The following is a 72,089-nucleotide window of genomic DNA, read 5'->3' as shown; positions in this document are numbered from 1 at the left end:
GTAGCACCAGGATGGTATGTTGGCTCCCTGGTCCCTCATGACATACCTAAGTGGATGCAGGACATTCTGATGGAGGAGGGAGAACATCCTGAGGTCTTGGTCCATGTTGGTCCCAGTGACTTTGTTAAAATGATGAAGGTGTTCCTGCAAGCAGAATATAAATATCTAGGAAATCAGTTGTAAAGCAGCACCTTACACTTATTTCTAGTACCATATGATAGCAAGATTAGCTACGATAAAATAGGCCTTTGAATGTGTGGCTGGAGGAATGATGAAGGAGGGAAATATTTTGATTCTTTAGGCATCGGGACCAATTCTGAGGCTGATGGGATCTGTACAAGCCAAATGGGGTGCACACCAGTAGGACTGGAGCCAATAATCTCACAAGGGCATTCACCAGTGCTATGGAAGGTGATCAGACTTGAATCGGAGGGGATGAGGAACATAAGCTGGGAGACAAGAGTGAAGGAAACAAAAATGAAATGAAACACAGAAAAGTGGTAGGAAAGAAGTAGACAAAGGAAACAAATGCCAGCTGCAATAGTACAAGAAGATGTGTGAAAAAATACAAAAGGCAGGTTTAAAGTCTAATGTCTGAATACATAGAGCATTGCAATTAGGTGGATAAAATAATTGTGCCAATAGTTGTAAATGGGTATGTTTCATTAGCGATTCAGAGACAGGGGTGCAGAATGTCCAAGGCAAAATCTAAGAAAGAGAGGAAAAGTTAAAGGAAGTGGGGTTGCATTGTTAGTGAAAGATTAAATCAGTGCAATAGTGAGAAGAGATATCGGTGCAGAAAATGTAGAATTATTTGGGATGGACCTGCAACAGAAGGAAAATACTAATATAAGTTGTCTATTGCCTTCAACAATAGTGATAAAGTAGACAATAGTAGTAAACAGTAAATTAGAAATGTATATGACAAGGATGCCATAGTAATTATGAGTCATTTTTATGTATATATACACTGGACAAATCACATTAACAATAGTACTGTGGGCAATGAATTCCCAAAGTTTGCTCAAAATGATTTTTGGACCAGCACACAGAGAAATGAATTTGGGTATAGACCATCCAAAAGAACACAATAGGAAAAGTGGTCTAACCATGACCAACAAAATAAATTAAGGATAGTATTAGATCCAAAAATGAGTCAATAAATTTGCCAGAAAAAGTAGCATATCTGTGGACTGGGGCCAATTTAGAATACAAACATAGGAGGCCCGAGAGGTTTAGTAAGAGGGGAAAATTAAAGTATGAGTGAAAACTTGCAAGGAATATAAAGGTAGGCTGTAAGAGCTTCTATAAGTATGTAGAAAGGAAAAGAATTAGTACAGGCAAATATAACCCCTTAAAGTCTGAAGTGGGAGAAATGATAATGGAGAACCAGGAAATGATAAAGCAATTAAACCACAACTTCCCTTCTGTCTTTATAAAAGACACATAACTTCCCAGAAAAGCAAGGGGAGCAATTGCCTATTGGGAAGGAGGTAATGGAGGAGTTTAGTATTCATAAAATACATAGTAATGGGGAAATTCATGTGTTGGAATGCTTATAAATCCCCCAGGGCTTGATTATCTCCATCCTAGAGTATGAAAAGCAGTGGCCATGGAAACAGTGAATGCATAAATTGTCCATTTCCAAAAGCTTTTAGATTTTGGAACAGTCCGGGCAGTTTGAAAGGTGGAAAATATAACCCCACTGCTCAAAGAAAGGAGCGAAGGAGAACATAGGAAATTATTACAGACCAGTTAGCAGAGCACCTGTAACATGGGAAATGCTGGAATCTATTATAAAGGATGTGATAGTACGACATGTAGGAAATATCGATAGGATTACATAATGAAAGCATGGATTAGAGTCATGGAGTCATACAGCACGGAAACAGACCCTTTGGTCTAACATCTGTGGTGACTAGACATCCCAATCTGACCTTGTCCCATTTGCCAGCACTTGGCCCATTTCCTGCTAAACCCTTCCTATTCGTATACCCATCCAGATGCCTTTTAAATGTTGTAATTGTACTCGCCTCCACCAGCTCATTCTATCCATCCACCATGGATAGAAAAATTACCCTGAAGGTCCTTTTTAAACCTTTCCCCTTTTTATGCCCTCTAGATTTGAACGACCTTTTCCTGGGGAAAAGACCTTTGTTTTTCACTTTATCTATACCCTTTGTGATTTACAAACCTCAACCACTTATTCTCCAATGAAAAATGTTCCAGCCTATCCATCAGCTCTTTACAACTCAAATCTTCCAGGCCCAGTAACATCCTTGTAAATCATTTCTGCACCCTCTCAAGTTTAACAACATCCTTCCTATAGAAGGAAGATCAGTATTGTAAGCTGTATTCTAAAAATAGCCTCACCAATGTCCTGAACAGTTGCAACATGATGTCCTAACTTTTATACTCAGTGTTCGGACGAATGATCAAGATTCCATTGTACTCTGAGATAATCTGCAAATTTACTAAACATACCTCCTATGTTCACATCCAAATCATTTATAAAATGATGAAAAGCAGCAGACCCAATACACGTACTTGTGGCACACCACTGGTCATAGGCCTCCAGTCTGAAAAGCAACCTTTTACCACTACCCTTTTACTCCTACCTCCAATCCAATTTTGTATCCAATTGATTTGATTTGATTTGAGGTTATTTATTGTCATGTGTACCCATGCTTTGTTTGTGAGCAGTACAGACAGATTATAGTAAGCAAGGATGTATGGATCATAGGGTGAAAAAAAACTTAGACAGAGATATGAAGGTTACATTGCATAGGGTGTGCGCTGGGAAGATCAACATTTGCAAGATCAGCATTATTTGAAATTAGAGAGCCCATTCATCAGTCTAATAATGGTCGGGAAGAAGCTTTCCTGAACTTGCTGGTGCATGTGTTCAAACCTCTGTATCTTCTGCCTAACAGAAGAGGATGAAGTAGAGCACTACCGTGGTGCAATGGGTCTTTGATGATGTTGGCCGCATTTCCATGGCAGCCTCTTCATGTAAATGGAGTCCATGGATGGAAGATTGGCTTCCGTGATGGTCTGGGCTGTGCAAACAACTTCCTGTTGTTTCTTATGGTACTGGGTGGAGCAGTTGCCGTACCAGGCTATTATGAAGATGGACAGTATGCTTTCAGTGGTGCATCTGGAAAAGTTGGTGAGGATCCTTATGGTCATGTGAAATTTCCTGAGCCGCCTGAGGAGGAAGAGGAGTTGTTGCACCTTCTTGACCATAAGATCTATGTGAGAAATCCGTGACAAGTTGTTGGTTATAGTCACTCCTAGGAATTTGATGTTCTCCACCCTCTCAACCTCAGCTCCGTTGATGTAAATGGGGGCGTGTTATCCTCCTTTCGTTCTGAAGTCAATGATCAGTTCTTTAGTTTTGATGATCTTGAGAGAGAGGTTGTTGTCATTGCACCAAATCACTAAGCCCTCTATCTCCTTTCTGTGTTCTGACCTGTTGTTAGATATCCATCCTACCACAGTGGTGTCATCAGCAAACTTGTACCTTTAGAATTTGGCAACACAGTCATGGGTGTACGGGGAGTACAGTAGGGGGCTGAGAATGCATCGTTGGGGACTCCAGTATTGAGTGTCATGGTGGAGGAGGTGCAGTTGTCTATCTTCATTGATTGCAGTCTGTTGGTCAGGAAGCTGAGGATCCAGTTACAGAGAGTTGAACCAAGAGCAAGATCTCAGAGTTTTGGGAGGAGAGGATTATGGTGTTGAAGGCTGAACTGTAGATGATAAGCAGGAGTCTGAGGTACATGTCCTTGTTGTCCAGAACTTCCAGGAATGAGTGCAGGGCTAGGGAAATGGCTTGCCTAGGAAATATGGACCTGTTACATCGGTAGGCAAATTGTAGGGGATTGAAGGAGGCTGGGAGACTAAAGTTGATGTAAGCCATGACCAGCCTCTCAAAGCACTTCATAATTATGGAGGTCAGAGCCACTGAGCAGTAGTCATTAAGGCACTTTGCATGTACTTTTTTAGGTAGTGGGGGCTGATGGTGGTCTTCTTGAAGCAGATGGGAACTTTGTCTTGTAGGAGGGAGAGATTGAAGTCCCCACCTGCGTCAAAAAGGCCACCATCATTCTCAGTTAGCTAACTTCCCTGGATCCTGTGTGATCTAATCTTGTTAGCCAGTCTATCATGCAGAACTTTGTCGAATGATTTGCTGAAGTGCTTATAGACAATGTCTACTGCTTTGCCTTCATTAATCTTCTTTGTCATGTCTTCAAAAAGCTCAAGCAAGTTGTGAGACATGATTTCCCCCACAAAAAGCCATGCTGACTATCCCTAATCACTCCTTGCCTTTCCAAATGCATGTAAATTCTATTTCTCATTATTCCCTCCAACAACTTACCTACCACTGACATCAGACTCAAAAGTCCCCTAGCTCTTTACAGCATTCTGAAATAATGGTACCACATCAGCAACTTCTCGTCTTTTGGCATCTCATCCATGGCTGTCGATGATGCAAATATCTATGCAAAGGACTCAGCAATCTCTTCCCTAGCTTCCCACAAAGTTCTGGAACACAACTGGTCAGGTCTGGAGATTTATCTACCATTATGCAGTTTAAGATCTCCGGCACCTCCTCTTCTTTAATATGAACTCTTTTCTAGACTAAACCACCTGATGAAGGAGCAGTACTCTGAAAGCTAGTGCCTCCAAATAAACCTGTTGGACTATAACCTGGTGTTATGTGATTTTTAACTTTGTACTCACCAGTCCAACACCGGCATCTCCAAATCTTTTCAAGACATCACTATTTCCCCAAGTTCCCTAGCTTCCATGTCTTTCTCTACAGTAAATACTGATGAAAAATATTTGTTCAATATCCAACCCATCTTCTGTGGCTCTATACATATATGGCCATTTGATCTTTATAGGGCCCTAATCTCTCCCTTGTCACTCTTTCATCCTTAATGTACTTATAGAATTTCTTTGGATTCTCCTTAACTCTTTTGGCAAAACTATCTCATGTCCACTTTTTGCCCTCCTAATTTGACTCTTAAGTGTAATCCTACTGCCCATGTATTCCTTGAGGGATTCACTTGATCCCAGCTGTCTATATGTGCCATATGTCTCTCTTTTTCTTGACCACAACCTCAATTTCTCCCGTTATCCAGCATTCACTACAACTACCAGTCTTTCCCTACACACTAAAAGGAACGTACTGTCTCTGTACTCCTGTTATCTAACTTTTAAAGGCCTCCCACTTCTCAACAAACCCTTTGCCTGTGAATAACCTCCCTCAATCAACTTCTGGAAGTTCCTGTCTACTACCAACAACGTTGGCCTTATTTCAATTCAGAACTTTATCTTTTTGATCAGTTTTATCATTTTCCATAACTGTTTGAAGCTAATAGAATAATGATCACTTGCCCCAAAGTGCTTCCCCCAGTGATACTTCAATCATTTGCCCAGCCTTATTTCCCAACAGGTCAAATATTGCGTCTTTTCTAGTAGCTATATCCACATATTGAATAAGAATATTTTCTTGCACGCATTTTACAAATTCCTCCCCTTAACACTCTGACAGTCTCAACCTCTGGTTGGAAAGTTAAAATCCCCTACCATTACAACCCTATCATTTTCATAGATATCTGAGATCTCCTTATAAATTTGCTTCTCAATTTCCTGCTGACGACTGGGGGGCCTATATTACAATCCTAACAAGGTCATCATCATCATTCCTTTCTTGTTTCTTAGTTTCACCCATATAACTTCACTGGATGATCTCCCAGAAATATCCTCTCCAAGTACAACCGTAATGTTATACCGAAACAAAAACACTTCTCCCCACCTGTCTTGCCAGCCTTTCTATTCTTCCGATAGCATCCATACCCTGGAACATTAAGCTGCCCATTCTGTCCATCCATGAGACACATTTCTGTGATAGCTATAATATCCCAGTCCCACGTTCACAAGAATGCCCTAAGTTCAAATGTTCTACCTGTCAGGCCTCTTGCATTGTAGTTACTGCAGTTTAATTAATCAGTCTTACATTGGTCTCTGTCAAGCTCTTGTCTGCTTTGACTATTAGACTTGATCCCTTTAAGTAATGTACCAGCCTCAGCCTTTTCTCTTTTCTCACTATTGCTTTGGTTCCCATCAATGCCTCCCTTACTAATTTAAAGCCTCCAAGTAGCACTAGCAAATCTCCCTGCCAGGACATTGGTCCCCTTCCAATTCAGGTGGACAGGATCCCAATTGTCCAAAAATGTGATTTTGTTGCCCCTTACACCAGCTCCTTAGCCATGCATTCATTAGCTCTATCCTCCCATTCCTATTCAGACTAGCATAGTCTGAATAAGACCGTAAGACCATAAGACATAGGAGTGGAAGTAAGGCCATTCAGCCCATCGAGTCTACTCTGCCATTTAATCATGGCTGATGGGCATTTCAACTCCACTTACCCGCTCTCTCCCCGTAGCCCTTAATTCCTTGCGAGATCAAGGATTTATCAATCTCTGCCTTGAAGATATTTAATGTCCCGGCCTCCATTGCAGTCCGTGCCAATGAACTCCACAGGCCCACCATTCTCTGGCTGAAGAAATGTCTCCTTATTTCCATTCTAAATTGACCCCGTCTAATTCTAAGGCTGTGCCCACAGGTCCTAGTCTCCCCCACCTAGCGGAAGCAACTTCCCAGCATCCACACTTTCTAAACCATGCAATATCTTGTAAGTTTCTATTAGCTCTCCCCTCAACCTTTTAAACTCTAATGAATACAATCCCAGGATCCTCAGCTGTTTATTGTATGTTAGGTCTACCATTCCAGGGATCATTCGTATAAATCTCTGCTGGACAGGCTCCAATGCCAGTATGTCCTTCCTGAGGTGTGGGGCCCAAAATTAGACACAGTATTCTAAATGGGGCCTAACCAGAGCTTTATAAAGCCTCAGAAGCGCATCGCTGCTATATATTCCAATCCTCTTGAGATAAATGACAACATTACATTTGCTTTCTTAATCACGGACTCAACCTGCATGTTTACCTTTAGAGAATCCTGGACTAGCACTCCCAGATGCTATCGTACTTCGGCTTTATAAATTTTCTCACCGTTTAGAAAATAGTCCATGCCTGTATTCTTTTTTCCAAAGTGCAAGATTTCGCATTTGCTCACGTTGAATTTCATCAGCTATTTCCAGGACCACTCTCCTAAACTGTCTAAATCTTTTTGCAGCCTCCCCACATCCTCAGTACTACCTGCCTGTCCACCTAACTTTGTATCATCGGCAAACTTCACTAGAATGCCGCCAGTCCCTTCATCCAGATCATAATATATAAAGCGAACAGCTGAGGGACACCACTTGTCACCAGCTGCCGTTCCAAAAAAGAACCTTTTATCCCAACTGTCTGCCTTCTCTCAGACAGCCAATTCCCAATCCATGCCAGTAGCTCGCCTCGAACACCATGGGCCCTCACCTTATTAACAGCCTCCCGTAAGGCAACTTATCAAAGGCCTTTTGGAAGTTTAGATAGATAATATCCACTGGGTTTCCCTGGTTTAATCTACTTGTTAACTCTTCAAAGAATTCTAACAGGTTTGTCAGGCATGACCTTACTAAATCCATGCTGACTTGTTCCAATCTGACCCTGCACTTCCAAAAATTTAGAATCTCATCCTTAATGATGGATTCTACAATTTTACCAACAACTGAGGTAAGGCTAATCAGCCTACAATTTTCCATCTTTTGTCTTGATCCTCTCTTGAACAAGGGGGTTACAACAGCGATTTTCCAATCATCTGGGACTTTCCCTGACTCCAGTGATTTTTGAAAGATCACAACCAATGCCTCCACTATTTCCTCAGCCACCTCCCTCAGAACTCTAGGATGTAGCCCATCGGGGCCAGGAGATTTATCAATTTTTAGACTTTTTAGAGCTTTTCTAGCACTTTTTCTTTTGTAATGGCTACCATACTCAACTCTGCCCTCTGACTCTCCTTAATTGTGGGGATTTTTACTCATGTCTTCCACTGTGAAGACTGACACAAAGTATTTATTCGGTTCTTTAGCTATTTCCTTATCTCCCAGCACTAGCCTTCCTGCATCAATTTGGAGTGGTCCAATGTCTACTTTCGCCCTCGCTTGTTTCTTAAGTATTGAAAGAAACTTTTACTATCATTTTTATTTTTACTGGTAAGCGTAACTTGATACTTGTAAGTTTCTATTAGCTCTCCCCTCAATCTTTTAAACTCTACAACTTGAGACTACAGCAAAGGTAAGACAGTTTGTTTTAAAATTGCTTACCTGTAGCGGGCAGCGGTGTGTTTTTTTTTACTCTCTCTCCACAGAAAGAGCGGGAGCATCAGAGGAAGTGACGGCAAGCAGAGGGACAGCCAGGAAGGAAAAGTGAGTATATAAGTCAGGATGGCGGCTAAACCCGAGATTCTACACCTCTGGTATCTCCCACCCACCCTCCTCCTCTAACCTTCTTAACTACTCTGCTTTTTCTTTTAAGGTAAGGATTTTTATTTCTTTACCAGGGACTAGTTAAAAATTTACTTCTTTTTTTTTGTGTGTGTACACATCAAGTCCTTATTTAGGGTAAAAAAAACTATAGCAGAGAGGTATCAGAAGGTATTCTAACTCATACTTGTACAAAGTAAGTAATTAACTAACTAAGCAGAGATGGCTGGGCAGGTGATGTGCTGTTGCTGTATGATGTGGGAGCTGGCAGATCCCATTGTGAACGGCAGTGACCACATCTGCAGCAAGTGTTGGTTGCTGGAAGAACTCCGGATCAGAGTTGATGATCTGGAATCTGAGCTTCAAACACTGCGGCACATCCGGGAGGGGGAGAGTTACCTGGATGCTTTGTTTCAGGAGGCAGTCACACCTGGGAGATTAAGTAATTCACATTCAGCTAGTGATCAGACACAAAAGAGTGTGACTGTAAGTGAGGCAGGTAGGGGGAACCGGAGTTCAGGAGTGGAGGAGCCTCAGCCCTTGACCTTGTCCAACAGGTACGAGATTCTTGCTCCCTGTTCGGATGAGGAAAAGGGCTCTGGACAGGATGAGCCAACTGACCAAGGCACCATGGTGCAGAAGGCCATTCAAGAGGGGGGAGCTAATAGACAAGTAGTGGTTATAGGGGATTCTATAATTAGGGGGACAGATAGTATCCTTTGCAAGCCGAATCGGGAGTCTCGCATGGTGTGTTGCCTGCCCGGTGCCAGGGTGCGAGACATCTCCGACCGGCTTGAAAGGATATTGGAGCGGGAGGGGGAGGATCCAGTTGTTGTGGTCCACGTTGGTACCAACAACATAGGCAAGACTAGGGTGGAGGACCTGTTTGGGCATTACGAAGCACTAGGCAGGAAATTGAAGCACAGGTCCTCAAGGGTCATAATCTCCGGATTACTGCCCGAGCCACGTGCCAATTGGCATAGGGACAAGAAAATTAGGCAAGTAAACACGTGGCTAAGGGATTGGTGTGGGAAAGAGGGATTCCACTTCATGGGGCATCCGTTGGGACGGTCTCCACCTGAACCGATCAGGTACCAATGTTCTAGCAAAGAGGATAAATAGGGTGGTCAGTAGGACTTTAAACTTCAAGTGTTGGGGGTAAGGGAAAGTGAAAGCGACAGGGAGTATGGAGGTAAATGGAAAGATAAGCAGCAGGATAGCATGTTTCCAGGCGGATTTAAAATTGAGGCAGACTGAGAATGCAGTAAAAAGCAAGGATAACTTAGGACATATGACTTCCAACATCTCTAATGATAAGGAAGTTAGCATTAAGGCACTTTACCTGAATGCTCGTAGCATTCATAACAAAGCCGATGAACTAATGGCACAGATAATAGTGAATGATTATGACGTAGTAGGCATCACAGAGACTTGGTTACAGGGGGGTCAGGACTGGCAGTTAAACCTCCATGGTTTTTCAACGTATCGAAAAGACAGAGAGGTGGGCAGAGGGGGTGGGGTTGCCTTGTTAGTTAAGAACAAAATTAAATCTATGGTATTGAATGACATAGCGTCGGATGATGTGGAGTCTGTGTGGGTGGAATTGAGGAACCACAAAGGCAAAAAAAACATAATTGGAGTTGTGTATAGACCTCCTAACAGTGGTCAGGACCAGGGACGCAACATGTACTGGGAAATAGAGAAGGCGTGTCAGAAAGGCAAGGTTACATTGATCATGGGAGACTTCAATATGCAGGTGGACTGGGTAAATAATGTTGCTAGTGGATCTAAAGAAAGGGAATTCATGGAATGCTTACAGGATGGCTTTTTGGAACAGCTTGTCATGGAGCCCACAAGAGAGCAGGCTATTCTGGACCTAGTGCTTTGCAATGAACCAGACTCTATAAAAGATCTTAAAGTAAGGGAACCCTTAGGAAGTAGCGACCATAATATGGTAGAGTTCAGTCTGGAGTTTGAAAGGGAGAAGGCAAAATCGGATGTAATGGTGTTACAGTTGAATAAAGGTAATTATGAGGGCATGAGAGAGGAACTGACTAAAATAGACTGGAAGCAGAGGCTAACCAGGAAGACAGTAGAGCAAAAATGGCAGGAGTTTGTAGGTATAATTGAGGACACTGTACAGAGGTTCATTCCCAAGAAAAGAAAGATTAACCGGGGAGGGATTAGACAACCTTGGCTGACAAAGGAAGTCAGGAAATGTATTAAAGAAAAAGAGAGATCCTATAAAGTGGCTAAGAACAGTGGGAAATCAGAAGATTGGGAAGGATACAAAAGCAAACAGAGGATAACAAAGAGTGTAATAAGAAATGAGAGGATCAAATATGAAGGTAGGCTAGCCAGTAATATTAGAAATAATAGTAAAAGTTTCTTTCAGTACATAAGAAACAAACGACAGGCAAAAGTAGACATTGGGCCACTTCAAACTGATGCAGGAAGCCTAGTGATGGGAGATAAGGAAATAGCAGGAGAACTTAACAAGTACTTTGCGTCAGTTTTCACAGTGGAAGACATGAGTAATATCCCAAAAATTAAAGGGTGTCACGGGGCTGAGTTGAGTATGGTTGCCATTACGAAAGAGATAGTGCTAGAAAAGTTAAAAAGTCTTAAAATTGATAAATCTCCTGGCCCCGATGGGATACACCCTAGAGTTCTGAGAGAGGTGGCTGAGGAAATAGCAGAGGCATTGGTTGAGATCTTTCAAGAGTCACTGGAATCAGGAAAGGTCCCGGATGATTGGAAGATGGCTGTTGTAACCCCCTTGTTCAAGAAAGGATCAAGGCAAAAGATGGAAAATTATAGGCCAATCAGCTTAACCTCGGTTGTTGGTAAAATTCTAGAATCCATCATTAAGGATGAGGTTTCTAAATTCTTGGAAGAGCAGAGTCTGATTAGAACAAGTCAACATGGATTTAGTAAAGGGAGGTCATGCCTGACAAACCTGTTGGAATTTTTTGAAGAGGTAACAAGTAGGTTAGACCAGGGAAACCCAGTGGATGTGGTCTATCTAGACTTTCAAAAGGCCTTTGATAAGGTGCCACACGGGAGGCTGCTGAGCAAGGTGAGGGCCCATGGTGTTCGAGGTGAGCTGCTGGGATGGATTGAGAATTGGGTGTCTAACAGAAGGCAGAGAGTTGGGATAAAAGGTTCTTTTTCAGAATGGCAGCCGGTGACGAGCGGTGTCCCGCAGGGTTCGGTGCTGGGGCCACAGCTGTTCGCATTATATATTAATGATTTGGATGAAGGAACCGGGGGCATTCTAGCGAAGTTTGCCGATGATACGAAGTTAGGTGGACAGGCAGGTAGTACTGAGGAAGTGGGGAGGCTACAGAAGGATCTAGACAGGTTGGGAGAGTGGTCCAGGAAATGGCTGATGGAATTTAACGTGAGCAAGTGCGAGGTCTTGCACTTTGGCAAAAAGAATAAAAGCATAGACTACTTTCTAAATGGTGAGAAAATTAATAAAGCCAAAGTACAAAGGGATCTGGGAGTGCTAGTTGAGGATTCTCTAAAGGTAAACATGCAGGTTGAGTCCGTGATTAAGAAAGCGAATGCAATGTTGTCTCTTATCTCAAGAGGGTTGGAATATAAAAGCAGAGATGTACTACTAAGACTTTATAAAGCTCTGGTTAGGCCCCATTTGGAGTACTGTGTCCAGTTTTGGTCCCCACACCTCAGGAAGGACATACTGGCACTGGAACGTGTCCAGCGGAGATTCACACGGATGATCCCTGGAATGACAGGTCTAACATATGAGGAACGGCTGAGGATACTGGGATTGTATTCGTTGGAGTTTAGAAGATTAAGGGGAGACTTAATAGAGACGTACAAAATAATACATGGCTTGGAAAAGGTGGATGCTAGGAAATTGTTTCCGTTAGACGAGGAGACTAGGACCCGTGGACACAGCCTTAGAATTAGAGGGGATCATTTCAGAACAGAAATGTGGAGACATTTCTTCATCCAGAGAGTGGTGGGCCTGTGGAATTCATTGCCGCGGAGTGCAGTGGAGGCTGGGACGCTAAATGTCTTCAAGGCCGAGATTGATAGATTCTTGTTGTCTAGAGGAATTAAGGGCTACGGGGAGAACGCTGGTAAGTGGAGCTGAAATGCGCATCAGCCATGATTGAATGGCGGAGTGGACTCGATGGGCTGAATGGCCTTACTTCCACTCCTATGTCTTATGGTCTTATGGTCTTATGGATATTTGATCCTCTCCTGCCTTATTTCTCTTTTTGTTATCCTCTATTTGTTTTTGTAGTCTTCACAATCTTCTGATTTCCCAGTGCTCTTGGCCACTTTATAGGCTCTCTTCTTTTCTTTGATACATTTCCTGACTTCCTTTGTCAGCCATGGCTGTATAATCTCTCCCCTGAATAATCTTTCTTTTCTTTAGGATGAACCTCCTCAATTAAACCCTGAAACTCTTGCCAGTGTTGCTCTACTGTTTTCCCCACTAGGCTTTGCTTCTGTTCAATTTTTGCCAGTTTCTCTCTTATGCCCCTGTAATTACCTTTATTTAACTGTAACACCATTACAGCTGACTTTGCCTTCTCTCTTTCAAACTGCAGACTGAACTCTACCATATTATGATCACTGCCTTCTAAGTGTTCCTTTACTTTAAGAACTTTTATAAAGTCTGGCTCATTACCTAGCACTAAGTCCAGAATAGCCTGTTCCCTTGTGGGCTCCATCACAGGCTGTTCCAAAAAGCCATCCTGTAAGCATTCCATGAATTCCCTTTCTTTGGATCCATCGGCAACATTATTCACCCAGTCCATTTCCATATTGAAGTCCCCCATGATCACCATGACCTTGCCTTTCTGACATACGCTATCTATTTCCTGGTACAGCTTGCGCCCCTGGTCCTGACCACTGCTGGGAGGTCTGTACATAACTCCCATTATATATTTTTTGCCTTTGTGGTTCCTCAACTCCACCTGCACAGGCTCTACATCATCTGATCTTATGTCATTCAGTGCCATAGATTTAATTTCATTCTTAACTAACAAGGCAACCCCACCCCCTCTGCCCACCTCCCTGTCTTTTCAATAAGTTGTAAATCCTTGGATGTTTAACTGCTAGCCCTGAACCCCCTACAACCACATCTCTGTGATGCCTACTGCATCATAATCATTCACGATGATTTGTGTCGTTAATTCATCTACTTTGTTACAAATACTACAAGCATTCAGGTAAAGCACCTTAATGCTAATTTTCTTATCCTCATGATTTCCAACATCATTAGTAATATGTCTTAAGTTATCCTTCCTTTTTGTTTCATTCCTAATCTGCCTTGAACTTAAACCCTGCACACCTGTTAACCTGCTGCTTACCTTTCTACTTGACTCCATGCTCCCTATCACTTTCCTTTTCCCTTCCCCCCGACTCACAAGTTTAACATCCTAGTGACCACCCTATTTATCCTTTTTGCTAGAACACTGGTTCCACATGGTTCAGGTGGAGACTGTCCCATCGGTACAGATTCCACCACCCTCCACTGGCCCCCTCCCGGTTTCAAAATTGATGCCGATGTCCCATGAAATAGAATCCCTCTTTCCCACACCAATCTCTTAGCCACATGTTTACTTCCCTAGTTTACTGCCCCTACATGGCACCAGCAGTAGTTTACATATTACTACCCCTGAGGATCTCCTGCTTAGTTTCCTATATTCTGTCTATAAACCGTATCCCTTTCCCTACCTATGCCATTGGTACAAACATGCACCTGCCTTCTGCTGGTGACTCTTCTCTTTCAGAATAATCTGTATCCTCTCTAAAACATTCTGGATCCTGGCACCAGGGACCAACACACCATCCTGATGTCTTGCTGATGGCCACAGAAGCATCAGTCTGTGCCCCAGACTAGAGAGTGCCCTATTACAATTGATTGCTTGGAACCTGACATTCCCCTCATTACAGTTGTAATGGATGACTTTAACTTTCCCAATATTACAGGAAATGAATGTATGTGGCACAGCTAGTTGTATCTGTAGTGTCTCCACCTTCTTAAAACTGTAATCCATGACACCCCATTGCTCTTGTAAACTCCTCATTGCCTCTAACTGTCACTCCAACTAATCCATGCAGTGTGTTAAGGTTCACAACCAAACACACTTCCTGCAGACATAGTCTCCAGGAACATACAAAGTCTCCCTTATCTCCTACATCTGATAGTTCATGAAAGGGAAATCACTTACTGTACCTGTGCTCTTTCACACACTTCCTACAAAGTATTTTGATCTGCCACTCTCATTATTATCTGCAACAACATAGAACATAGAACAATACAGCACAGAACAGGCCCTTCGGCCCATGATGTTGTGTCGAACATTTGTCCTAACTTAAGCACCTATCCATGTACCTATCCAATTGCCGCTTAAAGGTCACCAATGATTCTGACTCTGCCACTCCCACAGGCAGCGCATTCCATGCCCCCACCACTCTCTGGGTAAAGAACCTACCCCTGACATCCCCCATATACCTTCCACCCTTCACCTTAAATTTATGTCCCCTTGTAACACTCTGTTGTACCTGGGGAAAACGTCTCTGACTGTCTACTCTATCTATTTCCCTGATCATCTTATAAACCTCTATCAAGTCACCCCTCATCCTTTGCTGTTCCAATGAGAAAAGGCCTAGCACTCTCAACCTATCCTCGTACTCCCTATTCTCCATTCCAGTCAACATCCTGGTAAATCTCCTCTGCACCCTCTCCAAAGCTTCCACATCTTTCCTAAATGAGGCGACCAGAACTGCACACAGTACTCCAAATGTGGCCTTACCAAGGTCCTGGACAGCTGCAACATCACCTCACGACTCTTGAATTCAATCCCTCTGCTAATGAACGCTAATACACCATAGGCCTTCTTACAAGCTCTATCCACCTGAGTGGCAACTTTCAAAGATCTATGAACATAGACCCCAAGATCCCTCTGCTCCTCACCTTACTAAGAACCCTACCGTTAACCCTGTATTCCGCATTCTTATTTGTCCTTCCAAAATGGACAACCTCACACTTGACAGGATTGAACTCCATCTGCCACTCCTCAGCCCAGCTCTGCATCATATCTAAGTCTCTTTGCAGCCGACAACAGCCCTCCTCACTATCCACAACTCCACCAATCTTCGTATCGTCTGCAAATTTACTGACCCACCCTTCGACTCCCTCTTCCAAGTCATTAATAAAAATTACAAACAGCAGAGGACCCAGAACTAATCCCTGCAGAACTCTACTTGTAACTGGGCTCCAGGCTGAATATTTACCATCTACCACCACTCTCTGACTTTGACCGGTTAGCCAGTTCTCTATCCAACTGGCCAAACTTCCCATTATCCCATGCCTCCTGACTTTCCACATGAGCCTACCATGGGGAACCTTATCAAATGCCTTACTAAAATCCATGTACACTACATCCACTGCTCTACCCTCATCCACATGCTTGGTCACCTCCTCAAAGAATTCAATAAGACTTGTAAGGCAAGACCTACCCCTCACAAATCCGTGCTGGCTGTCCCTAATCAAGCAGTGTCTTTCTAGATACTCATAAATCCTATCCCTCAGTACCCTTTCCATTACTTTGCCTACCACCGAAGTAAGACTAACTGGCCTGTAATTCCCGGGGTTATCCCTATTGCTTTTTTTGAAAAGGGGCACAACATTCGCCACTCTCCAGTTCCCTGGCACCACCCCCACTGACGGTGAAGACGAAAAGATCATTGCCAACGGTACTGCAATTTCCTCTCTTGCTTCCCACATAATCCTAGGATATATCCTGTCAGGCCCGGGGGACTTGTCTATCCTCAAGTTTTTCAAAATGCCCAACACATCTTCTTTCCTAACAAGTATCTCCTCTAGCTTACCAGTCCGTTTCATACTCTCCTCTTCAACAATACGGTCCCTCTCATTTGTAAATACTGAAGAAAAGTACTCATTCAAGACCTCTCCTATCTCTTCCGACTCAATACACAGTCTCCCACTACTGTCCTTGATCGGACCTACCCTCGTTTTCGTCATTCTCATGTTTCTCACATACGCATAAAAGGCCTTGGAGTTATCCTTGATCCTACCCGCCAAAGATTTTTCATGCTTTCTCTTAGCTCTCCTAATCCCTTTCTTCAGCTCCCTCCTGGCTATCCTGTATCCCTCCAACACTCTGTCTGAACCTTGTTTCCTCAACTTTATGTAAGCCTCCTTCTTCCTCCTTACAAGACATTCAACATCCCTCATCAACCAAGGTTCCCTCACACGACCATCTCTTTCCTGCCCGACAGGTACATACATATCAAGGACATGTCTCCCCTCACTCGTTGTCACCTACCCTGTCCACCTGCCCTCTACAATGCCTACTCACTCACATGGGACACCTCCCCACTCCCTCCAAAATCAGTAGCTGTGCCACATACATTCATTTCCTGTAATACCTGCCTCTCTTGCATTTCAGTATCCCTTAATACCCGCTCCCTCAAAACAACTCACACTAGTGCAGGAAGACTCAAGGTGAGTGCCAGGCTGCCCAGTTCTTAGTCCTTAGTTGGACACCACTTTGAATCTGACCACTTGAATACCCGACTGAATGTGTCCAAGTCCTTGGACTGGTGTCAGAGGCCAGGATCCGATAACTGAAGGCTGTCTCCCTTGACTTGACTGAAGCCTGCTGACAACCATGACAAGCTTCTCCCCTTTGTGTCTGCTCTAAACAACAAGGCTAGATAGAAATAATGTGAACCTGTTATCTCTGTCCAAAATGCGAAGTGCAAAAAGGGAAAGCAGACACTGCAAGGAGGGATGTTGTAAGCAATGGGGAAGCTTAGAGGGGAGAGTGAGTAAGCATTTTGGCCAAAAGACAAGAGCCTGAGATGCATCCTGGTCCCATCCATGAGCTGAGTGTGTGTCCCTGAGCGCACAGTAACCTTGCAGCAGTATCACAATGGTAATTGCTCAGGCAGCCTAATGTGCAGCATTGAAGTGTAGAAGAACACATGGATATGAATCAGAGATGAACCATTAGAAGCTGTTAGAAGCTGACACATGTCAGATTCCAATGCTCATGGACGTAGGGTGTACCTTGCCAGTATCCATAAAGCCAGCCCTGACATGTTGGTACCCGGTGTCGGACATGAGGTTCTTTGGAACAAGGAGCAAGATGAATTTGCCAAACATCTGATCTGGTTTCTGTGTTAAGCTTTCTTGACACCTAGCTTCTTTGGTGAGTTTGGTAAAGTGGAAATCTGAATATTAAGATCCAGCCTGAATGAACCACCCTGTTAATAAGACTGTTGATAATCCCTTTAATTAGCAACTTGCTGTTGCCTTGTGAGGAACTTGCCTCACCACTTTGTGAAAAGCATAAACGATGCAGTGAGATGCTTCCAATTTCAAGATGGACCTTGCCAGACATCTTGCTGATTCTTCCATAAATCTCATAACACCAAGTTGTTCAGACCCCTACAGAATTTTGCCCTAGATAGCTACGTCCCTCTAAAGTTATCTGGTTTCATTGCAAGTAACTTGTGATTGCTCACTGCAGCTGGCAAAGCACACACTGGGCATGAGTGAATCAATTTCGTAAAATGGTCTGAACTAAATGTTTGGCCCATATTTGCATGAGCACCATGAGCCTTTAAAGAGGTCTTAACCAATATACATGCCATTTTGAATGCCAAGCTCTCAAAGTGGACAAAATATGGCTCTGTATGATCCCGTTTTTAAGCTAAACTTCAGTCTAATTAATTTGCTCTCTCTCTAAATCTCAGAGCAATTTCAATAAAGAAGTGATTCCGATATTTTGGAAAATTACATCCATTTTCTGGGAATAAAAGAAAGCTCAGCACTTTTTTTTGCAAATACATTGAACTGGAATATTTTTCTCTTTATTCCAGCAATCCCTTCTGACTAATGACACTGGTACCAACTTGCACTGGCTGATGTTTGGTAAACAACACACGTTTCTGATTGACGGCTAACTGGAAAAAAGAGTTTTGTTTTAAATGTACTGCACATATTCACATTGAAAAATTACGGGAATTGAACTTTGACAGGCTTTAAACTATTTTGACAACAAACTTTTATATTTTGATATGGAAAGATGAAGAGAATTCCTGCAGTGTATTGCTGAACGAGCTGCCAAGATTAACTTTACTGAAATAGTTCCAGTAAATGATGAAAACATAGTTATACAATTCCTCTCATTTAATGATCACAGTCTAAAAAAACATTGGGACCATATTTATATTTAAATATTTTGCTGAAAAGGAACATGATACAAACAGTTTCAACTATAGAACAAAATTATACTTCTACACTCCACTAATCTCTGCTAATCTGCATATTTTTAATTATTCAGGTTACACAATAATGTAAAAACAGAAATTTTGGTAACCTCTTCTGGCTTTACCAGAATTTGGATGGGTAGTCAGAAAAAGGAAGTGCCCGAAAGTCCAAAAAAGTTACTTTTAATTTTAATTTTAAAAATATCATGCAGTTGAAAATAAAAATTGGATTCATGTCAGGAATAGAGATATCAGATTGTTTAGCAAATATGGGATTTGCAGTTAGATTGACACTCACTGTCAGTTAGAATTATATGATTAGATTACTTACAGTGTGGAAACAGGCCCTTCGGCCCAACAAATCCACACCACCCTGCCGAAGCGCAACCCACCCATACCCCTACATTTACCCCTTACCTAACACTACGGGCAATTTAGCATGGCCAAATCACCTGACCTGCACATCTTTAGACTGTGGGAGGAAACCGGAGCAAACCCATGCAGACACGGGGAGAACGTGCAAACTCCACACAGTCAGTCGCCTGAGGCGGGAATTGAACCCAGGTCTCTGGCGCTGTGAGGCAGCAGTGCTAACCACTGTGCCACCGTGCCACCCATATGCTGCTGTAGCTTTAAAAAAAATGCTATGGAGTTTAGTTCTAAGGTCTGTTCATCGATTGGTTGAATTCTTCTTAGATACAAAATGCCTTACATGGGAGAGGAAGCATTGGATTTGATTTTAACTTAAAGTAAATGCACTTTTAATGGTCTAAAATCATCCAATCATTAGGCAGTCTACTGGGACCTGGTACTAGTACAAATTGCTTGGGAAACCTGAAGGGATATTCAACATGTCTGTGAGTGTGATTTTTCAAAGTCAAGTCATTTTATATCATTTGCTTCTGGGTTTCCTGTCAATCAGGAGGTAGTGGGTGTGGTGAGGACACACATGCTACAAACAGAACTCCTGTAATTAAATGGCCAATCCAATGATGTGTTTGGGAGGAAGTTGAGGAATGGAATTGAGACCTTCTAAAGTTATGCCTCAGTTTATTAATATTTGAAGAGCTGACAGGACCTGAGAGGACAAGATATACTATTTTCTAGCAATAGGAGTAAAGTAACCTGTGGAGGAAACAAATATGGGAAGAATGAAGGTTGTCAAAGGTTAGCAACTAGAATCTTTCACTCTGCAGAGCAGGAAACTTTCTAATGACTGAACCAGGTCAAGAAAGCTACGTACAGTACCCATCTCCCTAGCTCCTCATGCTGTCTTTTCACAGGTCCACACATCTTTCTCTCTGTCCTTGTTCTTCTTTGCAACTTCATTTGTCCATCCACATCTTCTACTTACCCTTATTCTTATACAATATCACATACTTCTGATGTTGTCACCCACATTGAGGGGGTGGTGGCAGAATAGTGGCAATGTCACTGGACTAGTCATCCAGAACCCCAGGCAAACATACAGGAGAATTCCGTTTGAATCCCATCATGGCAGATGGTGAAATTTGATTTTAATAAAAGTCTGGGATGAAATAATTAGCCTAATGGTGACTGTGTAACCTCCATCAATTGTTGTAGAAACTCATCAGGTTCATTAATGTCCTTAAAGGGAGGAAATCTACTACGCTCACTTGACTCCAGGCCTACAGCAAAGAGGTTGACTCTTAATTGCCTTCTGGGCCATTAGAAATGAACAGTAAATGCTGGCCTAGTCCATGAACAGATTAATAGGAAAAATACATTGCATATGGTGAGGAAATGTGCAACTACACTTGCTCCCTAGTCTGCTGTCTTTCTCATTGCAGGTAACACAGAAGATAAGTTATAGGGAAAGCCAGAAATGTCTGCTGGGTTAATTCATAGTTGACAACTGCAGAGGAGGAGGTACTAAAGATTAGTGGAAGTTCAACATCTTTGGCTGCTCACAGTGACAAATGACATTCATGTATTTTATGCCTGACGAGACCTTACCCATGCACATGATTTCTCAAAAGCGTTGTGTCCTTCTATGGGCATATATATAGGACACATCCACACCATACACCAAATTCTGGGAGTTAGGAGCTGGATAGTTGGGTTGGCTCAGCTATACACAAGTTCTATGTCTCCAGAATTGTAATTGAAAGCATCAGAGAATGTGAAGTATATCGACAAGCTATGATTGCAAAGAGAATGCTGAAGCCTTCCTCAGGTATGAGTAGATTTATATTGCTGGTGTTATAAAATGAAGGTTGACTCTGCCTATCTGAGAACTACAACCGAATTAACTAAAGGGAAACACCACACCCTATATTTATTAAATTAAGTTTGAGAAGGGGTGTAATCCATTTTTTCAGCAACTTCTAGTGGTGCTGTAAAAGAAATCCCTGGCGCTCACTTTACAATCCACAAGTAACAATTTATTTATCTAACTCTAACAGTGAACAAATTAACTAAACTAATAACAAACCGAACAATTCCCTTCTAATTACTAACTATTCCTGAATGATGCAAGATTCTATTGGTAAGCTGTTCCAATAAATACAAATCCCAATTATATAACAAAATAATAGAATTTAGTCACTTGAAATTATAGCCAGGTTATGTGTCTTCCAGAACTTTCTGCGTCTTCTCTGATGATCTTTTTGTCAGGAAAGTTTTCTCTGTGGATTCTTCTGTCAGGAATTTAGAAAGTGTGCCGCGGTATCGTGGTAATTAGACCATGCTTTCTCTAAGAGCTGAGAGCTGTTATCTCTTAGCAGATGGTGGCTGACTCTCACTCGATTTTCCAAATGCCCTAATCTTTTGTACTGTTGTTGACATAGGATCTGTCCTATGTTGTCAAAACCAGACTTAAATTTAATGTTTTTATATCTAAGGGCCTGGTTTAAATTAATTGGCTGAAAGTAAAAACCTGCTGTCTTGGTAAAAATGCTGCTTTGCATACTAACAGTATAGTATTTTAATGGAAACATTTCAATTTAGGTGCTGTGTGCACCTGCAAACTCACAAACATCTTTTTTGAACCTCTAAGCATAGAAATAGCACGATCTTTTAAAGGGACATACAATGCTTTCCCCATTTTACAATTTTACACACACCACAACACTGGTCATTAAGGTGTGATTTTCCTTGGATAGAGTGGTCGGTCTATGTAACATAAGAAGTAGCAAACATATAAGTCATCATAAATTTTGACCACAATGATGAAAGCCAATATAATTGCCACCTTAATTAGGGCGTCACACACCATTGCCTTTGTCTCACATTACGTCATGGATTTACACAAACTGTGCCGACAGCTAAAACTAATTTCTAGTCTGGAGACCCTGGCTGGTGGATACCATATGCCCCTTCTAAACTGGTCAAGGTATCTGAAGCACATCTTCAGCTTGCTGATGAAGTGTCCAAGTATACATCCAGTAGTGATGTGACATGGACTGTTGTACCATAAGTTGTCAGCATTCTGAAAGGTGTCTTCACTTAAGCTCTTTCTGTATTCCTCTGTCTTAATAAATGACAACCTTTAAATTCACTTGAGGTCTGAAGATATCAGAGAGCTTAGACGGCCTAGGGGTAAAGATTATCATACTGGTTCTCTCAGAATCTTGTACATATTTGAAGAACTATCTTTTTGTGTTTGCACCAGCTGTACACTGTTGGAAAGACGTTCTTTGCAAATTACAAGTGATCTTGGGTATTCTGAAGGGCTCAGATTAACATGGTTAATGATGCCTTGTTCCTTTTGATAACCAGTTAATGATCAAATGCCAGCACCTACTGATTCTGACTGGTGAATTTCACATGTTTATAAACCCCAAAAGGCAAGTTAATAACAACTTATCACATGGGTCTATGGGATGCAGGCAGAGAGACCCTTATAAGTCTCTCTGCATAGCCAATCCACCTAACTTGCACATCTTTGGACTGTGGGAGGAAACCAGAGCAATTCAAGGAAATCCACGTAGATATGAAGAGAATGTGCAAACTCCACGTTGACAGTTGCCCCAGGGAAGCAGATAAGTTGAACAAAGAGATGTTGGAGTTAATTTTGAGCCTGGTGAGCATCTGAGCAATTCTCTATCAGTACTTGGGGTTGCAGGTGATGGTTGGGGATGACACAGTGTGGTTGAGATAGGGGAAAGAAATGGCTCTATGTGTGAGAGGCAATGACAAGGGACCAACAACTTGGTGAAAAGAGTGATTTGCAGAATGTTTCTCTCTCATATACACCAATATTTGTTCACTCTTCTTCAGTGTTGAGCGGTATTCATCCTTGTACTGTCCTTGATGGCCCAGCAACCACCAGCCTGGGGGGGCTAATATTGATTTTAGAAGTAAAAGACGGGACTTATGGGGCTGCACCATCCTATTCTTCCTTTAGAGCCTAAAAGTATATCACTGATTTTAAGGAGTGGGAGGGATATTCATCTCAAATGGAGGCATAAAACTCTAACATAATATCTTTACCCATTACCTACTGGGTCCACAAAGTTAAAACTCTTTTGTAAAAGTTGCCTATAAATGGCATCTAGTAATCGGTCTTTTTCTAAAATAAAATTGCTACCATGTGGAAATAGGGCATTCGGCCCAACAAGTACAAACTGGCCCTCTGAAGAGCATCACACACAGACCCATCCCCCGACCCTATATTTCCCATGGCTAACACATCTAACCTACACATCCCTGGAAACTACGGGGCAGTTTAGCATAGTCAATCCACCTAACTTGCATATCTTTGGACTGTGGGAGGAAACCGGAGCAATTAGAGGAAACCCATGCAGATGTGGAGAGAATGTGTAAACTCCACATTGACAGTTACCTGAGTTTAGGAGAATCCTTGAGTCAGCACTAAATTCCACTCGGCTTATGAATAATTGGCTTTAATAGACTCATTAACAGGTATAATTACCTTCGCACTGCTGGCAGGTGGAATTGCCAAATTGGGACCTATCAGCTCCCAACTTATTTGGTGACAGATTTCCTGCCATCAGCCTGGCTGTTCAAAAATTAAGTTTGAAATGATTTACTGGGAAATAATTAGAACAGCCTCTGCAATATTATTCCTGAACTGGTCCTGTTAGATGCTGCAACTACATACATCACAACCAAGTCACCATGCAAAGCAGCTTCAGAAAAATCAGAGATAAAAATAGTAATTGCTGGAAAAGCTCAGCAGGTCTGGCAGCAACTGTGGAGAGAAATCAGAGTTAACGATTTGGGTTGAGTGACCCTTCCTCAGAACTAACTTTTATTCAGAAAGATTAGTCAGTGTTTCAAACAGGATGGTTAGTCAGAAGAATACTCATCAGTGCAAAGCTGAACTGTAAGGTGTAGATTTCAGTTCAAAAATAAAGTTCACTTTTAAAACATTTTGGCTGTGGCAGTGGGGTGCTAATGAAGCGTGGGATAGGGTGATGATGGGATGACAGCTTGCCGGTGATGAGGAATCTTAGTTCAGCACTACTTGTAAGGATTCACTGGTTTTCACAACTTTCCCAATATGTGCTACCAGCACACATCCCAAATATTGTCTTATATGTCTATTCTCAAATTTAGGTAGTTCCAGGCAGCCTATTCAGAAACTTTAGCTTCTGGTTGCAAGCTGGGCAAGCAGTGAGAAGGAGAGGCCATGTCGATCATATTAAATGGTGTTGCATGTTTATGGCACAGAGCCATTCATGACAACAAGTGAGCATGCTGCTGAAAGAAGTGGGGCATTCACAGGTCAGGGAGTCACCAAGGTAACAACTAAATTTGTTTCATAGAGTTCTGCTGCCATTAGATATTTCCCAAGGCTGGACAGAATCTGTAGGTTCAGCATGTGTTTTGCACATGGTTGGCCTTCTACAAGAACTAGGGCGATTGATTCACTGAATATTTGTTTTGTAACAGCAAATAGTTCCATTCTGTGAATATGTAGGTGGTCGTGGAAAACATTGGTGGGGGAGGGGGTTAGTTTTAGTGAGCATGTGTGAGCTAGAGGAAAGAGGAAGATGAAAAATGTTACGAACTAAAAATCACACTCTCCTGAAGAGGCTGCCTCTGTTCTCTGACACCCTCCACCCTCCCAGCTATCCCATCCTCAAATGATATTCAGGTTCCCAACTGAGTTCCCACCTGACAAGTACACAATATGACGACCTGATGTTCTGTTAGCTAGGCAACTTGTCAGTTAATTCCTTCAGTTCATTTCAGCAGTTCAGGACTGCAAGGTTTCTATTTTGAAGTCCTCCACCTCTCCACCCCCAAACCCTCCGCACCCCTGTGCCTTGCCCTTACAATCCATCCTTTTTATCGGACTAAATCGATATTGGGACCAATATGTGATGAATATATGTGAATACTGCCTCTCGAATTATTTTGTAGCTTGATCATTCTAACAGAGCCTGGGTTATACCATTTTTGAGACAGGAAAGTCATAAGAGCAAAGGACATTAAGACCACTGTACATGTATATAAATATAGCTCAGTTGGCTGGTTTGCAATGCTGTGCAATGCTAAAGGCCATAGGTTCATAAGTTCATAAGATAATAAGAAATATGAGCAGAATCATGCCTTTCAGCCCATTGAGTCTGCGCCGCCATTCAATCATGGTTGATTTGTTTCTCACCCCATTTTCCTGTCTCCCCCTTGATCCACTTACTGTACTTGCTAGGTTTACAATAGAGGTTCCACTTTCTCAACTTCACCCTTTGTCTTAGGTGTAGTGAACCTCAGGTTAAATTCACCATCAGTTGTCTGTCTGTAATGTTAGAGTAGCCTATGCTCTGTGTTGCAAAGTTGCGTAGCCTATTTGGAAGGCAGGATATTAGAATTTAATGTTTGTAAAATGATAAGGGGGATAGGTGGTCCCTTTAAAACATGATTTTTTTTTTCCCTGTGCTTAATGATTTGAAAATGAGTGTCTGTAGGCAGCAGCTTGTGAGTTGCAGGTGCTTGCATTGAAAGGTATGTATCAAAAGGCTACACTGTTAGCAGGCAAAGCAGCATTTTTACCAAGACAACAGATTTTTAAATTTAGCTAATTAATTTAAACCAAACACTTGGAGACTAAGGACTAATAAACTTTAAATCTGATGGTTTTGACAACCTAGAACCAATCCAATTGTAAAGAAATTAATAGGCCATTAGGGGTATAAAAGAAGAGGGCATCTGAAAATTGGCTGCGAACAAATTGCCATCTGAATTGATTAGCTTTGTCAGCTCTCAGAGTAACCACCATCTGACTAAAGAGACAACAGCATTCTTAGCTAATATTCCTAACACCAGAATTTGACAGAGAGAGGCATTCCTGACATAAGAATTTGAAAGAGGAGATGTTCCTGATAGGAGATCAGCAGAGAGGGTGTGGAGTATTCTGGAAGACATATCCTAGCTGTAATTTCAAGAAACTAAATTTTATTGTTTTATTATATATTTGGGACTTGTATTTGGAAACAGCTTAATAGGGAATAGTTAATTCCTTAATAGGGAATAGTTAGTAGTAAGAGGGGAGTTGTTTGGTTTTTTTAGTGGTCCTATTAATATTTTGACTTGGAGTAAGATAAATAAATTATTTCTTGATCATTGTAGAGGGAGTGAAATGATTTCATTTCATTTAACCACTCCTTTATAACAGATTGGGAGATGAGAGGTAGGTTATACTTCTTTTAACAGATCATGAGGCATGGCAGCCACTCTGGGTGCTTTGGTTTTAGTTGTCAGAGGGGGATTTGACCTCCCCTTCATACCATGTGCTAGGACCACAGGTGACTTTATGTCTTATAGGTATATTATCCTAAAAGGTCATCATTGAGGACTTGATTTAATTAATTTGTTTCTTGCTAAACCCAGTTTTTTTCAGGCTAGCGGCTAAAAGTTAAAACTGATTTATAAGATCTGTAGTAACTACTTTATCAATGAAAGTAGGGATCAATTAGAAACAATACAATTTGAAAGAGTTTTAAGTATCAAAAATATGCATTTAGAGACTTGATTTGTGCCGCACATTATAATACAATCATAGTACACTTTGGAGGTACTTGACCGACAGATCATTCAGTTTAGTCACTATTTATGTTAATTTGTGCCCAAACAAAGAAATGGCTACAAGTGTGGGTAACAAGTTTCTTATTGTTAAAGATATACACATGAGGAGAAAGTGAGGACTGCGGATGCTGGAGATCAGAGCTGAAAATGTGTTGCTGGAAAAGCGCCGCAGGTCAGGCAGCATCCAAGAAGCAGGAGAATCGACGTTTCGGGCATGAAGAAGGGCTCCTGAAGAAGGACTCATGCCCGAAACATCGATTCTCCTGCTCCTTGGATGCTGCCTGACCTGCTGCGCTTTTCCAGCAACACATTTTCAGCAAAAATATACACATGACTTGCCTGGGAAAACAGATGTTCCAGACAATGACGCTTGTTCTGAAATGTTGTGGGACAAACACAAATAGCAAATTCAATATCATTCTAACCCCAAAAAGAACACAAGGATGTTTGTGGTTTACAAGGATGAAAATTCCTTAAAATTACTAACCACATAGACAGAAAGAAAAATAAAGCAATAAGCACAACAGCATTAACAAATATATTGAAAGCAATTTTTAAACAGTCAGCCACATTAGCTATTCATTTGACTAAAAAAGTGTAACTTAAACTTTAATCTGAAACAATGGTTCCTCAAGACAACTTTAAATGGTCTCTTGACATGTCAACCAGGAATGATATGGGCTTACACTTGCATCCTCCTTCACTTCTGAATAATTGACTTTATCAACGCAGAGAGAAATTAAGATAACAGCTTTGTTACCATATCATTTATGCTATCTTAATTGCAGATAAATACTTAGGTGGAGAATTTGAGAAAATCACTTAGAATCATAGAGTTGTACAGCATGAAAAAAGACCCTTCGGTCCCAGCTCATCCATGCTGACCAGATATCCTAAATTAATCTAATCCCATATGGCAGCATTAGACCCATAGTTTTCTAAGCCCTTCATATACCCATCCAGACGCCTTTTAATTGTTGTAATTATACAAATTCCACCACTTCCTTGGCAGCTCATTCCAAACATGGACCACACTCTGCATGAAAATGTTGCCCCTTAGATCCTTTTTACATTTTTTCCTCTCTCACTTTAAATCTATGCCCTCTAGTTCTGGACTCCCCCACCCCTGGGAAAAGACCTTGACTATTCACCCTATCCTTGCCCCTATGGTTTTATAAACTTTTATAAGATCACCCTCAGCTCCAACGCTCCAGAGAAAATAGCCTCAGCCTATTCAGCCTCTCCCTATTGCTCAAATCCTGCAACCCCGGAAAATCTTTGTCAATCTTTTCTGAAGCCTTTCAAGTTTAACAACAACTTTCCTATAGCAAGGAGACCAAAATTGACCAGAGTTCCAAATGAGGCCTAATAAATATCCTGTACTTGAGGCTAAATGAGGAAACTGGATCCTCAGTTTCCTGACCCACAGGCCACAATCAGTGAAGATTTGGAACAATATTTCATCCTCACTAACACTCAACATTGGAGTTCCCCAGGGGTGCATACTCACTCCCCAATTGTACTCACTGTATACACATGACTGCATCACCAATACCAGATGAATGCCATTTACAAGTTCGTTGATGACACCACCAGTCGGTCGAATTTCAGATAGCGACAAAACAGACCTGGAAAAATGATGTACTGAGAACAACCTGAGATCAATTCTGGCAAAACCAAGGAACTCATTATTGACTTTCAGCTGGATGTAACTCATGCCGCCCTGCACATTAACAGCACAGAGATGGAACAAATGGAGAGTGTCCAGCTCCTGGGAGTGGTCATCCACAACAAGCTTTCTTGGACTCTTCAGGTGGATGCACTGATTACAAAGGCTCAACAACGTCTCTTCTTCCTCAGGCAGCTGAGGATTTTGGCATGATGGTGAATACCTGTGCCAACTTTTATAGGTGCGCCATCAAGAACATTCTGTCTGGATGTATCACTACCTGGTATGGCAACTGTACCATTCAAGATTGGAGATGGTTACAGAGAGTGGTGAACTCGGCCCAGACAATTACAAAGGCTAACCTCCCATCTGTAGAATCCATCTACCAGGCCCGCTGTAAAGGAAAGGCCGCCAGCATTCTCAAAGATCCATCCCACCCTGACAATGTTTTTCTACAACCTCTACCATCAGGGAGAAGGTACAGAAGCCTGAACACACGCACCAGCCGGTATTGTAACAGTTAACATTCACCTGTACCTGTGTTTTTGTTTTTGCCACTATTTACATATTATTTACTATCTAAGCTACTTAACTCTGTGATCTGCTCGCAAAACAAAGCTTTTCACTGTGCCTCAGTACACGTGACAATAAATTCAATGCAATTCACTTCAATACAGCTGTAACATGTAATACCAACTATTATACTCAATGCACTGACCACTAAAGTGTACCGAATGCTTTCTCCACTACTCTGCCTCCCTGAGACTCTATGTTTAAGGAACTATAAACCTGCACCCCAATGTCAATTTGTTCAACAACACTCCCCAGGACACTACCATTAAGAGTATAAGACCTGCCCTAATTTGCCTAACCAAAATGCAGTACCTCGCATTTATCTAAATTAAACTCCATCTGCCACTCCTTGGCCCATTGGTGCATCTAATCAAGATCCCATTATACTCTGCGATAAGCTTCTTTGCTGTCCACTACACCTCCAGTTTTGGAGTCATCTGCAAACTTTCCAATCATTCCTCCTAGATCCACATCTAAGTCATTTATATAAATGACAAGAAGTAGCGGATGCAGCACCAATCTTTACAGCACACCATTGGTCACAGGCCTCCAGTCCAAAGAATAAACCTCCATCACCACATTCTGTCTCCTACCTTCAAGCTAATTTTGTATCCAAATGGTTGGCATTATCTGGATTGCATGTGATCTAACCTTGGTAACCACTCCACCATGCGGACCCTTGTCAGATTCCTTGCTGAAGTCCGTATAGACAATGTCCACTGCTCTGCCTTCATCAATCTTCTGTTTCTCTTCTTCAAAAATCTCAAACGAGTTAGTGATACACAATTTCCCATGCACAAAGCCATGTTAACTATTCTCCCTTTACCTGCAAATAGCCTCACCCAATCAACTTTGAAAGTTCTTGCCTAACACTGTCAAAACTGGCCTTGCTCCAATTTGAAAATTTAAATTTTAGATCTGATCTATCCTTTTCCATAACTATTTTAAAACTAATAGAATTATGATCACTAGCCCCAAAGTGCTCCCCCACTGACACCTCGGTTATTTGTTGTGCCCATTTCTCAACAGAAGGTAACATTTTGCTCCTTCTTTAGTAGGTACATCCACATACTGCGTAAGAACATTTTCCTTTACACATTTAACACATTCCTCCCCATCCAAGCCTGTAATGCCATTGCACTCTCAGTCTATGTTTGACAAGATACAATCGCCCACCATTACAACCCAATCATTCTTACAGATATCTGAGATCTCATGCTGACTATTGGGGAACCATAGTGCAATCCCAATAAGGTGATATCCCTTCCTTATTTTTCACTTCCACCCAAATAATTTCACTGGATGCACTCCCAGGAATATCTTCCCTAAGTACAGTCGTAATGTTATCCCTAACCAAAAACACCACTCCCCCTCCTCTTTTGCCCCCTCCTTTTATCCTTCCTATATCATCTATATCCTGAAACATCAAGCTGCCAGTTCGACCCTTCCTTTAGCCACATTTCTGTAATAGCTATGATATCCCAGTCCCATTTCCCAATCATGCCCTAAGTTAATCTGCCTTACCTATCAGGCCTCTTGCATTGAAATAGATACAGCTTAATTTATCAGTCTTACCTCATCCTCTGCCTTGGTCTTGCCTGCATTGACTATTTGACTTGTCCCTCTTCTCAACTGTACCTACCTTAGACTTATGTCTTTTTTCACTGTATCTTTGCCCCCCCACCCCCCCCCCCCCCCCCGCCCCCCAATTAGTTGTAGCAATAATAAATCTCCCCCACCAATGTATTGGTGCCCTATGAATTTAGGTGCGACCCGTCCTTCGTATACATGTCAACTTCAACCAAGAAGAGATTCCAATGATTAAAATGCAAACTCAGCCACACATTCATCTGCTCTATCCTCCCATTTCTACTCTTGCTAGCACATAACACCAGGAGTAATCCAGATACTACAACCCTCAAAGACCTACTTTTTAAACTCCTGCCTAATTTCCTATATTCCTTCTTTAGAACCTCATCCTTTTCCCTTCCTATGTCACTGGTTCCATCACATACAATGATCTCCTGCTGGCCACCCTCCCCTTTGAGGACATTCTGCACCCTCTCTGAGACATTCTTGACCCTGGTGTGAGGGAGGCATCACACCATTCTGAGGTCTTGCTGTTGGCTGTCTCTCAATGGAGAGTCCCCGATCACAATCGATTGTTTGGAACCTTACATGCCCCTCATTACAGTAGAGCCACTTGTCATTCTTCAAAATTAGTGCCTGGACTGGGAATCCTAAAAAACAATAGTGCAGGAAAAAAATGGTTAAGAAGGAGGAAAAAAATGGAAAAAGCTAGAATTCAGCAGTATAATGGAGACACACTATGAAGGGTGCAAGTTTAGGTGCAACATGAAAGGTGAAATGAGTGCATAGAGATTCACAGGTCAAATAACATTGTTTTTGCTTAATGATGAATATCTACGTAGATGTGGAATTGGAGGCTATGATGATAGTTATAGTTTGTGTAATAGCCAATAGTTCTTAGGCAATGACCTGCATTTTCCACTGCCAGGGATCAGGTCAGGCGTGTTCAGTTGGTCCTCCTGGATGGATCTCCAGTCACCATGTGCCAAAGCATCTGATGGGGACCATCAAACTGTTTATTCAAAATAGAGCAAAGTGCAAGCAGAAGATTTTGAAAGGAGCTGTTTCTCTAGCCTCCCCTGCATTTGAGGCTGATTAGCTCATGAGAGAACCAGTCTGTGACTGGAGGAATAGTGGCGTGCCCAATTTCAGTGATACAACTCAGCCTTACATCCGGAGCTGAAGCATTGAATTTGTAGGATGGGGACCTAGAGATTTTCAGGCAGATACTGGTTTGGGGAGAAGGAAAATGACAGGCAGGGCGCTGAGAATGAATTCAGGGATTGAGAGTTGGTGGGCTAGTGTGGGCTAGATTTCCAGTGCACTCCTTGCATCAGACTGCTTTCCTTATTCATAACAGGAAAATTACTATGCTACAGATTGCCAAACTGGAAATTAGGTCTCATTTAGTTATGTTACTAATTAGAATTTTCCAGCCCTGAGGCACTGAAAGTACTTGGTCTTTCTGGCACACTTGCTATGTAACTTCGACAGAAGTCTGCTGCAAGGGAAGGAATTTATCTGAGACCTAAGTTTGCGGAAATTCTTGCTCAACATTATGAGGGATGGAACGTCAGTCTACCCTTTACAAGACCGACAGTGTGAAAAGAATGGGGGTGGCATACAGAACATCAAAGCTCCCACGTCAGATGGTTAAAAACAAGTTCAGCAGCCAGCATTCTCTAGCTACCAAACCACTGGATGGTGCAAGTGGGGGCTACTTGTGGATCAAGACAGGAATATGTTCTGGAATCAGAAAGAAGACATTGAAATAAAACAAATTTAACACATGAAGTCATACAAAGAGAGCTGCAACAGCAGCTGATAGATGTTTTTGAGGGGGTGGTACTCAACACTGCCACTCCTGATAGGCCTGTCTTTGACATAATATGCAGTCAACCAAGGTTTACTTTTCACATCCAGGACACCCACAATTGACAAACAAAGCCTAGTCCTCCTTTTGTCAATATTGGTGAGATCTGCAGCAGATGTCTCAGGCAGCCACAGTCAGATTCTTGCCAGAATACCGCCAGCCCTATTCCCCACAGATTACTTTGGGCCAATGTCTCACCAATAACAGGTTCTGTAAAGCAGATTTTAAATATTTTTCCATACATTTCAGTATAAAGAAACTACTGTCCTCAGCAGGATTAGAAACGCATCAGAAGAGACCACACCTGGCCAAATGCCAGAACATCCGCCAGCCCTTGAGTAATTCTTTACTTCTGATGCCAATATCAGCTACACTGAGCTCCTGCTGAATGTACTGATGGCCACGAGCCATGGCACTGACTTTTTTCTTTTACTACACACCTGGTTTAATGAATGAATTCCTTCATCAATGTCTTAGATCAGCCAAATATCAGGTTTTAGTTGTAAATGCCTTGTTCTGTGTGCCTGTGTCTGATTAACTCTCATTAATAGTGAAAATATGATTTAATCATTAGAAGTGGCCCAATGAGGAGCAGTAAGAGATGAAAACTGGTTAGTAATCATTCTAGCCGTGTGGTCTCTTTTGCAATGCTATTCTCCATTTTATGTGAGCTACTGGAACCTGTTATCGTAGACATTAGATTTAATATTTACAGGGAGCATGCAGGGGAAGGTCAGAAATACCTGAAGAACTCAACAAATCTGGGGCACAGAACTATTTGGGCTTGAATGCATTTAATTGATATTTTTTGTGATCTATTTCTTGCCTTACAGCTGACCATATTGACAGTCTGCCCAATGGCCAAGCAGGAAAACCAATAGTTGGAGATGACAGCTTGGGATTCTGTGGCCATTCCTTGCCAGTTTGAATGGGTTGTTGGCTATCAAGGAGCAGGAGAATCGATGTTTCGGGCATGAGCCCTTCTTCAGGAAAAGATTCCTGAAGAAGGGATCATGCCCGAAACGTCAATTCTCCTGCTCCTTGGATGCTGCCTGACCTGCTGTGCTTTTCCAGCAACACATTTTCAGCTCTGATCTCCAGCATCTGCAGTCCTCACTTTCTCCTAGTTGGCTATCAAGGTTCAAAGAAAAGAAAGAGAACATTTGGTTTGGGAAGGGAATTCCGTTTTACAGCAGGGGAAATGGTCATGACTGGTGTACGCCCCTTTGAGAGATTGGGTGAGCACTTCTACTTCTGGCCCTCAAGGAGTGCTAGAAAAGGCAGTGTGCAACTTCATACTGCTGCCTCCTTTTCATGGCTGGGTTTTCTGATCCTTGGGAAACTCTCTGAGCAGCAGGGAATTTTAAACGGGCTCCTAATTGCAGAGTGGGAACTAAGTTTAAGTATGTGAATGAATTGTCCTATCTCTCCAAAACGGAAAAAGAGACAAGGGGCACAAGCACGGCCTCATGAGGATGCAAACCTATATTTAAGCTTAATTTTCCTACAGCTCCCCACTCCTTGACTTAATTCAACATATCATGTGTGTTAACTTTGGCAGAAGAGTGGTTTGAATATTTGGACAAGCATTAGCTAATCAAAGTAAGTCACTGGGGACTTACATTGGGTATAACATATCAGTGTAACATGGCTGAAGTTTTCGATTAATTCACCAGCGTACTGGCTATTTTATAGCTTCCTCCACAATAAACTATTAATCAAAATGAATGCAGACGGAATTGAAAGAAGCATGTGACCCAGGTAGAAGTTGATGAAGAGGTAAGCATCAGTGTAAGCATAAAGCGAATGCCCAATAATCTCCAGAGGTGCCAAATGGTATTCGCCAGGGTGTCTGTATTTTCAATCAAAGTAGTAATGCTTTTGGTTAAATAATAGTCATGTCTATAAATTTGAGATGACACCAAGTTTGGTAACACAATAAGTTGTGTGGATGGGAGCAAGAACTCACAAACGCATATGGATAGAAGAATTGTCAGACAAAGTTCAATGTAAATTCAATATGGCATTGAGTAGTGTTGTAGAACAGAGAGACCTAGGGGTTCAGGTACGTTAATCTTTGAAGTTTGCATCACATATAGACATGGTAGTTAAGGAGGTATTTAGCCTTGTCTTCATTGCTTGGTCCTTTGAGTATAGGGGTGAAAATGTGTTGTTGGAAAAGCGCAGCAGGTCAGGCAGCATCCAAGGAGCAGGAGAATCGACATTTTGGGCATGAGCCCTTCTTCAGGAATCCCTCCTGAAGAAGGGCTCATGCCCGAAACGTCGATTCTCCTGCTCCTTGGATGCTGCCTGACCTGCTGCGCTTTTCCAGCAACATATTTTCAGCTCTGATCTCCAGCATCTGCAGTCCTCACTTTCTCCTTTGAGTATAGGAGTTGGGAAGTCATGTTGATGTTGTAAAGGACATTGATGAGGTCTCTTCTCAAGGATTGTGTCCAGTTCTGGTCGCTCTGTTATAGAAGGATATTATTAAGCTGGAGAGGGTTTAGAAGAGATTTACCAAGATGTTGCCAGGACTGGAGGTTTTCAGTTATAAGGAGAGGCTGGAAAGACTGGGACTTTTTTCACTGGAGCACAGAAGGTTTGGAGGGTGACTTTAAATAGGTTTATAAAATCATGAGCCTTATAGATAAAATGACTGGCAGGTATATTTTCCCTAGAGTGAGGGATTTCAAGACTAACAAGGCTATTTTTTAAGCAAGAAGAGAAAGATTTAAAAATGATATAGAGCAATTCTTTTTTACACAGAGAGTGGTTTGTGTGTGGAATGTATTTTCAGAGGAAGTTATGAATGGGGGTACAGTTGCAGCATTAAAACGACCTTTCAGTACGTACATGGATAAGAACTGTTAAGAAGGATAAGGTCAAACACAGGCAGGTGGGATTATGGTCAACATGAGCTGGTTGGACTCTGTGTTGCAAATCTCCATGACTCTGATTCTATGTAATGAAGTGTGAGACTATCACTTCGACTTGAGCAAAGTCAAATTAAGTTGTTTCTTAGCAGTGACTTGCCAGGAACTATGGATGAACAAAGGAATTGAAGTATTCAAGTTAGTGCACAGGAACACAAAGTAATCAAAAAGACTAGTGGAATATTAAGATTTATCACAAGCACCTCAGCATTCAGAACTGCGATTCTTCAATCGCATCACTTTGATCAGAAGTGAAGTGGAACACTGGGTTTGTTTTGGGGAACAGAAGGTGTTTGAAACGATCAAGGATTCTATAGAAAATTTAAGAACAAGTGACCTTGTTATTTAAAATTAGATCTGAGCCACTCGGACTAATGTCTAGAATCAAAGATCTATAAATTGGGAAATCGTTTCCCCAAAGACTTGGGGATACAGCTTAAACATTGAAATTTTGGTCACAGTACATGTCCTTTTCATTGCATTTTTGAATATGTTTCTTTCTTTGAAGTGCATTGAAATTCAGAATTGAATGGAAAAAGAATAACCCACATAGCAGTAGATGATGTCTATATAAATTTAGCAAGGCCATTGATGATATTCTGCATGGTAGATTGGTTAATAAAGTTAGATCATATGGGACCTCGGAAGAGCTAGGCAAACGGATATAAAATTGGCTTGACTGTAGGAGACAGAGGGTGGTGGTAGATGGTTGTTTTTCAGACGGGAGGCCTGTGGCCAGTGATTAGATTACATTACAGTGTGGAAACAAGCCCTTCCGCCCAACAAGTCCACATCGACCCGCTGAAGCGCAACCCACCCATACCCCTACATTTACCCCTTACCTAACACTACGGGCAATTTAGCATGGCCAACTCACCTGACCTGCACATCTTTGGACGGTGGGAGGAAACCGGAGCACCCGGAGGAAACCCATGCAGACACGGGGAGAACGTGCAAACTCCACACAGTCACAGCCTCAGGCGGAATTGAACCCGAGTCTCAGGCGCTGTGAGGCAGCAGTGCTAACCACTGTGCCACCGTGCCGCCCACGTGATGTTACGTAAGAATTGATGCTGGGTCCACTGTTGTTTGTCATGTATATCAATGATTTGGATGAGAATATAGGAAGCACATTTAGCAAGTTTTTGCATGTCACCAAAATTGATGGTATAGTGGACAATGAAGAAGGTTATCTAAGACTTCAACGCGATCTTGATCAGCTGGGCCAATGGGTAAAGGAATGGCAAATGGAGTTTAATTTGGATAAATGCAAGGTGTTGTATTTTGGTCAGCCAAACCAGGGCAGGACTTACACAATTAATGGTAGGGTCCTGGGAGTGTTGCCGATATTAGACACCTCAGGGTTCAGGTACATAGTTCCTTGAAAATGGCATCACAGGTAGTCAGGATAGTGAAGAGGGTGTTTGGCATGCTTGCCTTCATTGTTAATAGCATTGAATATAGGAGTTGGGACATCATGTTGCAGCTGCACAGGGTATTGATGAGTACTTTTGGAGTATTATGTACAGTTCTGGTCACTCTGCTATTGGAACGTTATTATTTAATTGGAAAGGGTTCTGAAAAGAATTACAAAAAATTACTGGGACTGGAGGTTTGAGTTATGATGAGAGGTTGGAGAGGCTGGGAATTTTCACTCTGGAGCATAAGAGGTGGGACTTTATACAGGTTTATAGGTAAGAGGCATAGGTAAGATGAATATTAAAGGTCTTTTCCCTAAGGTAGGGGAACTCAAAACCAGAGGGCATAGGTTTAAGCTGAGAGGGGTAAGATTTAAAAGCGACCTGAGGAGCAGGGTTTCACACAGAGGGTGTATATGGAATGAACTGTTTTAAATGCGTACAGTTACAACATTTAAAAGACATTTAGACAGGTAAATGAATAGGAAAGGTTTACAGGGATATAGGCCAAACACAGGCAAATGAGACTGGTTTAGTTAGGGAAGCCTGGTCAACATTAATGAGTTGGACCAAAGGTGTATTTACATGCTGTATGACTCCATGAACTCTATGCATCAAAGCAAAGCATGGAGCATTATTCAGTTTCTGGTTCAGGCCTCAAAATGGTATCAAATTTCTATTTGTTTGTTAAGGAAATGTCATGAACTGACATATATGAAAATAACTTATTTATGCGCTCATGGCTGTCACAATTCCTTTTCACTAAAGAAACAAGAATGGAGTCTTCAAAGTTTGTTTTGCTGTAATTTTAGTGTGTCAAAATGTAATTATCAGTTAGGTATCCATGATTACTTTTATTGAAAATGGTATTGTGTTCTACATGCCACTTCTTAGCCATTTGAAAATACAGTAGTGAGGTCTTTAATGCCATGTATTAGAAAATAACAATTCAAGGTGAAACTGCTTAAGAGGAGAGAGTCTCACTTTTGGCTTTTGTTATAAATCTAGGTCATGGGAGAGTGACATCAAAATTTGTTTTTCTTTCCAAGTCTTGGACCTTCTCCTACAGCCCCATTTAAGGTTTGTTAAATAAGTGGAGAATGAGGGCTATATTTTTCTTCTTTGTGTTCAGTAGTAGCAAAGCAGCATTGTCATCCAACCTACTAACTTGGAGGTGGATACGTTAAGAATCAGTTTAGTTTGTGCGAAGATGGGGTGACCTTTACTTTGTCCTTCACATTAATGTTCTTATATTAAATGTGCATGCCAAATAAATTATTTACTGTTTGTTGCTAGTAATTTATCACCCCATTATATTTGGCAAGCTCTGGTAATTTATATCTTGAACTAGCAACATTGTTTGGATTGTGAGCAATTTGATGAACTCTTACAACATAAGAGAGTATTCTTTCTCAAATGTTTTATGTTAATTGTGCTATGTTTTATGTAGCACAACATATACAAAATATATAGAAAAACATATACAAAATATACAATTTAAGAGCGAGTCAAGGACGAATTTCTTCTCTCAGAGGGTGGTGAATCTGTGAAATTTATCGCAGAAGGCTGTTGAGGCTGGGTCATTAAGTATAGTCCAGGCTGAGATGGTCAGACTTTTAATCAGTAAGAGAATCAAGAGTTATAAGGAAAAGGCAGGATAGAAAAGTTGGGGATTATCAGATCAGCCAGGATCGCATTGAATGGTAGAGTGGTCTCAATGGAATGAATGAGGCAAAAGTGAGGACTGCAGATGCTGGAAACCAGAGTTTAGATAAGAGTGGTGCAGGAAAAGCACAGCAGGTCAGGCAGCATCTGAGGAGCAGGAAAATCGATGTTTCGGGCATTCCTGATGAAGGGCTTCACTCTAATCTAAACCCTCAATGGAATGAATGGCCTAATTGTGCTCCATGTCTTAAGTCTCATGTTCTATATTACACCATCTGCACAAACCTGAGCTCTGTGTTTTGGAATTTGAGTGGGTGCTTATGTCATTCTTGTGGCATCCATGAGGCAGAGGACTACAGAGGAACCTCGATTATCTGGCATTCGATTAACTGAACTTCTGATTATCCGAACAATATCGCAAGGTCCTGATGCTTGGCTAACTATGTTATCCGAGGAGTAGGAAAATCGATGTTTTGGGCAAAGGCCCTTCATCAGGAATGAGACTGGGAGCCTCGGGGGTGGAGGAAGGGCTTTTGCGAAATGTCAATCTTCCTGGTCCTCAGATACTGCCTGACCTGCTGTGCTTTTCCAGCACCATACTCTTGACTCTCATTTCCAGCATCTGCAGTCCTAACTTTCGCCTAACTTTATTATCCGGCATTTGATTATCCGGCATTCAATTAACCGAGCTAAATATTCCCTGCCCATGTCCTTCGGATAATCGAGGTTCCTCTGTATATGGATAGCACATACAGGCAGATGATCACACTTGCGATGATGCTACTCCTCTAACAAGGTTATGCTGTCTTTGGTCATTTTTTCAGGAGATTGTAAAAACACATGTTCTGAAAAGTCTGGGTTTCGATGGGTTTTAGGGTCAATTTGATTACAGCTAACAGATAATGCCTCAGGCAAAAGACTTTCAATGTTTAAAAAAAAATACTTGTACAATGAAAGGGGAGCGGTCAGTTCTCCTAGCTCAGCTTTTCGCTGGTTGGATTTGTTTTCTCAGTCTGAAAGCAGGCAGGCAATTTGGAAGCTGCTGGACCCAAAGAAGCAGGTCCATGCTGATAGTCTTTCTCTGACTTCTCTCCTGTAAGACCCTGGGTTTGATTTGACCTTTTGTGCCAAGGGGTATTTATAGAGATTGTTGCATAATTGGGAACAGCTTCATTAAGTTAGGATAATCTGTTGGGTTTTCGGATTGGTTAAGTTATTCTGTATTCCGTTCTCTTTTGTTTGTGTTTCGTTTGGTAATCTTGTAAATAAATTCTGTTTTGTTGAAAACTAAGTGGATTGACCAGCTGATTCTCTCCTTGAATATCATGTTACACCTGCTTAAAACAACTAGCAAAGTTAGGATCTGGGCTGCTTTCTTGAAATGTTTGCTGGGGGTCTGGCCTGGTCCATAACACACTGCAGATTAGAAGTATACAGGCAGAGAGGAAATGTGTGACAACCAGGCAGTCTAAGAAAGCCAGGCAGGTAGTGCAGGTGTACCCTGAGTCTGTCATACTTGCCAATTCTATTTTGGAAACTGGTGAGTGTGTTGGACCCTCAGGGGAGTGCAGCCAAGGAACAGTCCACAACAATAAAGCTATCTCAACTGTACAAGTTGCGGGGCTGGAGGGGAAAGAAGAATGGAAAGGCTGCAATGATAAGGGATTCCATAGAGAGGGGATCAGACAGGGGTTTCTTTGGCAGTAAATGTAATTCCAGGATAATGTGTAGCTTCCCTGGTGTCAGGATCCAGTTTGTCATGGAGCAGCTGCAGGACATGTTTCTAGGGGAAGTTGTGGTTCACAATGATATCAATGACATAAGTCGGAAGAGGTATGAGGCTCTGAATGCAGATTTCAAGGAGGAGGGGCTGGAGGTTAAGAAGGAAATTAATAAGTAGGACCTCAAGAGCAGTAGTCTCAAGAATACTCCAAATGCTGTGTTTTAGTGAGCGTAAGAAGAAGCATAGTGGATCCTGGCACCAGGGAAAGTGATGGCCTAATGGTATTATCACTTGACTATTAATCCAGAGACTCAGTAAATATTCTGGGGACCCACGGCTGTTAGTGGAATTTGAATTCATTTTAAAATATCTGGAATTAAGAATCTACTCATGACCTGGAAATCATTGTCAATTGTCAGAAAAACCCATCTGATTCACTAAAGTCCTTCAGGGAAGGAAATCTCCCAATCTCACCTGGTCAGGGAGAGGTTGGACAAGAGAGGATCTTTTTCATTAGACCGTAGAAGACTGTGATGGTAGCGTATAGAGGTATATAAAATCATGAGAGGCATGGATAGGGTGAATGCACTCAGTCTTTTTCCCAGGGTTGATGAATCAAGGACTAGAGGGCATCAGTTTAAGGTTAAAGAGGAAAGAATAAAAGGGAACCTGAGAGGCAACATCTTTACACAGAGGGTGGTTGAAACAGGTTAGTTGTCAACATATAAAAGGCATTTGGATGAATACATAGATGGGAAAGAATTAGAAAGATGTAGGCTAAGTGAAGGGAAGTGGGGTTAGCGTGGACGGATATTTTGGTTGGCATGGATCAGTCTGGGCCAAAGGGCCTGTCTCAGTGCTGCAGGAATCTATGACTTTATGAGTCTACATGTGACTCCAGACTCACAACAATGTAGTTGACTGTTAATTGCCCTCTGAAATGGCCTAATAAGCTATTCAGTTGCATCAATTGCTACAAAGCCTTAAAGAAATGAAACCAGATGGATCACCTGGTGTCAACCTAGACACTGGAAAAGGCAATGGAGAAACAGCCCGATTGACCTGGTAAAGACCTCCTCACCAATATCTGGGAGCTAGTGCCAAAACTGGGAGAGGTGACTCAGAGACACGTCAAGCAACAGCCTGATATAGTCATACACACAGAGTCATACCTTACAGACAATGTCCTAGATATCATTATCACCACCTCTGGATTATGTCCTGTCTCATCAGCAGGACAGATCAGGCAGAGGTGGTGGCACAGTAGTATACTGTTGGGAGGGGGTTGCCCTCGGAGTCCTCAACATTGACTTCGGTTCCCATGAAGTCTCATTGCTTCAGGTTAGACATGGGCAAGGAAACCTCCTGCTGATTACCATCCTCCCTCAGCCGATGAATCAGTACTATTCCATGTTGAACAACACTTAGAGGAAGCACTGAGGATGGCAAGGGCACAGAATGTATTTTGGGTGAGGGATTTCAATGTTCACCACCAACAGTGGCTCTGTAGCAGTAATGCTGATGGAGTTGGTTGGGTCCTAATGTTTGCAACTGCCAGACTGCATCTGCAGCTGGTGGTGAAGGAATCAACAAGAAGATAAAACATACTTGACCTCATCCTTACCGATCTGCCAGCTGCACATGCATCTCTCCATGAGATGCTGTGGGCCATCAACAGCAGCAGAATTATACTCCAGCACAATCTGGACTGGCATATTCCCGACTCAACATGGTTCAATGGAGAGTGCAGGAGGACTTGCCAGCAGCAGCATCAGCTATACCTGAAGATGGTGGGGAGGTCCAGAACTAGAGGGCATAGGTTTAGGGTGAGAGGGGAAAGATATAAAAGGCACCTAAGGGGCAACTTTCTCATGCAGAAAACGGTGTGTGTATGAAATGAGCTGCCAGAGGAAGTGGTGGAGGCTGGTACAATTACAGCATTTGAAAGGCAACTGGATGAGTGTATGAATAGGAAGGGTTTAGAGGGATATGGGCCAAGTGCTGGCCAATGGGACTAGATTAGGTTAGGATACCTCGTCGGTGCTGTACATCTCTATAACTCTATGAGGTGTCAACCTGATGAAGCCACCAAACAGGTCAACCTGCATATCAAACAGCATAAGCAACAAGTGATCCCACAAACAATGGATCAGATCTAAGCTCTGCAGTCTTACCATATCCTGTTGTGAATTGTGGTGGACGATTAAACAACTCGCTGGAGGAGGAGGCTCCACAAATATCCCCATCCTCAATGATGGAAAAGCCCAGCACACCAGTACAAAAGATAAGGCTGAAGCTTTCACAGCAATCTTCAGCCAGAAGTGCCAAGTAGATGATCATCTTGGCCTCCTCCGGTGGTCTCCAACATTACAGATCCCAGTCTGCAGCCAACTCAATTCACTCCAGGTGATATCAAGAAACAGTTGGAGGCACTGGATACTACAAAGGCTATGGGCCCTGACAGCATTCCTGCTATCGTCCTGAACTTGCTGCTCCCCTGGTCAAACTATTTCAGTACAATTACAACACTGGTATCTACCCGACAATGTGGAAATTGCCCAAGTATGTCCTGTCCATAAAAAGCAGGACAAATCCAACCTGGCTAATTACCGCCCCATCAGTCTACTATTCACCATCAGTAAAGTAATGGAAGGTGTTATCAACAGTGCTATCAAGCAGCACTTGCCAGCAATAGCCTGCTCAGAGATGCGCAGTTTGGATTCTGCCAGGGCCACTCAGCTCCTGACCTCATTACAGTCTTGATTCAAACATGGACAAAAAAGCTGAATTCGAGGAGTCAGGTGAGAGTGACAGCCCTTGACATTAAAGCTGCATTCGATTGAGTGTGTCATCAAGGAGCCCTAGCAAAATTGGAATCAATGGGGGTCAGCAGGCAAACTCTCTGATGGTTAGAGTCACATCTGACACATAGGAAGATATTGATGGAGGTCAGTCATCTCAGCTCCAGGATGTCTCTGCAGGAGTTCCTCAGAGTAATATCTAAGGCTCAACCATCTTCAGCTGCTTCATCAATGACCTTACCTCCATCATAAGGTCAGAAATGGGTATGTTCACTGATGATTGCACAATATTCAGCCCCAGTCATGACTCCTCAGACACTGATGCAGGCCATGTCTAAATGCAACAAGATCTGGACAATATCCAAGCTTGTGCTGATAAGTGGCAAATAACATCCGTGCCACACAAATGCCAGATTATGACCTTCACCGATAAGAGATAATCTAACCATTGCCTCTTGACATTCAATGGTGTTACCATCACTGAGTCCCCCACTAACAACATCCTGGGAGTTATCATTTACCAAAAACTCAACTGGACTCACCTCATAAACACAGTGGCTACAAGAGCAGGTCAGAGGCTAGGAATACTGTGGTGAGTAACTCATCTCCTGACTACCCAGAGCCTGTCCACCATCTACAATATACAAGTCAGGAGTGTGATGGAATACACCCCACTTGCCTGGATGAGTGCAGTCCCAATAACTCTCAAGAAGCTTGACGCCATCCAGGACTAAGCAGCCCATTTGATTGGCATTGTATCCACAAGCAGCAACTCCCTCCACTATCGCCATTTAATAGCAGCAGTGTGTGCTACCTACAAGATGCATTGCAGAAATTCAGCAAAGATCCTCAGACAGCACCTTCCAAACTTATGACCACTTCCATCTAGCAGGACAAGGGCAGCAGTTATATGGGAGCACCACAACTTTCAAGTTCCCCGTCAAGCCACTCACCATCCTGACTTGGAAATATATTGCCGTTCCTTCACTGTTGCTGGATCCAAATCCTGGAATTCCCTCCCTAATGGCATTCTGGGTCAATCCACAGCAACTTAAGAAGGCAGCTTACCACCATCTTCTCAAGGGCAACTAGGAACGGGCAATGAATGCTGGCTAGCCAATGACGCCCACATTCCACAAATTGAATGTAAAAAATGACCAGTTCTGGGGTTGGTACAATGTGTAAAAGCTGGTTGGATGATATCTGAATAGGACTGTGACTCATATCCTCACATAGACTCTTGCAGGTAGAGATGGGATTGGTTTAACCTTCTTGTCTGGGGATGAGAACCTGAGGGGTAACCCAAATGAGAAGGGAGTTAAGATGGTAGATGGAAGTAGAGAAGCTGTGAGGGACACAGGAAGAAGACAGGAGAATAAAAGCCACATATGGAGTATGCTTCAAATGCAGACAATGTCAAAAAGACAAAGTTAAGGATATTTTGCATTTATAACAAGGTAAATTATCTGAAGGCATAAATGTAAGTAAATGGTTTTGATATAATTTCCTTTATGGAACCTAGCTGCATGGTGAACAGGCCTGGGGACTGGGTATTCAATGTTTTGGGAGGACAGACAAGAAGGAAAAGAAGGTGGAGTTGTGCTGATAGCACAAGATAGTATCAATACATCAGCTAGAGAAGATCTCAGATCAGAAGAACAAAGTGTGGAATCTCTTTGGGTGGAACGGAGACACAGAAAGGGACAGCAAACAATAGTTGGAGTATTCATAGGCCATTAAATAGTAATAGTTAACCATGGGCATGACAATAATCAAGAGATGAGAGAAGTAAGTAATTTGGGCAAAACAGTTATTATGGATGACTTCAAATGTGTATAGATTAGATAAATCATGTGAGCACTAAAAAATGGAGTGTGAGTTTCTGAATGTGTTAGAGATGGTTTTCTATAGAAGCTTGTATTACAGCTAACTAGAAGACATGCTATTTTAGATTTAGCGGTATGTAATGCTGAATGGTATAGTTTTAGTCTTATGGTTAATGAATCCTATGGGATGAGTAACCACAATATGATAGAATTTTACATGATGTTTGTAAATGAAGTAGTTAAATCTGGAGCAAGGGTATTATATCTGGACAAGGAGAAATATGAAAGCAATTTTGAATTATGCAATTGAGATTACGAAAGCATAAATTATAAAGCATAAAAAGTATGGAAAGGTAGGAGTTTTGTTCAGCACTGAGACAATTCTGTGATTCTGTGATTCAATGATCCACAAGTTGGCTGAGCTGGATTGTGAAACGGGCCACTCTACATAAGCAATGGACAATTTTGACAGCACAATGAGTATGGCTTACAGCAACTACAACAGTGGCTGACAAAGGAAGTTCAGGATTGTATAAGATTAAAAGAAGAGGCTTCTAAAGTGACCAGTAGTAAATCTAAGGACTGGGAAGTTTCTAAACAACAGCAAGGACAGCCAAGGAACTGAGAAGGAAGAGAAAACAAGAATACAAATGCAATTTAGCAAATGTATGTAAAAAGGGACTGCAAAAGTTTCTATATGTATGTAAAAATGAAATTTTTGGCGAACATGAATGTGGGTCCATAAAAAGCAGAGTGAGGAGAATTTCTTATGGGTCCATAGAAATGGAAGAGAAGCTAAATGATTAGTTTGTGTCTGTTTTCACTGACGAAAAAGTCTCCCAGAATTAGGAAAGCAAGAGACAGAGGAGCATGTGGAATTGAAAGAAATTAGTATAAGTAAGAAGGTTATGCTGGAGAAATTAATGGGCTGAAAGTTATTATGTCCCCAGGGGCCTGATAGCTTACATCCTAGGGAATTGGTTCTCATGATAATGCATTGTTAATCATCTTTCAAAATTCCATGGATTCCTGCATCAGTATATACAATGCAAAACACGAACAGCATACTAGAGCTTTACCCTCAATGACTCCAGTGATTCCTGAATGATTCCCACCAATACCTTCAGCATTTCCTCAGCTATCTCCTTCAGAACTCTAGGGTGTAGTCCATTTGGTCTAAGTGACTTAACCATCTTCAGACTTTTCAGCTTCTGACCATCCTCTCCTTAGTGATGGCCATTACACCTATCTCTGCCACATGGCCATTGTTTCTTTCAATTCCACATGCTCCTCTGTCTCTTGCTTTCCTAATTCTGGGAGACTTTTTCGTCAGTGAAAACAGACACAAACTAATCATTTAGCTTCTCTTCCATTTCTATGGACCCATAAGAAATTCTCCTCACTCTGCTTTTTATGGACCCACATTCATGTTCGCCAAAAATTTCATTTTTACATACATATAGAAACTTTTGCAGTCCCTTTTTACATACATTTGCTAAATTGCATTTGTATTCTTGTTTTCTCTTCCTTCTCAGTTCCTTGGCTGTCCTTGCTGTTGTTTAGAAACTTCCCAGTCCTTAGATTTACTACTGGTCACTTTAGAAGCCTCTTCTTTTAATCTTATACAATCCTGAACTTCCTTTGTCAGCCACTGTTGTAGTTGCTGTAAGCCATACTCATTTTGCTGTCAAAATTGTCCATTGCTTACGTAGAGTGGCCCTTTGATAGATTTTCACAATCCAGCTCAGCCAACTTGTGGATCATTGAATCACAGAATCACAGAATTGTCTCAGTGCTGAACAAAACTCCTACCTTTCCATACTTTTTATGCTTTATAATTTATGCTTTCGTAATCTCAATTGCATAATTCAAAATTGCTTTCATATTTCTCCTTGTCCAGATATAATACCCTTGCTCCAGATTTAACTACTTCATTTACAAACATCATGTAAAAGAATACTGAGAGGCCTAGATAGAGTGGATGTAGAGAAGATATTACCAATAGAAGGAGAGACTAGGACCTGACAGCACAGCCTCAGAATGAAGGGACGAGCCTTTAAAACTGAGATGAAGAAGACTTCCCTCAGCCAGAGAGCAGTGAATCTGTGGAACTCTTTACCACAGAAGGTTGTAGAGGTCAAGTAATTGAGTGTATTTGAGACAGAGGTGGATAGGTACTTGATGAGCAAGGGGATCAAGAGGTACAGGGAGAAGGCAGGAGAATGGGGTTAAGAAACATGTCAGCCATGATTGAATGGTGCAGCAGCTTCAATAGGCCAAACGGCCTAATTCTGCTCCTATATTTTATGGTTTTATGATCTTATGGAATGATCCCTGCAGATTGGAGTCTTGAAAATGCCATTGTACTGTTTAAGAAGTGTGCAAGGCAAATATCAGTAAATGACAGATGTATCCGACTTACATCAGTAATAGGGAAAATGCTAGAATCTATCATAAAGAAGGTGATAAATGGACACTAAAATAAAACAAAGAACTGTGGATGCTGGAGAACTAACACTCAGCAGGGCTCGCAACATCTATCGGAAAAAAAAGCAGAGTTAACATCTTAAGTCTGATGACTCTTCATCACAAATGTTAACTCTATTTTCTTCACAAAGATGCTGCCAGATCTGCTGAGTTTCTGTATCAATTTCTGTTCTTGTTTGTGATAAATGGACATATTCCGTTTAGGCATAGTCAGTTTATATTTTGCAAATGGGAAATCAAGTTTTATAAACTTGGGATTTTTTCTAGGATGTTACTGATAAAATTGATAGAAGGGAGTCAGTTATGGTTGTACATTTCAATTTTTTGAAGGCTTTTGACAAAGAGTCCCATGGAATGTTGGTGAGCAAAATTAAAGCATATGGTATATCAGGTAATGAACTCACATGTATCACTGATTGGCTACACATAGAAAACAAACTAGGAGTAAATGTATCATTCTCATATTGGCAGACTGTGATTAGTGGGATACTGCTAAGATCTGTACATATAACCGAACTGTTCACTATGATTTGAACATGAGGATCAAATGACCTATTTCCAAATTTGAAGATGATACAAAGCTAAGAAGAAACATCATGTTGGGAGGAAGATGTAAAAAGCTTTCAGAAGGATTTGGACAGGCTGAGTGATTGGCCAAGAACATGGAAGATGGAATCTAATTTGAAAATTTGAGGTTATCCATTCTGGAAAGAAGAACAGATGTGTAGAAACTTTCTTGAATAGTGAGAGGTTGGAAGGTGTAGATTTGCAAAGATCTTGGGTATTGTTGTAAATAAATCACTGAAGGCTAACATACAGGTGTGGCAGCAATTAAGACACCTAAAGGAATATCAGCCTCTATCGAAAGCTAATTTGATTATAGGAGTAATAATAAACGTCTAGACATCTGTTTCAACACAAACCTAGTCTTCATGGCATAGGTTATGTAGGCTAAAATATAGGGATCACTCGGACCTCTTTTGTTATGATCAGTCTCTAGATGAAGCTCCCTGATGTTTTGCTTCAACTCTATAGGAGCTTGGTTAAACCATACCTGGAGTATGGTGTGTGGTTCTGGCCTCCTAACCTCATGAAGGATATTTTTGCCAGCCAGTAAGTACAACAAAAGTTCACTAGAATTGTTCTCAGGATGACTGGACTGTCCTATGAAGAGGATTGGATAGACTTGAGCCTGTATTCTTTAGAGTTTTGAAGAATGAGAGGTGATCTAATTGAAACCTACAAAATGCTTAAAGGAATACACAGGATAGATGCAGGTACAATGTTTTCCATGGCTGGGGAGTCTGGAACCAGGGAGCATAATTTAAAAATAAGGGTAATACCATTTAAGACTGAGAGGAGGAGAATTTCTTATATTTGAGAGTAATGAAGCTTTGGAATTCCCTACCACAGAGAACTGTGTAAGCTGAGTCTCTGAGCATATTTAAAGTGGAGCTTTTTTTAAAATGATGTAGAGGGTTATGGAGATGTTGTGGGTTATAGAGTTTGACCAACCATGAGTGTACTAAAGAGTGAAGCAGGCTCAATCGGCTGAATAGCCAACTCCTGTTATGCGTGTTGGTACTATTTTTTCACATGTTTTCTGATTAATATAGTTACTGAACTTGGTTAATTGACCCCTTCTACAGTATAAGTTAATTTGGTTTGGGAGAAAGTATCCACAAGGAAAGAGATCAGTTTAAAATTAAGGAGGAGCAAATTATTGCAGATGCTGGAATCTGTACTGAAAAAAATAACTGCTGTAAATCACAGTGGGTCAGGCAGCACATATGGAACAACAGCAAGCTAATGTTTTGAGTCTAGATGGTTCTTCATTAGAGCTAGACTTGAAACGTTAGCTTGCTGTCTCTTGATGGATCTTACCTGACCTGCTGTGATCTACAGCATTTGTTGTTTTCTGTTTAAAATCAATTTTGTTTTAAACCAACCAAGATGATTGGTGAATAGCCAAGGGTAGACAATTCACCACTCCTCTTTTGAGAATTAAATGGTTTCGGAAGTGCCATCTGGAACTGCAAAAAATCAGGGAGCCTCATCTGGAGGCTGAACATAACAAAAAAGGTCCAAGTGATCCCTATATTTTAGCCCACATAATCTATGCCATGAAGACTGGGTTCTTGTTGAAGCAGATGTCTAGAAGTTTATTAACGACCTTTATTGTTTACATTATTATAAGATTTCATAAAGTTGAGTTCTATTCTTACTGATGTTCCAGCCATATTATATGACTGTAAAGGTGCACGAGGACCTTTATGCTGGAAGATCAAATATGACACATCTGACTTTCTTCAAGTGATATTGCCTTTCTAGGATTTCTGTCATGATGCAACAAGAAAATACTTTGGTGAATGTCTAACATGACTGTATCTAGACAATCAGTTATCATATCTTCTCTGCTCAACTTCACTGTATAGTCTGCTGCCTGGCATATGGGCAATGTAAACCATTTGCTGTAGTTACATGGTTGTTGTCTCATGATACATTCAATACCTGAGGAGCCATCCTGTGTGATAGATGGTTGGTCATACACAGCTTGAATGTGTTGCTTATTTTTTTCTAAGGTTTAACTACTGCTTATGGCAATGTAATTTGGCCTAGGCTGGATAGACAACTTAATATCATTTAATGAACCCATGCACTCATTCAAAGATCTCAACCTCTTTCACTTTCTATTGGTTCAGTGTGGGATAAACGTCTGCATGCTTTTGTGCCATTTTATTGTTTCCTTTGAACAATGCATTGAGTATATGTGGCTGCGTGGTGATAGAACAGGAGGGAAGGATTCTATGAATCTGTCTTCCAAAGATCAGATCTGCCGGTGGGGATAAGCTATTAACCATGAGGAATAGATTTAATACAGCGAGCTGCAAATCTTGGCCAGTTGTCTTCTTCTTAAATATCATTGATTTTACTGTTTGAACAGTGCATTCTGCAAGACCATTAAATTGATGGTAATGAGGAGAAGTAGTGATATGTCAGAACTCACTTTCTGCATGTGTTGTGGATAGGTACCCTTGTGTACTGCAGACCATTGTCAGACACTGAATATACTTTAAAAAATGGTCAATGTGTAATTGAGGACATGGATTTGTCACAAAAAATAGAACATGATGGAATACTCATTCACAGGATATCCTTCATGATGGATAATACCAGTCGTAGACTTCCATCACGGCTCAGAAGGAATTTGGTGTGGAATGAGAGGTTCCCTTGGTTATTGCAGTTGATGAAGTTGACGTGTTTCACCTGACTTGATCAGTCGACCAATGTCCTGTGCGCTCCGAAGATCCATTTGCAAAGTACTGTAAATGGATTTGGATAACTATTCTACTCTTCATTTCAGAATTCTCAACATCTGGTTTCTATCCAGTGGGTGGTAGAGCAAAGAGGGCATATTAATGAAGTGAGATTATGTGTAATCAACCTGTCCCAATGCCTGCAGTGTAGTGACCCTCATTTTAAACCACAACAGCCATCATTCTGAAATGACAAAGTAGCATCTGGGTCTATGGCTACGTCACTGAAAGGTCACATGTCATTATATTACACTCCTTAGTTTAACTACCCTGAATTCAGTCAGTGGTCAGGTACAGGAGGGTGTGACTATGAGTGAGCCAGGTAGAGGGATTCCGGAGGTGGTGCTGCAGGAGCATCAGCCCTTAAGCTTGTCCAACAGGTTTGGGATTCTTGCTCTGTGTGTGGACAAGAGCAGGGGCTATATAGAGGATGAGCAAACTGATCATGGTATTGAGAGCCATTCAAGAGTGAGGAGAAAAGAGAAATGCAGCCATAACTGGAGAAGGTTTAGCCAGAGGAATAGACACAGGGAGCAGGCAATCTTGGATATGGTAATGGGTATTGCGGCAGATTTAATAAATGGCCTCAGAGTAAAGGATCCCTAAAAAGTAGTGATCATAACATGATAGGATTTAATATTCAGTTTGAGAGTGAGGAACTGGGGTTAGAAACAATTGTGCTTAACATAAGTAAAGGGAAGCACATGAACTGAGGATAGAGTTAGCTAAAGTGAACTGGGTAGGTGGATTAACAGGAATGACAATAAACAGGCAATGGCAGACATTCAAGAAGGTAATTCATACCTGTTGGCGAATATACATCCCAGTAAGGAAGAACCTTTCTAAGAGAGGGATGAATTACAACTAACTAAGGAAGATAAGGAGAATATTCAGTTGAAAGAAATGGAAGTCAATGATAGCTCCAAAGACTAGAATAAATCCAGAATCCAGAAAAGGAGGACTAAAAACATGTTAAAGACAGAGGGAAAAAAAACTTGATCCTGATGGCCTGCATCCTAGGCTCCTACAGAAGGTAGCTTCAGAGATATTCCAAAAAATCCTTGGATTCTGGAGAAGTACCAGGGGCATGGAAAACTGCCAATATGACACCTCTATTCAAATGGGAGGGAGGTAAAAAGCAGATAACTATAGGTTGAATAGCCTAACATCTAATGTTGAAAAAGTGTTGGAATCTGGTAGTTCAGATGGCTCTTAAAGATGAATGTTGGGAAGTTTTCCAATGTCCTAGCCAATATCCTCCCCTCAGTTAAAGATGCAAAGTTATATTATTAATGACTAATAGCTTTGCTGTTTAGAACAACTTCCAAATGTAAAATAATTGCTCTATTTGCCTGCACATCATAGTTAGTGGACTCAATCGTGACTTTGTACTAACATAAAATTTTGATTGTGATACATCTTGATTTTATTCTGACTGGCTTTAATTGAATACAATGTCTTCTAAGAACTTTCTTAGTTATAAAGAATAGGAAAAGAATTGGACCATTCAGCCCATCAAGACTGCTCCACTATTTAATGAGATCATGACTGATCTTATAGTTCTGGACTCTGCTTACACATCCTTGCCCCATAGCACTTGATTTTCTTGCCAATTAATAGTTTTCCTGTCTTGGCCTTGAATATACTTGACGACCCAACTTCAACTGCCCGCTGTGGTCAGGAATTCTGCAGTTTTAGAACCATCTGTGTGAGCCTTGTTACTCTTCACCTCTGTCTTAAATGATTTGGTTTAATTTGATTTATTATTGTCACAAGTACTGAGATACAGTGAAAAGTATTGCATTGCAGAAGTGGTGGAGGCAGGTACAATTACAGCATTAAAAGGTATGTGGAAGGGGGCATGAATAAGGGTTTAGAAGGAGATGGGCCAAATGCTAACAAATGGGACTAGATTAATTTCAGATATCTGGTTGGCTTGGATGAGTTGGACTGAAGGGTCTCTTTCTGTGCTGTACAATGCTATGACTCTCTGTGTTATTCTCACCACTTGTCTTCCCACCCATTTTTGTGTCTGTGCAACCTTGTCTTTAGTATATTTACTTTCCTCACTAAAATCATTGATATATATCAATAATTGTAGCCCCAGCACAGATCCCCGTGGCAATTTGTTATAGGTTGCTATTTTAAAAATGCACCCCTATCCCAATTCTGAGTGACTTTTCATCAGAAAAGATGTCATTAACAGAATGGTGTGCTGAATATTTTCAGTATTTTCTGTTTTTATCTTGTATATTTTAAGAATTGGCAGTTTTCATTTTCATATCGTAGATTTCATTCAGGATACAATATAGTCCTGAGTTGAACTTTTACAATGATTAACAAATTAATTGACATTTAAGAAGAAAAACAAAATAGATACAAATGCAAATATGAATTGAAGTTTGATTCAGCAATGTTAAAGTATCAGAATTGAATTATTTTATGGAAGTTGTTTTGTCTGCTCATTTAACAAAGATTTAACATGTTCAGTTAAAAGAATTAACACCTCAACTGAAATTGTTTGCAAGAAAACTTTTACAAAAATGTTAAGAGTTCATAGGATGACACCACACCACTTTAATTACATTTAATCCCAAAACAGTTGTGGGCAAGATTAAATTTATTCAGATGACATGAATACATCTTGTGAACATGTTAAAAGAATATCAAGTATGATAAATTAAACATAGCCTCTGTTGTCAGAATTGAATTATGTTAATGTTTAGTTTAGTTATGGCCGATCTCAATGAGCCTAGATATGAGGATTGCCTCATTACCAGCCACCCAGAGAGATTCTCCTGTTAATATCCATCATATATTCAGCAGTCTAAAGTAAAGTTGCTCTCTAACTCACAAACACCTTTGCTCTTTCTTTTTCCTAATAAAAATATTAAATTATTAAGTTATCTTCATGTTTTTCTTTTGTGCTTCATGAAGGTAAACCATATTGTAAAAATAAGATTTTTTTTGTGATCAAACTAGACAGCAACACTTTACTCTTGCATGGTGCAATTAAATACAGAAATCCAGTTGTTGCTGCCTGAGGAACCCTTCTCTTCCAAGGTCAGCAGGTAATAAGGAAGAAAAATAGCATGTTAGCCCTTATTTCAAGGGGATTGGAGTTTACAGTCTTACTGAAACTGAACAAGATGCTGGTGAGTCCAGCTCTGGAATATAATGAGCAGTTTTGGTTGCCTTATTTAAGACAAGATATTATTACATTGGAGACAGTTCAGAGAAAGTTAACTCGGATGATCCTGGTTTGGAAGGATTGTCTTATGCGGAAAGATTAAACAAGGTGTGATTCTATTCACTGGAGTTTGGAAGAATGAGAGGTAATCTCATTGTGACATGCAGAATTCTTAAGGAGCTTCACAGGGTAAATATTGTGAGGATGTTTCCCTCATGGGAGAGTCTAAGATTACAGGGCATATTCTCAGAATTAAGTGGCACCCATTTAAGATTGAGATGAGGAGAAAATGAGGGGATTTAATTATTGGAGCAAGGGTGTCTTGCTTCAGTTATACAGGCCCTTGGTGAGACCACACCTTGAGTATTGTGTGCATTTTTGGTTTCCTAGTCTGAGGAAGGACATTCTTGCTGTTGAGGAAGTGCAGTGAAGGTTCACCAGACTGATTCCTGGGATAGCAGGACTGACATGTGAGGAAAGATTGAATCGACTGGGCTTGTATTCGCTGGAATTTAGAGAAATGAGGGGGGATCTCATAGAAACATAAAATCTGATGGGACTGGACAGGCTAGATGCGGGAAGAATGTTCCCAATGTTGGGTGTCCAGAACAAGGAGTCAGTCTAAGAATAAAGGGTAAACCATTCAAAATTGAGATGAGGCAGAATTGCTTCACTCAGAGAATTGTGAACCCGTGGAACTCTCTCTCACAGAAAGCTGTTGGGGCCAGTTCATTACATTCAGTAGGGAGCTAGAAGTGGCCTTTGCAGCTAAAGGGATCAACGGGTATGGGGAGAGGATGGGAATGGGATACTGAAATTGTAAGATCAGCCATGATCATATTGAATGGTGGTGCAGGCTTTAAAGGACTGAATGGCCTACTCCTGCACCTATTTTCTATGTTTCCATGTTTCTATGAAATTTCTATTGTCTCAGAGGGTTGTGAGTCTTTGGAACTCCTATGCTCCAATCCCCTTGAAAGCTGAGCAGTGGGGGAAGAGATTTAAGGCTGAGATAGAAAGATTCTTGATCAGTGGGAGAACCAAGGGATATGGGAAAGGGCATAAAAGTGGATGTGAAGAATGTTGGATCAGCCATGATCCTTTTGAATAGTGGAGTAGGCATGAAGACTGAACGGCATACTTCTGTTCCTATTTCTTGCGGTCTTATGATGTCATCTAACTTTCTTACATGTACACTGCCTTTTTGGCATATTTATAATAATACAACAACTGGTTTCCTTCTCTTTGGACAAAATGTCAATTTCAGTTTGACTGTTGGCCAATCTATGTTGACATGTGACCATGCGTGGTCAGGTCATTGCTGTGGCCACTTTAGAACATAGAACATAAAACAGTACAGCACAGTACAGGCCCTTTGGCCCTCAATGTAGTACCGAACTTTTATCCTACTCTAAGAACAAACTAACCTACATACCCTACATTTTGCTGTCATCCATGTGCCTATCCAAGAGTCGTTTAAATGTCCCTAATGTATCTGACTCTACTACCACTGCTGGCAGTGTATTCCATGCACCTAACACTCTCTGTGTAAAGAACCTACTCTGACATTTCCCCTAAACCTTCCTCCAAATCACCTTAAAATTATGCCCCCTCATGATAGCCATTTCCACCCTGGGAAAAAGTCTCTGGCTATCCACTCTTTCTGTGCCTCTTGTCCTCTTATACACCTCTACCAAGTCACCTCTCATCCTTCTTCACTCCAATGAAAAAAGCCCTAGCTCCTTCAACCTTTCTTCATTAGACATGCCCTCCAGTTCATGCAGCATCCTGGTAAATCTCCTCTGCACCGTCTCTAAAACTTCCACATCCTTCCTACGATGAGGCGACCAGAATTGAATGCAATATTCCAAGTGTGGTTTAACCAGGGCTTTATAGAGCTGCAGCATAACCTCACAGCTCTTAAACTCAATCCCCTGCTAATGAAAGCCAAAATACCATCCGTCTTCTTAATTACGCTCCCATCTTGGATGGCAACTTTGAGGAATCAATGGACATAGACCCCAAATCCCTCTGTTCCTCCACACTGCCTGCTTTTAACTCTGTAATTTGCATTCAAATTTGTCCTTCCAAAATGAATCACTTCACACTTTTCCAGGGTGAAGTCCATCTGCCACTTCTCAGCCCAGCTCTGCATCCTGTCAATGCCCCTTTGCAACTTACAACAGGCCTCCACACCATCAACAACTCCACCAACCTTCGTGTCACCGGCAAACTTACTAACCCACCCTTCCACTTGCTCATCCAAGTCATTTACAAAGATCACAATGAGCAGAGGCCCCCAGAACAGATCCCTGCGGAACATCACTGGTCACCGAGCTACTGGCTAAATGCTTTCCATCTACTAACATTCTGTGCCTTCTATGGGCCAGCCAATTCACTATCCAGACAGCCAAATTTCCCTGTATCCCATGCCTTCTTACTTTCTGAATGAGCCTACCATGGGGAACCTTATCAAATTAGATTACTTACAGTGTGGAAACAGGCCCTTCGGCCCAACAAGTCCACACCGACCCGCTGAAGCGCAACCCACCCATACCCCTACATTTACCCCTTACCTAACACTACGGGCAATTTAGCATAGCCAATTCACCTGACCTGTGCATCTTTGGACTGTGGGAGGAAACCGGAGCACCCGGAGAAAACCCACGCAGACACGGGGAGAATGTGCAAACTCCACACAGTCAGTCGTCTGAGGCGGGAATTGAACCCGGGTCTCTGGCGCTGTGAGGCAGTAGTGCTAACCACTGTGCCACCGTGCCGCCCAAAATGTCTTGCTTAAATCCATATACACCACACCCTCTACTCAACCTTCATCAATGTGTTTTTTGACATTCTCAAAGAACTCAATAAGGCTTGTGAGGCATGACTTGCCCCTCACAAAGCCATGCTGACTATCTCTAACTATGCTTTTCCAAATAATCATAAATCCTGTCTCTCAGAATCTTCTCCAATAATCGACCACTGATGAAAGACTGACTAGTCTGTAATTCCCAAGGCTATTCCCCTGATCTAGGGAATAACATGTGCCATCATCTAATCATCTGATACTATTCCAGTGGACAGTGAGGACTCAAAGATCATCGCCAAAGGCACAGCAATCTCTTCCCTTGCTTCCTGTAGCAACCTTGGGTGTATTCCATCTGGCACAGGGGATTTATCTATCCTCATGTTTTTCAAAATTTCTAGCACATTCTCCTTCTTAACATCAGCCTGTTTGAGCATGTCAGCCTGTTTCATACTGTCCTCAGACACAATAAGGTCCCTCTCACTAGTGAATACCCAAGCAAAGTATTCATTAAGGACCTCCCCTACCTCCTCCAACTCCAGGCACAATATTGTCTCAGGAAATAAATCAGACAATGGACTTCAAAAATCAAAAGTGAACATTTTACTTTACTGCTACATGAGGCAGAGCAAGATTTTCACAGTATTGCCAAATCTATCATTAATTGTGGGATGATTCATTGAAGGGTAGCTTAGACAAAACAACAAGGAGCATTTTCAAATCTGCGATGGCTTTGTGAAAAACCTAGGCAAGTCATCAATTCACAATGGAATTATTGAATTAATAATTATAGGTTTAGTCAATGTTGTCCAGAATAGAAATTGTGTGGTTCAACACCTTGGACTTTCACTTGAATCATTGTGAGAGATGTTATGAGCTTTCTGATTATCTGTGTTCTGCCACTATTATTAACAACCAGAATCCTATTGCCAGTGCAGTTACTAGTGGAGCGGTTGTTGTGTGTGCCACAGGTTCTTTCCCTTCACAGCTACAGAGGGGTTAATTACCAGGTGGCATAGATTTAAGGCAAGGGACAGAAAGTGTAGAGAGGTTTTAAGGAGGACTTTGTTCATCCCAGAGGCTGCTGGGTATTTGGAACTCACAGTCTGAAATTGTGTTGGAGACACAACGTTGAAGAAGTATTTAGAAGTGTATTTAAAAACAGTACAGCATACAAGGCTGTGGGCCAAGTCCTGGGAAATGAGATGAAAGGAGATAAGTGCTTAGTGACTAGCACAAAGACACTGGACTGAAGGGCCTCTTTCTGCACTGTTAAACTTTGTGACTCTATGACAGTGAATTCAACAAGTTCACTGACATTTTTATTTGCTGGTTCATTGGATCAGGGCACTACTGGCTGTATTTAATGATTTCCCATGCTGGAGTACGACACTTCAGTCAGAGCTCCTCTGCTTCTCCTGTTCTTTTTCTTTTTTTCTCTTTGCTTTCTCGCATTTATTTCCCGGTATTGTGTGGAAAATGGAGGAAATGGTGAGCCCCAGAGGTGAATCCTGAAACAGAGGCCAGCACATGAAAGCAGTCCCAGAGCAACGGCTGGCACATTGACACAGTCCTGGAGCAGTGACTGATGTGGGAGAAGTTGTGCCGGAGCAGTGATTGATGTGGGAGAAGTTGTGCCGGAGCAGTGGCTGATGTGGGAGAAGTTGTGCCGGAGCAGTGGGTGATGCGGCAGAAGGTGGGTGATGTAACCGAAGCTGTTCTGGAGCAAGGGCTAATGTGGGAAGCAGTCCCGGATCAGTGGCCGATGCGAGACAAGCTGTCCCAGAGCAGTGGCTGATACAGGAGAAGCTGTCTCGGAGCAGTGGATGATGTGGGAGAAGCTGTCCCGGAGCAGGCGCGGATGTGGGAGAAGCTGTCCCGGAGCAAGGGCGGATGTGGGAGAAGCTGTCCCGGAGCAGTGGCTGATGTGGGAGATGCTGTCCCGGAGCAGTAGCTGATGCGGGAGAAGCTGTCCCGGAGCAGTGGCTGATGTGGGAGATGCTGTCCCGGAGCAGCGACTGATATAGGAGAAGCTGTTCCAGAGCAGTGGATGATGTGGGAGAAGCTGTCCCGGAGCAAGGGCAGATGTGGGAGAAGCTGACCCGGAGCAGTGGATGATGTGGGAGAAGCTGTCCCGGAGCAGGCGCGGATGTGGGAGAAGCTGTCCCGGAGCAGGGGCAGATGTGGGAGAAGCTGTCCCGGAGCAGTGGATGATGTGGGAGAAGCTGTCCCGGAGCAAGGGCAGATGTGGGAGAAGCTGACCCGGAGCAGTGGATGATGTGGGAGAAGCTGTCCCGGAGCAGGCGCGGATGTGGGAGAAGCTGTCCCGGAGCAAGGGCAGATGTGGGAGAAGCTGTCCCGGAGCAGTGGATGATGTGGGAGAAGCTGTCCCGGAACAGCGGCTGAGGTCGGAAAAGCTGTCCCAAGAGCAGTGGCTGATGCGTGAGAAGCTGTCCCGGAGCAGTGGATGAGGTGGGAGAATGTGTCCCAGAGCAGTGGGTGATGTGGGAGAAGCTGTCCCGGAGCAGTGGGTGATGTAGGAAGCAATTCCGGAGCAGTGCTGATGTGCGAGAAGCTGTCCTGGAGCAGGGACAGATGCGGCAGAAGCTGTCCGGGAGCAGGGGCTGATGTTGGAGATGCTGTCCTGGAGCAGTGGCCAATGTGGGAGAATGTGTCCCGGAGCAGTGACTGATGTGGGAGAAGCTGTCCCGGAGCAGTGTCCGATGTGAGTGAAGCTGTCCCGGAGCAGTTGCTGATGTTGGAAGCAGTCTCGGAGCAGTGGCTAATGTGGGAGAAGCTGTCCCGGAGCAGTGGCTGATGCGGGAGAAGCTGTCCCTGAGCAGTGTCCGATGTGGGTGAAGCTGTCCTGGAGCAGTGGCTGATGTTGGAAGCAATCTCGGAGCAGTGGGTTATGTGGGAAAAGCTGTCCCGGAAGAAGTGGCTGATGTAGTAAAAGTAGTCCCGCAGCAGTGGCTGGCACGGGAGAAGCTGTCCCGGAGCAGTGGCTGATGTGGGAGAAGCTGTCCCGGAGCAGTGGCTGATGTGGGAGAAGGTGTCCCGGAGCAGTGACTGATGTGGGAGAAGCTGTCCTGGAGCAGTGGATGATGTGGGAGAAGCTGTCCCGGAGCAGTGACTGATGTGGGAGAAGCTGTCCTGGAGCAGTGGATGATGTGGGAGACGCTGTCCTGGAGCAGTGATTGATGTGGGAGAAGCTGTTCCGGAGCAGTGGCTAATGTGGGAGAGGCTGTCCTGGAGCAGTGGCTGATGAGGGAGAAGCTGTCCCCGAGCAGTGGATGATGTGGGAGAAGCTGTCCCAAAGCAGTGACTGATGTGGGAGAAGCTGTCCCAAGAGCAGTGACTGATGTGGGAGAAGCTGTCCCGGAGCAGGGGCTGATGTGGGAGAAGGTGTTCCGGAGCAGTGGATGATGTGGGAGAAGCTGTCCCGGAGCAGGGGCTGATGTGGGAGAAGGTGTTCCGGAGCAGTGGATGATGTGGGAGAAGCTGTCCCAAGAGCAGTGGCTGATGAGGGAGAAGCTATCCCAGAGCAGTGGCTGATGTAGGAGAAGCTGTCCTGGAGCAGTGGCTGATGTGGGAGAAGCTGTCCCGGTGCAGGGGCGGATGTGGAAGAAGCTGTCCCGGAGCAGTGGCTGATGTGCGATAAGCTGTCCTGGAGCACTGGATGATATGGGAGAAGCTGTCCTGGAGCAGTGGATGATATGGGAGAAGCTGTCCCAGAGCAGTGGCTGATGTGGGAGAAGCTGTCCTGGAGCAGGGGCGGATATGGGAGAAGCAGACCCGGAGCAGTGACTGATGTGGGAGATGCTGTCGCGGAGCAGTGGATGATATGGGAGAAGCTGTCCCGGAGCAGTGACTGATGTGGGAGATGCTGTCGCGGAGCAGTGGATGATATGGGAGAAGCTGTCCCAGAGCAGTGGATGATATGGGAGAAGCTGTCCCGGTGCAGGGGCGGATGTGGGAGAAGCTGTCCCGGAGCAGGGGCGGATATGGGAGAAGCAGACCCGGAGCAGTGGCTGATGTGGGAGAAGCTGTCCCGGAGCAGTAGCTGATGCGGGAAAAGCTGTTCCGGAGCAGTGGGTAATGTGGGAGAAGCTCTTCCGGAGCAGTGGCTAATGTGGGAGACGCTGTCCTGGAGCAGTGGCTGATGAGGGAGAAGGTGTCCCAGAGTAGTGGGTGATGCGGGAAAAGCTGTCCGGGAGCAGTGAATGATGTGGGAGAAGCTGTCCTGGAGCAGGCGCGGATGTGGGAGAAGCTGTCCCGGAGCAGTGGCAGATGTGGGAGAAGCAGACCCGGAGCAGTGTCTGATGTGGGAGAAGCAGTCCCGGAGCAGTGACTGATGTGGGAGAAGCTGTCCTGGAGCAGTCGCTGATGTGGGAGAAGCTGTCCTGGAGCAGGCGCGGATGTGGGAGAAGCCGTCCCGGAGCAGTGGCAGATGTGGGAGAAGCAGACTCGGAGCAGTGTCTGATGTGGGAGAAGCTGTTCTGGAGCAGTGGGTAATGCAGGAGAAGCTGTCCTGGAGCAGTGGGTGATGCGGGAGAAGTATTCCCGGAGCAGTGGCTGATGTAGGAGGAGTTGTCCTGGAGCAGTGGATGATGTGGGAGAAGCTATCCCGGAGCATTGGCTGATGTGGGAGAAGCTGTCCCGGAGCAGTGGCCCATGTGGGAGAAGCTGTCCTGTAGCTGTGGGTAATGTGGGAGAAGCTGTCCTGGAGCAGTGGATGATGTGGGAGAAGCTGTCCAGGAGCAGTGGCCAATGTGGGAGAAGCTGTTCCGGAGCAGTGGGTAATGCGGGAGAAGCTGTCCTGGAGCAGTGGCTGATGTGGGAGAAGCTGTCCCGGAGCAGTGGCCCATGTGGGAGAAGCTGTCCTGGAGCAGTGGGTAATGCGGGAGAAGCTGTCCTGGAGCAGTGGATGATGTGGGAGAAGCTGCCCAGGAGCAGTGGCCAATGTGGGAGAAGCTGTCCCGGAGCAGGCGCTGATGTGGTAGAAGGTGTTCCGGAGCAGGGGCTGATGTGGGAGAAGGTGTTCCGGAGCAGGCGCTGATGTGGTAGAAGGTGTTCCGGAGTAGTGGCTGATGTGGGAGATGGTGTTCCGGAGCAGGGGCTGATGTGGGAGAAGCTGTCTCGGAGCAGTGGATGATGTAGGAGACGCTGTCCTGGAGCAGTGATTGATGTGGGAGAAGCTGTCCCAGAGCAGTGGCTAATACGGGAGAAGCTGTCCCGGAGCAGTGGCCAATGTGGGAGAAGCTGTTCCGGAGCAGTGGGTAATGCGGGAGAAGCTGTCCTGGAGCAGTGGATGATGTGGGAGAAGCTGTCCAGGAGCAGTGGCCAATGTTGGAGAAGCTGTCCCGGAGCAGGTGCTGATGTGGTAGAAGGTGTTGCGGAGCAGGGGCTGATGTGGGAGAAGGTGTTCCGGAGCAGTGGCTGATGTGGGAGATGGTGTTCCGGAGCAGGGGCTGATGTGGGAGAAGCTGTCTCGGAGCAGTGGATGATGTGGGAGACGCTGTCCTGGAGCAGTGGCTAATACGGGAAAAGCTGTCCCGGAGCAGTGGCTAATACGGGAGAAGCTGTCCCGGTGCAGGGGCGGATGTGGGAGAAGCTGTCCCGGAGCACTGGATGATATGGGAGAAGCTGTCCCACAGCAGTGGCTGATGTGGGAGAAGCTGTCCTGGAGTAGTGGATGATATGGGAGAAGCTGTCCCGGTGCAGGGGCGGATGTGGGAGAAGCTGTCCCGGAGCAGGGGCGGATATGGGAGAAGCAGACCCGGAGCAGTGGCTGAAGTGGGAGAAGCTGTCCTGGAGTAGTGGATGATATGGGAGAAGCTGTCCCACAGCAGTGGCTGATGTGGGAGAAGCTGTCCTGGAGTAGTGGATGATATGGGTGAAGCTGTCCCGGAGCAGGCGCTGATGTGGTAGAAGGTGTTCCGGAGCAGGGGCTGATGTGGGAGAAGGTGTTCCGGAGCAGTGGCTGATGTGGGAGATGGTGTTCCGGATCAGGGGCTAATGTGGGAGAAGCTGTCTCGGAGCAATGGATGATGTGGGAGACGCTGTCCTGGGGCAGTGATTGATGTGGGAGAAGCTGTCCCGGAGCAGTGGCCAATGTGGGAGAAGCTGTTCCAGAGCAGTCGCTAATGTCGGAGAGGCTGTCCTGGAGCAGTGGCTGATGAGGGAGAAGCTGTCCCGGAGCAGTGGGTGATGTGGGAGAAGCTGTCCCGGAAAAGTGGATGATGTAGGAAGCAATTTCAAAACAGTGGCTGATGTGCGAGAAGCTGTCCCGGAGCAGTGGATGATGTGGGAGAAGCTGTCCCGGAGCAGTGGGTGATGCGGGAGAAGTATTCCCGGAGCAGTGGCTGATGTAGGAGAAGTTGTCCCGGAGCAGTGGCTGATGTGGGAGAAGCTGTCCCGGAGCAGTGACTGATGTGGTAGAAGGTGTTCCGGAGCAGGGGCTAATGTGGGAGAAGGTGTTCCGGAGCAGTGGCTGATGTGGGAGATGGTGTTCCGGAGCAGGGGCTGATGTGGGAGAAGCTGTCTCGGAGCAGTGGATGATGTGGGAGACGCTGTCCTGGAGCAGTGATTGATGTGGGAGAAGCTGTCCCAGAGCAGTGGCCAATGTGGGAGAAGCTGTTCCGGAGCAGTGGGTAATGCGGGAGAAGCTGTCCCGGAGCAGTGGATGATGTGGGAGACGCTGTCCTGGAGCAGTGGGTGATGCGGGAGAAGTATTCCCGGAGCAGTGGCCAATGTGGGAGAAGCTGTTCCGGAGCAGTGGGTAATGCGGGAGAAGCTGTCCCGGAGCTGTGGATGATGTGGGAGACGCTGTCCTGGAGCAGTGATTGATGTGGGAGAAGCTGTCCCGGAGCAGTGGCTAATACGGGAGAAGCTGTTCCGGAGCAGTGGCTAATGTGGGAGAGGCTGTCCTGGAGCAGTGGCTGATGAGGGATAAGCTGTCGCGGAGCAGTGGGTGATGTGGGAGAAGCTGTCCCGGAAACGTGGATGATGTAGGAACCACTTTCAAAACAGTGGATGATGTGGGAGAAGCTGTCCCGAAGCAGTGACAGATTTGGGTGAAGCTGTCCTGGAGCAGTGTCTGATGTGGGAGAAGCTGTCCCGGAGCAGGGGCTGATGTGGGAGAAGGTGTTCCGGAGCAGTGGATGATGTGGGAGAAGCTGTCCTGCAGCAGTGGCTGATGCGGGAGAAGGTGTTCCGGAGCAGTGGGTGATGTAGGAGAAGCTGTCCCAGAGCAGTGGCTGATGTAGGAGATGCTGTCCCGGAGCAGTGGATGATATGGGAGAAGCTGTCCCGGTGCAGGGGCGGATGTGGGAGAAGCTGTCCCGGAGCAGTGGCTGATGTGGGAGAAGCTGTCCCGGAGCATGGGCTGATGTAGGCGAAGCTGTCCTGGAGCAGTGGCTGATGTGGGAGATGCTGTCCTGGAGCAGTGGCTGATGTGCGAGAAGCTGTCCTGGAGTAGTGGATGATATGGGAGAAGCTGTCCCGGTGCAGGGGCGGATGTGGGAGAAGCTGTCCCGGAGCAGGGGCAGATATGGGAGAAGCAGACCCGGAGCAGTGGCTGAAGTGGGAGAAGCTGTCCCCGAGCAGTGACTGATGTGGGAGATGGTGTTCCGGAGCAGTGGGTAATGTGGGAGAAGCTCTTCCGGAGCAGTGGCTAATTTGGGAGACGCTGTCCTGGAGCAGTGGCTGATGAGGGAGAAGGTGTCCCAGAGTAGTGGGTGATGCGGGAAAAGCTGTCCGGGAGCAGTGAATGATGTGGGAGAAGCTGTCCTGGAGCAGGCGCGGATGTGGGAGAAGCTGTCCCGGAGCAATGGCAGATGTGGGAGAAGCAGACCCGGAGCAGTGACTGATGTGGGAGAAGCTGTCCTGGAGCAGTCGCTAATACGGGAGAAGCTGTCCTGGAGCAGTGGGTAATGCGGGAGAAGCTGTCCTGGAGCAGTGGGTGATGCGGGAGAAGTATTCCCGGAGCAGTGGTTGATGTAGGAGAAGTTGTCCTGGAGCAGTGGATGATGTGGGAGAAGCTATCCCGGAGCAGTAGCTGATGCGTCAGAAGCTGTCCCGGAGCAGTGGCCCATGTGGGAGAAGCTGTCCTGGAGCAGTGGATAATGCGGGAGAAGCTGTCCCAGAGCAGTGGCTAATACGGGAGAAGCTGTCCCGGAGCAGTGGCCAATGTGGGAGAAGCTGTTCCGGAGCAGTGGCTAATGTGGGAGAGGCTGTCCCGGAGCAGTGGGTGATGTGGGAGAAGCTGTCCCGGAAAAGTGGATGATGTAGGAAGCAATTTCAAAACAGTGGCTGATGTGCGAGAAGCTGTCCCGGAGCAGTGACAGATTTGGGTGAAGCTGTCCCGGAGCAGTGGCTGATGTGGGAGAAGGTGTTCCGGAGCAGTGGATGATGTGGGAGAAGCTGTCCCTGAGCAGTGGCTGATGTGGGAGAAGGTGTTCCGGAGCAGTGGATGATGTGGGAGAAGCTGTCCTGGAGCAGTGGCTGATGCGGGAGATGGTGTTCCGGAGCAGTGGGTGATGTAGGAGAAGCTGTCCTGGAGCAGTGGATGATGTGGGAGAAGCTGTCCCAGAGCAGTGGCTGATGTAGGAGAAGCTGTCCTGGAGCAGTGGATGATATGGGAGAAGCTGTCCCGGTGCAGGGGCGGATGTGGGAGAAGCTGTCCCGGAGCAGTGGCTGATGTGGGAGAAGCTGTCCCGGAAAAGTGGATGATGTAGGAAGCAATTTCAAAACAGTGGCTGATGTGCGAGAAGCTGTCCCGGAGCAGTGACAGATTTGGGTGAAGCTGTCCCGGAGCAGTGGCTGATGTGGGAGAAGGTGTTCTGGAGCAGTGGATGATGTGGGAGAAGCTGTCCCTGAGCAGTGGCTGATGTGGGAGAAGGTGTTCCGGAGCAGTGGATGATGTGGGAGAAGCTGTCCTGGAGCAGTGGCTGATGCGGGAGATGGTGTTCCGGAGCAGTGGGTGATGTAGGAGAAGCTGTCCTGGAGCAGTGGATGATGTGGGAGAAGCTGTCCCAGAGCAGTGGCTGATGTAGGAGAAGCTGTCCTGGAGCAGTGGATGATATGGGAGAAGCTGTCCCGGTGCAGGGGCGGATGTGGGAGAAGCTGTCCCGGAGCAGTGGCTGATGTGGGAGAAGCTGTCCCAGAGCAGTGGCTGATGTAGGAGAAGCTGTCCTGGAGCAGTGGATGATATGGGAGAAGCTGTCCCGGAGCAGGGGCAGATATGGGAGAAGCAGACCCGGAGCAGTGGCTGAAGTGGGAGAAGCTGTCCCCGAGCAGTGACTGATGTGGGAGATGGTGTTCCGGAGCAGTGGGTAATGTGGGAGAAGCTCTTCCGGAGCAGTGGCTAATTTGGGAGACGCTGTCTTGGAGCAGTGGCTGATGAGGGAGAAGGTGTCCCAGAGTAGTGGGTGATGCGGGAAAAGCTGTCCGGGAGCAGTGAATGATGTGGGAGAAGCTGTCCTGGAGCTGGCGCGGATGTGGGAGAAGCTGTCCCGGAGCAGTGGCAGATGTGGGAGAAGCAGACCCGGAGCAGTGACTGATGTGGGAGAAGCTGTCCTGGAGCAGTCGCTAATACGGGAGAAGCTGTCCTGGAGCAGTGGGTAATGCGGGAGAAGCTGTCCTGGAGCAGTGGGTGATGCGGGAGAAGTATTCCCGGAGCAGTGGTTGATGTAGGAGAAGTTGTCCTGGAGCAGTGGATGATGTGGGAGAAGCTATCCCGGAGCAGTAGCTGATGCGTCAGAAGCTGTCCCGGAGCAGTGGCCCATGTGGGAGAAGCTGTCCTGGAGCAGTGGATAATGCGGGAGAAGCTGTCCCAGAGCAGTGGCTAATACGGGAGAAGCTGTCCCGGAGCAGTGGCCAATGTGGGAGAAGCTGTTCCGGAGCAGTGGCTAATGTGGGAGAGGCTGTCCCGGAGCAGTGGGTGATGTGGGAGAAGCTGTCCCGGAAAAGTGGATGATGTAGGAAGCAATTTCAAAACAGTGGCTGATGTGCGAGAAGCTGTCCCGGAGCAGTGACAGATTTGGGTGAAGCTGTCCCGGAGCAGTGGCTGATGTGGAAGAAGGTGTTCCGGAGCAGTGGATGATGTGGGAGAAGCTGTCCCTGAGCAGTGGCTGATGTGGGAGAAGATGTTCCAGAGCAGTGGATGATGTGGGAGAAGCTGTCCTGGAGCAGTGGCTGATGCGGGAGATGGTGTTCCGGAGCAGTGGGTGGTGTAGGAGAAGCTGTCCTGGAGCAGTGGCTGATGTAGGAGAAGCTGTCCTGGAGCAGTGGATGATATGGGAGAAGCTGTCCCGGTGCAGGGGCGGATGTGGGAGAAGCTGTCCCGGAGCAGTGGCTGATGTGGGAGAAGCTGTCCCAGAGCAGTGGCTGATGTAGGAGAAGCTGTCCTGGAGCAGTGGATGATATGGGAGAAGCTGTCCCGGTGCAGGGGCGGATGTGGGAGAAGCTGTCCTGGAGCAGTGGATGATGTGGGAGATGCTGTCCCGGAGCAGTGGCTGATGAGGGAGAAGGTATCCCGGAGCAGTGGCTGATGTGGGAGAAGCTGTAACTGAGCAGTGGCTGATGCGGGAGAAAAGCTGTCCCGGAGCAGTGGGTGATGTTGGAAGCAGTCCCGGAGCAGTGACTGATGTGGGAGAAGCTGTCCCGGAGCAGTGGCTGATGCGGGAGATGGTGTTCCGGAGCAGTGGGTGATGTAGGAGAAGCTGTCCTGGAGCAGTGGATGAGGTGGGAGAAGCTGTCCCGGTGCAGGGGCGGATGTGGGAGAAGCTGTCCCGGAGCAGTGGCTGATGCGGGAGAAGCTGTTCCGGAGCAGTGGGTAATGTGGGAGAAGCTCTTCCGGAGCAGTGGCTAATGTGGGAGACGCGGTCCTGGAGCAGTGGCTGATGGGGGAGAAGGTGTCCCAGAGTAGTGGGTGATGCGGGAAAAGCTGTCCCGGAGCAGTGAATGATGTGGGAGAAGCTGTCCTGGAGCAGGCGCGGATGTGGGAGAAGCTGTCCCGGAGCAGTGGCAAATGTGGGAGAAGCAGGACCGGAGCAGTGTCTGATGTGGAAGAAGCTGTCCCGGAGCAGTGACTGATGTGGGAGAAGCTGTCCCGGACCAGTAGCTCATATGCGAGAAGCTGTCCTGGAGCAGTGGGTGATGCGGGAGAAGTATTCCTGGAGCAGTGGCTGATGTAGGAGAAGTTGTCCTGGAGCAGTGGATGATGTGGGAGAAGTTGTCCTGGAGCAGTGGCTGATACGGGAGAAGCTGTCCCGGAGCAGTGGCTAATGTGGGAGAAGGTGTCCCGGAGCAGTGGCTGATACGGGAGAAGGTGTCCCGGAGCAGTGGCTGATACGGGAGAAGCTGTCCCGGAGCAGTGGCTAATGTGGGAGAAGCTGTCCCGGAGCAGTGGCTGATGAGGGAGAAGTTGTCCCGGAGCAGTGACTGATGTAGGAGAAGGTGTCCCGGAGCAGTGGCTGATACGGGAGAAGCTGTCCCGGAGCAGTGGCTAATGTGGGAGAGGCTGTTCTGGAGCAGTGGCTGATGAGGGAGAAGGAGTCCCGGAGCAGTGGGGGATGTGGGAGAAGCTGTCCCGGAGCAGTGGATGATGTAGAAAGCAATTTCGGAGCAGTGGCTGATGCAGGAGAAGCTGTCCCGGAGCAGTGGCTGATGTGGGAGAAGCTGTCCCGGAGCAGTGGCTGATGAGGGAGAAGGTATCCCGGAGCAGTGGTTGATGTGGGAGAAGCTGTCCCGGAGCAGTGACTGATGTGGGAGAAGCTGTCCCGGAGCAGTGGCTGATGAGGGAGAAGGTATCCCGGAGCAGTGGTTGATGTGGGAGAAGCTGTCCCGGAGCAGTGACTGATGTGGGAGAAGCTGTCCCGGAGCAGTGGCTGATGAGGGAGAAGGTATCCCGGAGCAGTGGCTGATGTGGGAGAAGCTGTAACTGAGCAGTGGCTGATGCGGGAGAAAAGCTGTCCCGGAGCAGTGGGTGATGTTGGAAGCAGTCCCGGAGCAGTGAGTGATGTGGGAGTAGCTGTCCTGGAGAAGTGGCTGAATAAGGAATCAGTCTCAAAGCAGTGGCTGATGTGGGAGAAGCTGTCCCGGAGTTGTGGCTGATGCGGGAGAAGCTGTCCCGGAGCAGTAACTGATGTGGGAGAAGCTGTCCTGGAGCAGTGGGTGATGTCGGAAGCAATCCTGGAGCAGTGTCTGATAAGGGAGAAGCTGTTCCAGAGCAGTGGCTGATGTGAGTGATGCTGTCTCTTGGAAGTGGCCGATGCGGGAAAATCTGTCCTGGAGCAGTGGGTGAAGCGGGATATGCGGTCCCAGAGAAGTGGCCGATGCAGGAGAAGCTGTCCCGGAGCAGTGGCTGATGTGGGAGAAACTGTCCCGGAGCATTGGCTGATGTGGGAGAAGCTGTCCCGGAGCAGAAGCCGATGTGGGAAGCAGTCCTGGAGCAGTGGGTGATGTAGGAGAAGGTGTCCCGCAGCAGTGGCTGATGTGGGAGAAGCTGTCCCGGACCAGTGGATGATGTGGGAGAAGCTGTCCCGGAGCAGTGGATGATGTGGGAGAAGCTGTCCTGGAGCAGTGGCTGATGTGGGAGAAACTGTCCCGGGTTAGTGGGTGATGTGGGGGCAGCTGACTCGGAGCAGAAGCCGATGTGGGAAGCAGTCCCGGAGCAGTGGCTGATGTAGGAGAAGCTGTCCCGGAGCAGTCGATGATGTGGGAGAAGCTGTCCCGCAGCATTGGCTGATTTTGGAGAAGCAATCCCAGAGCAGTGGGTGATGTGGGAAGCTGTCCCGGAAAAGTGGGTGATGCAGCAGAAGTGTCCCGGAGAAGTGGCTGAATAAGGAATCAGTCTCGAAGCAGTGGCTGATGCGGGAGAAGCTGCCCCGGAGCAGTGACTGATGTGGGAGAAGCTGTCCCGGAGCAGTGGCTGATGTGGGAGAAGCTGTCCCGGAGCATTGGCTGATGTGGGAGAAGCTGTCCTGGAGCAGTGGGTAATGCGGGAGTAGCTGTCCTGGAGCAGTGGATGATGTGGGAGAAGCTGCCCAGGAGCAGTGGCCAATGTGGGAGAAGCTGTCCCAGAGCAGGCGCTGATGTGGGAGAAGCTGTCCCGAAGCAGTGACAGATTTGGGTGAAGCTGTCCTGGAGCAGTGTCTGATGTGGGAGAAGCTGTCCCGGAGCAGGGGCTGATGTGGGAGAAGGTGTTCCGGAGCAGTGGATGATGTGGGAGAAGCTGTCCTGCAGCAGTGGCTGATGCGGGAGAAGGTGTTCCGGAGCAGTGGGTGATGTAGGAGAAGCTGTCCCAGAGCAGTGGCTGATGTAGGAGATGCTGTCCCGGAGCAGTGGATGATATGGGAGAAGCTGTCCCGGTGCAGGGGCGGATGTGGGAGAAGCTGTCCCGGAGCAGTGGCTGATGTGGGAGAAGCTGTCCCGGAGCATGGGCTGATGTAGGCGAAGCTGTCCTGGAGCAGTGGCTGATGTGGGAGATGCTGTCCTGGAGCAGTGGCTGATGTGCGAGAAGCTGTCCTGGAGTAGTGGATGATATGGGAGAAGCTGTCCCGGTGCAGGGGCGGATGTGGGAGAAGCTGTCCCGGAGCAGGGGCAGATATGGGAGAAGCAGACCCGGAGCAGTGGCTGAAGTGGGAGAAGCTGTCCCCGAGCAGTGACTGATGTGGGAGATGGTGTTCCGGAGCAGTGGGTAATGTGGGAGAAGCTCTTCCGGAGCAGTGGCTAATTTGGGAGACGCTGTCCTGGAGCAGTGGCTGATGAGGGAGAAGGTGTCCCAGAGTAGTGGGTGATGCGGGAAAAGCTGTCCGGGAGCAGTGAATGATGTGGGAGAAGCTGTCCTGGAGCAGGCGCGGATGTGGGAGAAGCTGTCCCGGAGCAATGGCAGATGTGGGAGAAGCAGACCCGGAGCAGTGACTGATGTGGGAGAAGCTGTCCTGGAGCAGTCGCTAATACGGGAGAAGCTGTCCTGGAGCAGTGGGTAATGCGGGAGAAGCTGTCCTGGAGCAGTGGGTGATGCGGGAGAAGTATTCCCGGAGCAGTGGTTGATGTAGGAGAAGTTGTCCTGGAGCAGTGGATGATGTGGGAGAAGCTATCCCGGAGCAGTAGCTGATGCGTCAGAAGCTGTCCCGGAGCAGTGGCCCATGTGGGAGAAGCTGTCCTGGAGCAGTGGATAATGCGGGAGAAGCTGTCCCAGAGCAGTGGCTAATACGGGAGAAGCTGTCCCGGAGCAGTGGCCAATGTGGGAGAAGCTGTTCCGGAGCAGTGGCTAATGTGGGAGAGGCTGTCCCGGAGCAGTGGGTGATGTGGGAGAAGCTGTCCCGGAAAAGTGGATGATGTAGGAAGCAATTTCAAAACAGTGGCTGATGTGCGAGAAGCTGTCCCGGAGCAGTGACAGATTTGGGTGAAGCTGTCCCGGAGCAGTGGCTGATGTGGGAGAAGGTGTTCCGGAGCAGTGGATGATGTGGGAGAAGCTGTCCCTGAGCAGTGGCTGATGTGGGAGAAGGTGTTCCGGAGCAGTGGATGATGTGGGAGAAGCTGTCCTGGAGCAGTGGCTGATGCGGGAGATGGTGTTCCGGAGCAGTGGGTGATGTAGGAGAAGCTGTCCTGGAGCAGTGGATGATGTGGGAGAAGCTGTCCCAGAGCAGTGGCTGATGTAGGAGAAGCTGTCCTGGAGCAGTGGATGATATGGGAGAAGCTGTCCCGGTGCAGGGGCGGATGTGGGAGAAGCTGTCCCGGAGCAGTGGCTGATGTGGGAGAAGCTGTCCCGGAAAAGTGGATGATGTAGGAAGCAATTTCAAAACAGTGGCTGATGTGCGAGAAGCTGTCCCGGAGCAGTGACAGATTTGGGTGAAGCTGTCCCGGAGCAGTGGCTGATGTGGGAGAAGGTGTTCCGGAGCAGTGGATGATGTGGGAGAAGCTGTCCCTGAGCAGTGGCTGATGTGGGAGAAGGTGTTCCGGAGCAGTGGATGATGTGGGAAAAGCTGTCCTGGAGCAGTGGCTGATGCGGGAGATGGTGTTCCGGAGCAGTGGGTGATGTAGGAGAAGCTGTCCTGGAGCAGTGGATGATGTGGGAGGAGCTGTCCCAGAGCAGTGGCTGATGTAGGAGAAGCTGTCCTGGAGCAGTGGATGATATGGGAGAAGCTGTCCCGGTGCAGGGGCGGATGTGGGAGAAGCTGTCCCGGAGCAGTGGCTGATGTGGGAGAAGCTGTCCCAGAGCAGTGGCTGATGTAGGAGAAGCTGTCCTGGAGCAGTGGATGATATGGGAGAAGCTGTCCCGGAGCAGGGGCAGATATGGGAGAAGCAGACCCGGAGCAGTGGCTGAAGTGGGAGAAGCTGTCCCCGAGCAGTGACTGATGTGGGAGATGGTGTTCCGGAGCAGTGGGTAATGTGGGAGAAGCTCTTCCGGAGCAGTGGCTAATTTGGGAGACGCTGTCCTGGAGCAGTGGCTGATGAGGGAGAA

This window comes from Chiloscyllium plagiosum, unplaced genomic scaffold, assembly GCF_037043375.1.
Source record: "Chiloscyllium plagiosum isolate Xiang-an unplaced genomic scaffold, Cpla_swu_hap1 HiC_scaffold_2, whole genome shotgun sequence".
In the NCBI taxonomy this organism is placed as follows: domain Eukaryota; kingdom Metazoa; phylum Chordata; class Chondrichthyes; order Orectolobiformes; family Hemiscylliidae; genus Chiloscyllium; species Chiloscyllium plagiosum.
The sequence above is the reverse complement of the archived record's forward strand: the minus strand, read 5'-3'. Positions refer to the sequence as shown.